The sequence below is a fragment of the Cucurbita pepo genome, chromosome 19 (genome assembly GCF_057944985.1).
Source record: "Cucurbita pepo subsp. pepo isolate OVF chromosome 19, ASM5794498v1, whole genome shotgun sequence".
NCBI lineage: Eukaryota > Viridiplantae > Streptophyta > Magnoliopsida > Cucurbitales > Cucurbitaceae > Cucurbita > Cucurbita pepo.
The window spans coordinates 6,641,716-6,713,804 of record NC_141816.1 but is presented as its reverse complement, the minus strand read 5'-3'; positions in this window follow the sequence as shown (position 1 = coordinate 6,713,804).

Sequence of the window (72,089 nt, the reverse complement as noted above, 5' to 3'; positions counted from 1 at the left end):
AGCGTAAAAAACAGTAAAAGAGTGCTTAAAATCGAAACCCTTATTCGAAAACCCTAATCTGTGACGTTTGAAGTACATGCTAAAAAAACCGAGTCACGGTCAACGGTTTTCAAAACTTTTGTGGGGAATGATCAAGGATAATAATTTAGAAGACAATTTCGAAGAAATGGACTGCATAAAACAGTAATTGGGTGATTAAAATCGAACCCTAATCTGGGACGTTTGAAGTTCGAACTAAAAAAATTGAGTCACGGTCGAGGTTTTTTGAAACTTTCGTTGCGAATGATTAGGCTTGATGATTTAGAATAGAATGTTTTAGAAACGGAGCGTAAAAAACAGTAAAAGAGGGCTTAAAATCGAAACCCTTATTCGAAAACCCTAATCTGTGACGTTTGAAGTACATGCTAAAAAACCGAGTCACGGTCAACGTTTTTCAAAACTTTTGTGGGGAATGATCAGGGATAATAATTTAGAAGACAATTTCGAAGAAATGGACTGCATAAAACAGTAATAGGGTGATTAAAATCTAACCCTAATCTGGGACGTCTGAAGTACGTGCTAAAAAAACTAAGTCACGGTCGAGGTTTTTTGAAACTTTCGTTGCGAATGATTAGTCTTGCTGATTTAGAATAGAAGGTCGAAGAAATGGAGCGTAAAAAAGTAAAAGATTGCTTAAAATCGAAACCCTTATTCGGAAACCCTAATCTGTGACGTTTGAAGTACATGCTTAAAAAACCGATTCACGGTCAACGTTTTTCAAAACTTTTATGGGGAATGATCTTGAAAATGATTTAGAATACAATTTCGAAGAAATGGACTCCACAAAACAGTAAAAGGGTGATTAAAAACGAACCCTAATCTGGGACGTTTGAAGTACGTGCTAAAAAAACTGAGTCACGGTCGAGGTTTTTTGAAACTTTCGTTGCGAATGATTAGGCTTGATGATTTAGAATAGAATGTCGAAGAAACGGAGCGTAAAAAACAGTAAAAGAGTGCTTAAAATCGAAACCCTTATTCGAAAACCCTAATCAGTGACGTTTGAAGTACATGCTAAAAAAACCGAGTCACGGTCAACGTTTTTCAAAACTTTTGTGGGGAATGATCAGGGATAATAATTTAGAAGACAATTTCGAAGAAATGGATTGCATAAAACAGTAATAAGGTGATTAAAATCTAACGCTAATCTGGGACGTTTGAAGTACGTGCTAAAAAAACTGAGTCACGGTCGTGGTTTTTTTAAACTTTCGTTGCGAATGATTAGGCTTGCTGATTTAGAATAGAATGTCGAAGAAACGGAGCGTAAAAAACAGTAAAAGAGTGCTTAAAATCGAAACCCTTATTCGAAAATACTAATCTGTGACGTTTGAAGTACATGCTTAAAAAACCGAGTCACGGTCAACGTTTTTCAAAACTTTTGTAGGGAATGATCAGGGATAATGATTTAGAAGACAATTTCGAAGAAATGGAGTGCATAAAACAGTAATAGGGTGATTAAAATCGAACCCTAATCTGGGACGTTTGAAGTTCGAACTAAAAAAATTGAGTCACGGTCGAGGTTTTTTGAAACTTTCGTTGCGAATGATTAGGCTTGATGATTTAGAATAGAATGTCAAAGAAACGGAGCGTAAAAAATAGAAAAAGAGTGCTTAAAATCGAAACCCTTATTCGAAAACCCTAATCTGTGACGTTTGAAGTACATGCTAAAAAAACCGAGTCACGGTCAACGTTTTTCAAAACTTTTGTGGGGAATGATCAGGGATAATAATTTAGAAGACAATTTCGAAGAAATGGACTGCATAAAACAGTAATAGGGTGATTAAAATCTAACCCTAAACTGGGACGTTTGAAGTACGTGCTAAAAAAACTGAGTCACGGTCGTAGTTTTTTTAAACTTTCGTTGCGAATGATTAGGCTTGCTGATTTAGAATAGAATGTCGAAGAAACGGAGCGTAAAAAACAGTAAAAGAGTGCTTAAAATCGAAACCCTTATTCGAAAATACTAATCTGTGACGTTTGAAGTACATGCTTAAAAAACCGAGTCACGGTCAACGTTTTTCAAAACTTTTGTGGGGAATGATCGAGGATAATAATTTAGAAGACTATTTCGAAGAAATGGACTGCATAAAACAGTAATAGGGTGATTAAAAACTAACCCTAATCTAGGACGTTTGAAGTTCGAACAAAAAAAATTGAGTCACGGTCGAGGTTTTTTGAAACTTTCGTTGCGAATGATTAGGCTTGATGATTTAGAATAGAATGTTGAAGAAACGGAGCATAAAAAATAGTAAAAGAGTGCTTAAAATCGAAACCCTTATTCGGAAACCCTAATCTCTAAAGTTAGAAGTACATGCTAAAAAAACCGAGTCACGGTCAACATTTTTCAAAACTTTTGTGGGGAATGATCTGGGATAATGATTTAGAAGACAATTTCGAAGAAATGGACTGCATAAAACAGTAATAGGGTGATTAAAATCTAACCCTAATCTGGGACGTCTGAAGTACGTGATAAAAAAACTGAGTCACGGTCGAGGTTTTTTGAAACTTTCGTTGCGAATGATTAGGCTTGCTGATTTAGAATAGAAGGTCGAAAAAATGGAGCGTAAAAAAGTAAAAGATTGCTTAAAATCGAAACCCTTATTCGGAAACCCTAATCTGTGACGTTTGAAGTACATGCTTAAAAAACCGATTCACGGTCAACGTTTTTCAAAACTTTTATGGGGAATGATCTTGAAAATGATTTAGAATACAATTTCGAAGAAATGGACTCCACAAAACAGTAAAAGGGTGATTAAAAACGAACCCTAATCTGGGACGTTTGAAGTACGTGCTAAAAAAACTGAGTCACGGTCGAGGTTTTTTGAAACTTTCGTTGCGAATGATTAGGCTTGATGATTTAGAATAGAATGTCGAAGAAACGGAGCGTAAAAAACAGTAAAAGAGTGCTTAAAATCGAAACCCTTATTCGAAAACCCTAATCAGTGACGTTTGAAGTACATGCTAAAAAAACCGAGTCACGGTCAACGTTTTTCAAAACTTTTGTGGGGAATGATCAGGGATAATAATTTAGAAGACAATTTCGAAGAAATGGATTGCATAAAACAGTAATAAGGTGATTAAAATCTAACGCTAATCTGGGACGTTTGAAGTACGTGCTAAAAAAACTGAGTCACGGTCGTGGTTTTTTTAAACTTTCGTTGCGAATGATTAGGCTTGCTGATTTAGAATAGAATGTCGAAGAAACGGAGCGTAAAAAACAGTAAAAGAGTGCTTAAAATCGAAACCCTTATTCGAAAACCCTAATCTGTGACGTTTGAAGTACATGCTAAAAAAACCGAGTCACGGTCAACGGTTTTCAAAACTTTTGTGGGGAATGATCAAGGATAATAATTTAGAAGACAATTTCGAAGAAATGGACTGCATAAAACAGTAATAGAGTGATTAAAATCGAACCCTAATCTGGGACGTTTGAAGTTCGAACTAAAAAAATTGAGTCACGGTCGAGGTTTTTTGAAACTTTCGTTGCGAATGATTAGGCTTGATGATTTAGAATAGAATGTTTTAGAAACGGAGCGTAAAAAACAGTAAAGAGGGCTTAAAATCGAAACCCTTATTCGAAAACCCTAATCTGTGACGTTTGAAGTACATGCTAAAAAACCGAGTCACGGTCAACGTTTTTCAAAACTTTTGTGGGGAATGATCAGGGATAATAATTTAGAAGACAATTTCGAAGAAATGGACTGCATAAAACAGTAATAGGGTGATTAAAATCTAACCCTAATCTGGGACGTCTGAAGTACGTGCTAAAAAAACTGAGTCACGGTCGAGGTTTTTTGAAACTTTCGTTGCGAATGATTAGTCTTGCTGATTTAGAATAGTAGGTCGAAGAAATGGAGCGTAAAAAAGTAAAAGATTGCTTAAAATCGAAACCCTTATTCGGAAACCCTAATCTGTGACGTTTTAAGTACATGCTTAAAAAACCGATTCACGGTCAACGTTTTTCAAAACTTTTATGGGGAATGATCTGGAAAGTGATTTAGAATACAATTTCGAAGAAATGGACTCCACAAAACAGTAAAAGGGTGATTAAAAACGAACCCTAATCTGGGACGTTTGAAGTACGTGCTAAAAAAACTGAGTCACGGTCGAGGTTTTTTGAAACTTTCGTTGCGAAAGATTAGGCTTGATGATTTAGAATAGAATGTCGAAGAAACGGAACGTAAAAAACAGTAAAAGAGTGCTTAAAATCGAAACTCTTATTCGGAAACCCTAATCTCTAAAGTTTGAAGTACATGCAAAAAAAACCGAGTCACGGTCGTAGTTTTTTTAAACTTTTGTGGGGAATGATTAGGCTTGCTGATTTAGAATAGAATGTCGAAGAAACGGAGCGTAAAAAACAGTAAAAGAGTGCTTAAAATCGAAACCCTTATTCGAAAATACTAATCTGTGACGTTTGAAGTACATGCTTAAAAAACCGAGTAACGGTCAACGTTTTTCAAAACTTTTGTGGGGAATGATCGAGGATAATAATTTAGAAGACAATTTCGAAGAAATGGACTGCATAAAACAGTAATAGGGTGATTAAAATCTAACCCTAATCTAGGACGTTTGAAGTTCGAACTAAAAAAATTGAGTCACGGTCGAGGTTTTTTGAAACTTTCGTTGCGAATGATTAGGCTTGATGATTAAGAATAGAATGTTGAAGAAACGGAGCGTAAAAAATAGTAAAAGAGTGCTTAAAATCGAAACCCTTATTCGGAAACCCTAATCTCTAAAGTTTGAAGTACATGCTAAAAAAACCGAGTCACGGTCAACATTTTTCAAAACTTTTGTGGGGAATGATCTGGGATAATGATTTAGAAGACAATTTCGAAGAAATGGACTGCATAAAACAGTAATAGGGTGATTAAAATCGAACCCTAATCTGGGACGTTTGAAGTATTTTTAAACTTTCGTTGCGAATGATTAGGCTTGCTGATTTAGAATAAAATGTCGAAGAAACGGAGCGTAAAAAACAGTAAAAGAGAGCTTAAAATCGAAACCCTTATTCGAAAACCCTAATCTGTGACGTTTGAAGTACATGCTAAAAAAACCGAGTCACGGTCAACGATTTTCAAAACTTTTGTGGGGAATGATTAGGGATAATAATTTAGAAGACAATTTCGAAGAAATGGACTGCATAAAACAGTAATAGGGTGATTAAAATCTAACCCTAATCTGGGACGTTTGAAGTACATGCTAAAAAAACTAGGTCACGGTCGAGGTTTTTTGAAACTTTCGTTGCGAATGATTAGGCTTGCTAATTTAGAATAGAAGGTCGAAAAAATGGACCGTAAAAAAGTAAAAGATTGCTTAAAATCGAAACCCTTATTCGGAAACCCTAATCTGTGACGTTTGAAGTACATGCTTAAAAAACCGATTCACGGTCAACGTTTTTCAAAACTTTTATGGGGAATGATCTTGAAAATGATTTAGAATACAATTTCGAAGAAATGGACTCCACAAAACAGTAAAAGGGTGATTAAAAACGAACCCTAATCTGGGACGTTTGAAGTACGTGCTAAAAAAACTGAGTCACGGTCGAGGTTTTTTGAAACTTTCGTTGCGAAAGATTAGGCTTGATGAATTAGAATAGAATGTCGAAGAAACGGAGCGTAAAAAACAGTAAAAGAGTGCTTAAAATCGAAACTCTTATTCGGAAACCCTAATCTCTAAAGTTTGAAGTACATGCTAAAAAAACCGAGTCACGGTCAACGTTTTTCAAAACTTTTGTAGGGAATGATCAGGGATAATGATTTAGAAGACAATTTCGAAGAAATGGAGTGCATAAAACAGTAATAGGGTGATTAAAATCGAACCCTAATCTGGGACGTTTGAAGTTCGAACTAAAAAAATTGAGTCATGGTCGAGGTTTTTTGAAACTTTCGTTGCGAATGATTAGGCTTGATGATTTAGAATAGAATGTCGAAGAAACGGAGCGTAAAAAACAGTAAAAGAGGGCTTAAAATCGAAACCCTTATTCGAAAACCCTAATCTGTGACGTTTGAAGTACATGCTAAAAGAACCGAGTCACGGTCAACGCTTTTCAAAACTTTTGTGGGGAATGATCAGGGATAATAATTTAGAAGACCATTTCGAAGAAATGGACTGCATAAAACAGTAATAGGGTGATTAAAATCTAACCCTAATCTGGGACGTTTGAAGTACGTGCTAAAAAAATTGAGTCACGGTCGTAGTTTTTTTAAACTTTCGTTGCGAATGATTAGGCTTGCTGATTTAGAATAGAATATCGAAGAAACGGAGCGTAAAAAACAGTAAAAGAGGGCTTAAAATAGAAACCCTTAATCGAAAACCCTAATCTGTGACGTTTAAAGTACATGCTAAAAAAACCGAGTCACGGTCAACGTTTTTCAAAACTTTTGTGGGGAATGATCAGGGATAATAATTTAGAAGACAATTTCGAAGAAATGGACTGCATAAAACAGTAATAGGGTGATTAAAATCTAACCCTAATCTGGGACGTTTTAAGTACGTGCTAAAAAAACTGAGTCACGGTCGTAGTTTTTTTAAACTTTCGTTGCGAATGATTAGGCTTGCTGATTTAGAATAGAAGGTCGAAAAAATGGAGCGTAAAAAAGTAAAAGATTGCTTAAAATCGAAACCCTTATTCGGAAACCCTAATCTGTGACGTTTGAAGTACATGCTTAAAAAACCGATTCACGGTCAACGTTTTTTAAAACTTTTTTGGGGAATGATCTGGAAAATGATTTAGAATACAATTTCGAAGAAATGGACTCCACAAAACAGTAAAAGGGTGATTAAAAACGAACCCTAATCTGGGACGTTTGAAGTACGTGCTAAAAAAACTGAGTCACGGTCGAGGTTTTTTGAAACTTTCGTTGCGAAAGATTAGGCTTGATGATTTAGAATAGAATGTCGAAGAAACGGAGCGTAAAAAACAGTAAAAGAGTGCTTAAAATCAAAACCCTTATTCGGAAACCCTAATCTCTAAAGTTTGAAGTACATGCTAAAAAAACCGAGTCACGGTCAACGTTTTTCAAAACTTTTGTAGGGAATGATCAGGGATAATGATTTAGAAGACAATTTCGAAGAAATGGAGTGCATAAAATAGTAATAGGGTGATTAAAATCGAACCCTAATCTGGGACGTTTGAAGTTCGAACTAAAAAAATTGAGTCACGGTCGAGGTTTTTTGAAACTTTCGTTGCGAATGATTAGGCTTGATGATTTAGAATAGAATGTTGAAGAAACGGAGCGTAAAAAACAGTAAAAGAGGGCTTAAAATCGAAACCCTTATTCGAAAACCCTAATCTGTGACGTTTGAAGTACATGCTAAAAGAACCGAGTCACGGTCAACGTTTTTCAAAACTTTTGTGGGGAATGATCAGGGATAATAATTTAGAAGACCATTTCGAAGAAATGGACTGCATAAAACAGTAATAGGGTGATTAAAATCTAACCCTAATCTGGGACGTTTGAAGTACGTGCTAAAAAAACTGAGTCACGGTCGTGGTTTTTTTAAACTTTCGTTGCGAATGATTAGGCTTGCTGATTTAGAATTGAATGTCGAAGAAACGGAGCGTAAAAAACAGTAAAAGAGCGCTTAAAATCGAAACCCTTATTCGAAAACCCTAATCTGTGACGTTTGAAGTACATGCTAAAAAAACCGAGTCACGGTCAACGTTTTTCAAAACTTTTGTGGGGAATGATCAGGGATAATAATTTAGAAGACAATTTCGAAGAAATGGACTACATAAAACAGTAATAGGGTGATTAAAATCTAACCCTAATCTGGGACGTTTGAAGTACGTGCTAAAAAAACTGAGTCACGGTCGTAGTTTTTTTAAACTTTCGTTGCGAATGATTAGGCTTGCTGATTTATAATAGAAGGTCGAAAAAATGGAGCGTAAAAAAGTAAAAGATTGCTTAAAATCGAAACCCTTATTCGGAAACCCTAATCTGTGACGTTTGAAGTACATGCTTAAAAAACCGATTCACGGTCAACGTTTTTCAAAACTTTTATGGGGAATGATCTGGAAAATGATTTTGAATACAATTTCGAAGAAATGGACTCCACGAAACAGTAAAAGGGTGATTAAAAATGAACCCTTATCTGGGACGTTTGAAGTACGTGCTAAAAAAACTGAGTCACGGTCGAGGTTTTTTGAAACTTTCGTTGCGAAAGATTAGGCTTGATGATTTAGAATAGAATGTCGAAGAAACGGAGCGTAAAAAACAGTAAAAGAGTGCTTAAAATCGAAACCCTTATTCGGAAACCCTAATCTCTAAAGTTTGAAGTACATGCTAAAAAAACCGAGTCACGGTCAACGTTTTTCAAAACTTTTGTAGGGAATGATCAGGGATAATGATTTAGAAGACAATTTCGAAGAAATGGAGTGCATAAAATAGTAATAGGGTGATTAAAATCGAACCCTAATCTGGGACGTTCGAAGTTCGAACTAAAAAAATTGAGTCACGGTCGAGGTTTTTTGAAACTTTCGTTGCGAATGATTAGGCTTGATGATTTAGAATAGAATGTTGAAGAAACGGAGCGTAAAAAACAGTAAAAGAGGGCTTAAAATCGAAACCCTTATTCGAAAACCCTAATCTGTGACGTTTGAAGTACATGCTAAAAGAACCGAGTCACGGTCAACGTTTTTCAAAACTTTTGTGGGGAATGATCAGGGATAATAATTTAGAAGACCATTTCGAAGAAATGGACTGCATAAAACAGTAATAGGGTGATTAAAATCTAACCCTTATCTGGGACGTTTGAAGTACGTGCTAAAAAAACTGAGTCACGGTCGTGGTTTTTTTAAACTTTCGTTGCGAATGATTAGGCTTGCTGATTTAGAATTGAATGTCGAAGAAACGGAGCGTAAAAAACAGTAAAAGAGCGCTTAAAATCGAAACCCTTATTCGAAAACCCTAATCTGTGACGTTTGAAGTACATGCTAAAAAAACCGAGTCACGGTCAACGTTTTTCAAAACTTTTGTGGGGAATGATCAGGGATAATAATTTAGAAGACAATTTCGAAGAAAGGGACTGCATAAAACAGTAATAGGGTGATTAAAATCTAACCCTAATCTGGGACGTTTGAAGTACGTGCTAAAAAAACTGAGTCACGGTCGAGGTTTTTTGAAACTTTTGTTGCGAATGATTAGTCTTGCTGATTTAGAATAGAAGGTCGAAGAAATGGAGCGTAAAAAAGTAAAAGATTGCTTAAAATCGAAACCCTTATTCGGAAACCCTAATCTGTGACGTTTTAAGTACATGCTTAAAAAACCGATTCACGGTCAACGTTTTTCAAAACTTTTATGGGGAATGATCTGGAAAATGATTTAGAATACAATTTCGAAGAAATGGACTCCACAAAACAGTAAAAGGGTGATTAAAAACGAACCCTAATCTGGGACGTTTGAAGTACGTGCTAAAAAAACTGAGTCAAGGTCGAGGTTTTTTGAAACTTTTGTTGCGAAAGATTAGGCTTGATGATTTAGAATAGAATGTCGAAGAAACGGAGCGTAAAAAACAGTAAAAGAGTGCTTAAAATCGAAACCCTTATTCGGAAACCCTAATCTCTAAAGTTTGAAGTACATGCTAAAAAAACCGAGTCACGGTCAACGTTTTTCAAAACTTTTGTAGGGAATGATCAGGGATAATGATTTAGAAGACAATTTCGAAGAAATGGAGTGCATAAAACAGTAATAGGGTGATTAAAATCGAACCCTAATCTGGGACGTTTGAAGTTCGAACTAAAAAAATTGAGTCACGGTCGAGGTTTTTTGAAACTTTCGTTGCGAATGATTAGGCTTGATGATTTAGAATAGAATGTTGAAGAAACGGAGCGTAAAAAACAGTAAAAGAGGGCTTAAAATCGAAACCCTTATTCGAAAACCCAAATCTGTGACGTTTGAAGTACATGCTAAAAGAACCGAGTCACGGTCAACGTTTTTCAAAACTTTTGTGGGGAATGATCAGGGATAATAATTTAGAAGACAATTTCGAAGAAATGGACTGCATAAAACAGTAATAGGGTGATTAAAATCTAACCCTAATCTGGGACGTTTGAAGTACGTGCTAAAAAAACTGAGTCACGGTCGTGGTTTTTTTAAACTTTCGTTGCGAATGATTAGGCTTGCTGATTTAGAATAGAATGTCGAAGAAATGGAGCGTAAAAAACAGTAAAAGAGCGCTTAAAATCGAAACCCTTATTCGAAAACCCTAATCTGTGACGTTTGAAGTGCATGCTAAAAAAACCGAGTCACGGTCAACGTTTTTCAAAACTTTTGTGGGGAATGATCAGGGATAATAATTTAGAAGACAAATTCGAAGAAATGGACTGCATAAAACAGTAATAGGGTGATTAAAATCTAACCCTAATCTGGGACGTTTGAAGTACGTGCTAAAAAAACTGAGTCACGGTCGAGGTTTTTTGAAACTTTCGTTGCGAATGATTAGTCTTGCTGATTTAGAATAGAAGGTCGAAGAAATGGAGCGTAAAAAACAGTAAAAGAGGGCTTAAAATCGAAACCCTTATTCGAAAACCCTAATCTGTGACGTTTGAAGTACATGCTAAAAGAACCGAGTCACGGTCAACGTTTTTCAAAACTTTTGTGGGGAATGATCAGGGATAATAATTTAGAAGACAATTTCGAAGAAATGGACTACATAAAACAGTAATAGGGTGATTAAAATCTAACCCTAATCTGGGACGTTTGAAGTACGTGCTAAAAAAACTGAGTCACGGTCGTGGTTTTTTTAAACTTTCGTTGCGAATGATTAGGCTTGCTGATTTAGAATAGAATGTCGAAGAAACGGAGCGTAAAAAACAGTAAAAGAGTGCTTAAAATCGAAACACTTATTCGAAAACACTAATCTGTGACGTTTGAAGTACATGCTAAAAAAACCGAGTCACGGTCAACGTTTTTCAAAACTTTTGTGGGGAATGATCAGGGATAATAATTTAGAAGACAATTTCGAAGAAATGGACTGCATAAAACAGTAATAGGGTGATTAAAATCTAACCCTAATCTGGGACGTTTGAAGTACGTGCTAAAAAAACTGAGACACGGTCGAGGTTTTTTGAAACTTTCATTGCGAATGATTAGTCTTGCTGATTTAGAATAGAAGGTCGAAGAAATGGAGCGTAAAAAAGTAAAAGATTGCTTAAAATTGAAACCCTTATTCGGAAACCCTAATCTGTGACGTTTGAAGTACATGCTTAAAAAACCGAGTCACGGTCAACGTTTTTCAAAACTTTTATGGGGAATGATCTGGAAAATGATTTAGAATACAATTTCAAAGAAATGGACTGCACAAAACAGTAAAAGGGTCATTAAAAACGAACCCTAATCTGGGACATTTGAAGTACGTGCTAAAAAAACTGAGTCACGGTCGAGGTTTTTTGAAACTTTCGTTGCGAATGATTAGTCTTGCTGATTTACAATAGAAGGTCGAAGAAATGGAGGGTAAAAAAGTAAAAGATTGCTTAAAATTGAAACCCTTATTCGGAAACCCTAATCTGTGACGCTTAAAGTACATGCTTAAAAAACCGAGTCACGGTCAACGTTTTTCAAAACTTTTATGGGGAATCATCTGGAAAATGATTTAGAATACAATTTCGAAGAAATGGACTGCACAAAACAGTAAAAGGGTCATTAAAAACGAACCCTAATCTGGGACGTTTGAAGTACGTGCTAAAAAAACTGAGTCACGGTCGAGGTTTTTTGAAACTTTCGTTGCGAATGATTAGGCTTGATGATTTAGAATAGAATGTTGAAGAAACGGAGCGTAAAAAACAGTAAAAGAGTGCTTAAAATCGAAACCCTTATTCGAAAACCCTAATCTGTGACGTTTGAAGTTCGTGCTAAAAAAACTGAGTCACGGTCGTGGTTTTTTGAAACTTTCGTTGCGAATGATTAGGCTTGCTGATTTAGAATAGAATGTCGAAGAAACGGAGCGTAAAAAACAGTAAAAGAAAATCGAAACCCTTATTCGAAAACCCTAATCTGTGACGTTTGAAGTACATGATAAAAAAACCGAGTCACAGTCAACGTTTTTCAAAACTTTTGTGGGGAATGATCAGGGATAATAATTTAGAAGACAATTTCGAAGAAATGGACTGCATAAAACTAATCTGTGTCATTTAAAGTACATGTTAAAAAATCCGAATCACGGTCAACATGTTTTGAAATTTACGTGTGTAATGATCAGGCAAAATGAATTAGAATAGAATTAATTTCTAAGAAACGGTCTGCATGAACCAATAGAAGAGTGCTAAAAATCGAACCCTAATTCATAAATCCTAATCTGTGACTTTTGAAGTACATGTTAAAAAATCCGAGTCACGGTCAACATTTTTTGAAATTTCCGTGTGTAATGATCAGGCACAATGAATTAGAATAGAATTAATTTCTAAGAAACGGTGTGCATGAAGCAATAGATGAGTGCTGAAAATCGAACCCTAATTCATAAATCCTAATATGTGACATTTGAAGTACATGTTAAAAAATCCGAGTCACGGTCAACATTTTTTGAAAATTCCGTGTGTAATGATCAGGCACAATGAATTAGATTAGAATTAATTTCTAAGAAACGGTGTGCATGAAACAATTCAAGAATGCTGAAAATCGAACCCTAATTCATAAATCCAAATCTGTGACGTTTGAAGTACATGCTAAAAAATCCGAGTCACGGTCAACATTTTTTGAAATTTCCGTTGTAATGATCAGGCACAATGAATCAAAATAGAATTAATTTCTAAGAAACGGTGTGCATGAAACAATTCAAGAATGCTGAAAATCGAACCCTAATTCATAAATTCTAATATGTGACGTTTGAAGTACATGTTAAAAAATCCGAGTCACGGTCAACATTTTTTGAAATTTCCGTGTTTAATGATCAGGCACAATGAATTAGAATAGAATTAATTTCTAAGAAAGGTGTGCATGAAACAAGTCAAGAATGCTGAAAATCGAACCCTAATTCATAAATCCTAATATGTGACGTTTGAAGTACATGCTAAAAAATCCGAGTCACGGTCAACATTTTTTGAAATTTCCGTTGTAATGATCAGGCACAATGAATTAAAATAGAATTAATTTTTAAGAAACGGTGTGAATGAAACAATTCAAGAATGCTGAAAATCAAAACCTAATTCATAAATCCTAATATGTGACTTTTGAAGTACATGTTAAAAAATCCGAGTCACGGTCAACATTTTTTGAAATTTCCGTGTGTAATGATTAGGCACAATGAATTAGAATAGAATTAATTTCTAAGAAACGGTGTGCATGAAACAATTCAAGCATGCTGAAAATCGAACCCTAATTCATAAATCCTAATATGTGACGTTTGAAGTACATGTTAAAAAATCCGAGTCACAGTCAACATTTTTTGAAATTTTCGTGTGTAATGATCAGGCACAATGAATTAGAATAGAATTAATTTCTAAGAAACGGTGTGCATGAAACAATAGAAGAGTGCTGAAAATCGAACCCTAATTCATAAATCCTAATCTGTGACGTTTGAAGTACATGCTAAAAAATCCGAGTGACGGTCAACATTTTTTGAAATTTCCGTGTGTAATGATCAGGAACAATGAATTAGAATAGAATTAATTTCTAAGAAACGGTGTGCATGAAACAATTCAAGCATGCTGAAAATCGAACCCTAATTCATAAATCCTAATATGTGACGTTTGAAGTACATGTTAAAAAATTCGAGTCACGGTCAACATTTTTTTAAATTTTCGTGTGTAATGATCAGGCACAATGAATTAGAATAGAATTAATTTCTAAGAAACGGTGTGCATGAAGCAATAGATGAGTGCTGAAAATCGAACCCTAATTCATAAATCCTAATATGTGACATTTGAAGTACATGTTAAAAAATCCGAGTCACGGTCAACATTTTTTGAAAATTTCGTGTGTAATGATCAGGCACAATGAATTAGAATAGAATTAATTTCTAAGAAACGGTGTGCATGAAACAATTCAAGCATGCTGAAAATCGAACCCTAATTCATAAATCCTAATATGTGACTTTTGAAGTACATGTTAAAAAATCCGAGTCACGGTCAACATTTTTTGAAATTTTCGTGTGTAATGATTAGGCACAATGAATTAGAATAGAATTAATTTCTAAGAAACGGTGTGCATGAAACAATTCAAGAATGCTGAAAATCGAACCCTAATTCATAAATCCCAATCTGTGACATTTGAAGTACATGCTAAAAAATCCGAGTCACGGTCAACATTTTTTGAAATTTCCGTGTGTAATGATCAGGCACAATGAATTAGAATAGAATTAATTTCTAAGAAACGGTGTGCATGAAACAATTCAAGAATGCTGAAAATCGAACCCTAATTCATAAATCCTCATCTGTGACGTTTGAAGTACATGCTAAAAAATTCGAGTCACAGTCAACATTTTTTGAAATTTCCGTGTGTCATGATCAAGCACAATGAATTAGAATAGAATTAATTTCTAAGAAACGGTGTGCATGAAACAATTCAAGAATACTGAAAATCGAACCCTAATTCATAAATCCTAATCTGTGACGTTTGAAGTACATGCTAAAAAATCCGAGTAACGGTCAACATTTTTTGAAATTTCCGTGTGTAATGATCAGGCACAATGAATTAGAATAGAATTAATTTCTAAGAAACGGTGTGCATGAAACAATTCAAGAATGCTGAAAATCGAACCCTAATTCATAAATCCTAATATGTGACGTTTGATGTACATGATATACAATCCGAGTCACGGTCAACATTTTTTGAAATTTCCGTGTGTAATGATCAGGCACAATGAATTAGAATAGAATTAATTTCTAAGAAACGGTGTGCATGAAACAATTCAAGAATGCTGAAAATCGAACCCTAATTCATAAATCCTAATCTGTGACGTTTGAAGTACATGCTAAAAAATCCGAGTCACGATCAACATTTTTTGAAATTTCCGTGTGTAATGATCAGGCACAATAAATTAGAATAGAATTAATTTCAAAGAAACGGTGTGCAAGAAACAATAGAAGAGTGCTTAAAATGGAACCCTAATTCATAAATCCTAATCTATGACTTTTGAAGTACATGCTAAAAAATCCGAGTCACGGTCAACATTTTTCGAAATTTCCGTTGCAATGATCAGGCACAATGAATTAAAATAGAATTAATTTCTAAGAAACGGTGTCCATGAAACAATTCAAGCATGCTGAAAATCGAACCCTAATTCATAAATCCTAATATGTGACGTTTGAAGTACATGTTAAAAAATCCGAGTCACGGTCAAGATATTTCCGTGTGTAATGATTAGGCACAATGAATTAGAATAGAATTAATTTCTAAGAAACGGTGTGCATGAAACAATAGAAGAGTGCTGAAAATGGAACCCTAATTCATAAATCCTAATATGTGACGTTTGAAGTACATGCTAAAAAATCCGAGTCACGGTCAACATTTTTTGAAATTTTCGTGTGTAATGATCAGGCACAATGAATTAGAATAGAATTAATTTCTAAGAAACGGTGTGCATGAAACAATAGAAGAGTGTTGAAAATCGAACCCTAATTCATAAATCCCAATCTGTGACATTTGAAGTACATGCTAAAAAATCCGAGTCACGGTCAACATTTTTTTAAATTTTCGTGTGTCATGATCATGCACAATGAATTAGAATAAAATTAATTTCTAAGAAACGGTGTGCATGAAACAATAGAAGAGTGCTTAAAATGGAACCCTAATTCATAAAAACTAATCTGTGTCATTTAAAGTACATGTTAAAAAATCCGAATCACGGTCAACATTTTTTGAAATTTCCGTGTGTAATGATCAGGCACAATGAATTAGAATAGAATTAATTTCTAAGAAACGGTGTGCATGAACCAATAGAAGAGTGCTGAAAATCGAACCCTAATTCATAAATCCTAATCTGTGACTTTTGAAGTACATGTTAAAAAATCCGAGTCACGGTCAACATTTTTTTAAATTTCCGTGTGTAATGATCAGGCACAATGAATTAGAATAGAATTAATTTCTAAGAAACGGTGTGCATGAAACAATTCAAGAATGCTGAAAATGGAACCCTAATTCATAAATCCTAATCTGTGACGTTTGAAGTACATGCTAAAAAATCCGATTCACGGTCAACATTTTTTGAAATTTCCGTGTGTAATGATCAGGCACAATGAATTAGAATAGAATTAATTTCTAAGAAACGGTGTGCATGAAACAATTCAAGAATGCTGAAAATCGAACCCTAATTCATAAATCCTCATCTGTGACGTTTGAAGTACATGCTAAAAAATTCGAGTCACGGTTAACATTTTTTGAAATTTCCGTGTGTCATGATCAAGCACAATGAATTAGAATAGAATTAATTTCTAAGAAACGGTGTGCATGAAACAGTTCAAGAATACTGAAAATCGAACCCTAATTCATAAATCCTAATCTGTGACGTTTGAAGTACATGCTAAAAAATCCGAGTAACGGTCAACATTTTTTGAAATTTCCGTGTGTAATGATCAGGCACAATGAATTAGAATAGAATTAATTTCTAAGAAACGGTGTGCATGAAACAATTCAAGAATGCTGAATATCGAACCCTAATTCATAAATCCTAATCTATGACTTTTGAAGTACATGCTAAAAAATCCGAGTCACGGTCAACATTTTTTGAAATTTCCGTGTGTAATGCTCAGGCACAATGAATTAAAATAGAATTAATTTCTAAGAAACGGTGTGCATGAAACAATAGAAGAGTGCTGAGAATCGAACCCTAATTCATAAATCCTAATCTGTGACTTTTGAAGTACATGTTAAAAAATCCGAGTCACGGTCAACATTTTTTGAAATTTCCGTGTGTAATGATCAGGCACAATGAATTAGAATAGAATTAATTTCTAAGAAACGGTGTGCATGAAACAATTCAAGAATGCTGAAAATCGAACCCTAATTCATAAATCCTCATCTGTGACGTTTGAAGTACATGCTAAAAAATTCGAGTCACGGTTAACATTTTTTGAAATTTCCGTGTGTCATGATCAAGCACAATGAATTAGAATAGAATTAATTTCTAAGAAACGGTGTGCATGAAACAGTTCAAGAATACTGAAAATCGAACCCTAATTCATAAATCCTAATCTGTGACGTTTGAAGTACATGCTAAAAAATCCGAGTAACGGTCAACATTTTTTGAAATTTCCGTGTGTAATGATCAGGCACAATGAATTAGAATAGAATTAATTTCTAAGAAACGGTGTGCATGAAACAATTCAAGAATGCTGAATATCGAACCCTAATTCATAAATCCTAATCTATGACTTTTGAAGTACATGCTAAAAAATCCGAGTCACGGTCAACATTTTTTGAAATTTCCGTGTGTAATGCTCAGGCACAATGAATTAAAATAGAATTAATTTCTAAGAAACGGTGTGCATGAAACAATAGAAGAGTGCTGAGAATCGAACCCTAATTAATAAATCCTAATATGTGCTATTTGAAGTACATGTTAAAAATCCGAGACACGGTCAACATTTTTTGAAAATTCCGTGTGTAATGATCAGGCACAAAGAATTAGAATACAATTAATTTCTAAGAAACGGTGTGCATGAAACAATAGAAGAATGCTGAAAATGGAACCCTAATTCATAAATCCTAATCTGTGACGTTTGAAGTACATGCTAAAAAATCCGAGTGACGGTCAACATTTTTTGAAATTTCCGTGTATTATGATCAGGCACAATGAATTAGAATAGAATTAATTTCTAAGAAACGGTGTGCATGAAACAATTCAAGAATGCTGAAAATCGAACCCTAATTCATAAATCCTCATCTGTGACGTTTGAAGTACATGCTAAAAAATTCGAGTCACGGTCAACATTTTTTTAAATTTCCGTGTGTCATGATCAAGCACAATGAATTAGAATAGAATTAATTTCTAAGAAACGGTGTGCATGAAACAATTCAAGAATACTGAAAATCGAACCCTAATTCATAAATCCTAATCTGTGACGTTTGAAGTACATGCTAAAAAATCCGAGTAACGGTCAACATTTTTTGAAATTTCCGTGTGTAATGATCAGGCACAATGAATTAGAATAGAATTAATTTCTAAGAAACGGTGTGCATGAAACAATTCAAGAATGCTGAAAATCGAACCCTAATTCATAAATCCTAATCTATGACTTTTGAAGTACATGCTAAAAAATCCGAGTCACGGTCAACATTTTTTGAAATTTCCGTGTGTAATGCTCAGGCACAATGAATTAAAATAGAATTAATTTCTAAGAAACGGTGTGCATGAAACAATAGAAGAGTGCTGAGAATCGAACCCTAATTAATAAATCCTAATATGTGCTATTTGAAGTACATGTTAAAAATCCGAGACACGGTCAACATTTTTTGAAAATTCCGTGTGTAATGATCAGGCACAAAGAATTAGAATACAATTAATTTCTAAGAAACGGTGTGCATGAAACAATAGAAGAATGCTGAAAATGGAACCCTAATTCATAAATCCTAATCTGTGACGTTTGAAGTACATGCTAAAAAATCCGAGTGACGGTCAACATTTTTTGAAATTTCCGTGTATTATGATCAGGCACAATGAATTAGAATAGAATTAATTTCTAAGAAACGGTGTGCATGAAACAATTCAAGCATGCTGAAAATCGAACCCTAATTCATAAATCCTAATATGTGACGTTTGAAGTACATGTTAAAAAATCCGAGTGACGGTCAACATTTTTTGAAATTTTCGTGTGTAATGATCAGGCACAATGAATTGTAATAGAATTAATTTCTAAGAAACGGTGTGCATGAACCAATAGAAGAGTGCTGAAAATCGAACCCTAATTCATAAATCCTAATCTGACTTTTGAAGTACATGTTAAAAAATCCGAATCACGGTCAACATTTTTTGAAATTTCCGTGTGTAATGATCAGGTACAATGAATTAGAATAGAATTAATTTCTAAGAAACGGTGTGCATGAACCAATAGTAGAGTGCTGAAAATCGAACCCTAATTCATAAATCCTAATATGTGACGTTTGAAGTACATGTTAAAAAATCCGAGTCACGGTCAACATTTTTTGAAGTTTCCGTGTGTAATGATCAGGCACAATGAATTAGAATAGAATTAATTTCTAAGAAACGGTGTGCATGAAACAATTCAAGAATGCTGAAAATCGAACCCTAGTTCATAAATCCTAATATGTGACGTTTGATGTACATGTTAAAAAATCCGAGTCACGGTCAACATTTTTTGAAATTTCCGTGTGTAATGATCAGGCACAATGAATTAGAATAGAATTAATTTCTAAGAAACGGTGTGCATGAAACAATTCAAGCATGCTGAAAATCGAACCCTAATTCATAAATCCTAATATGTGACGTTTGAAGTACATGTTAAAAAATCCGATCACGGTCAACATTTTTTGAAATTTCTGTGTGTAATGATCAGACACAATGAATTAGAATAGAATTAATTTCTAAGAAACGGTGTGCATGATACAATAGAAGAGTGCTGAAAATCGAACCCTAATTCATAAATCCCAATCTGTGGCATTTGAAGTACATGTTAAAAAATCCGAGTCACGGTCAACATTTTATTAAATTTTCGTGTGTCATGATCATGCACAATGAATTAGAATAAAATTAATTTCTAATAAACGGTGTGCATGAAACAATAGAAGAGTGCTTAAAATGGAACCCTAATTCATAAAAACTAATCTGTGTCATTTAAAGTACATGTTAAAAAATCCAAATCACGGTCAACATTTTTTGAAATTTCCGTGTGTAATGATCAGGCACAATGAATTAGAATATAATTAATTTCTAAGAAACGGTGTGCATGAACCAATAGAAGAGTGCTGAAAATCGAACCCTAATTCATAAATCCTAATATGTGACATTTGAAGTACATGCTAAAAGATCCGAGTCACGGACAACATTTTTTCAAATTTCCGTGTGTAATGATCAGGCATGATGAATTAGAATAGAATTAATTTCTAAGAAACGGTGTGCATGATACAATAGAAGAGTGCTTAAAATCGAACCCTAATTCATAAATCCCAATCTGTGGCATTTGAAGTACATGTTAAAAAATCCGAGTCACGTTCAACATTTTATTAAATTTTCCTGTGTCATGATCATGCACAATGAATTAGAATAAAATTAATTTCTAAGAAACGGTGTGCATGAAACAATAGAAGAGTGCTTAAAATGGAACCCTAATTCATAAAAACTAATCTGTGTCATTTAAAGTACATGTTAAAAAATCCGAATCACGGTCAACATTTTTTGAAACTTCCGTGCGTAATGATCAGGCACAATGAATTAGAATAGAATTAATTTCGAAGAAACGGTGTGCATGAACCAATAGAAGAGTGCTGAAAATCGAACCCTAATTCATAAATCCTAATCTGTGACGTTTGAAGTTCATGCTAAAAAATTCTAGTCACGGTCAACATTTTTTGAAATTTTCGTGTGTAATGATCAGGCACAATGAATTAGAATTGAATTAATTTCTAAGAAACGGTGTGCATGAAACAATAGAAGAGTGCTGAAAATCGAACCCTCATTCATAAATCCCAATCTGTGACGTTTGAAGTACATGCTAAAAAATCCGAGTCACGGTCAACATTTTTCTAATTTTTCGTGTGTAATGATCAGGCACAATGAATTAGAATAGAATTAATTTCTAAGAAACGGTGTACATGAAACAATAGAAGAGTGCTGAAAATCTAACCCTAATTCATAAATCCTAATCTGTGACGTTTGAAGTACATGCTAAAAAATCTGAGTCACGGTCAACATTTTTTTAAATTTTCTTGTGGAATGATCAGGCACAATGAATTAGAATAGAATTAATTTCTAAGAAACGGTGTGCAGGAAAAAATAGAAGAGTGCTGAAAATGGAACCCTAATTCATAAATCCTAATCTGTGACATTTGAAGTACATGCTAAAAAATCCGAGTCACGGTCAACATCTTTTGAAATTTTCGTGTGTAATGATCAGGCACAATGAATTAGAATTGAATTAAATTCTAAGAAACGGTGTGCGCAAAACAATAGAAGAGTGGTGAAAATCGAACCCTAATTAATAAATCCAAATATGTAACGTTTGAAGTACATGCTAAAAAATTCGAGTCACGGTCAACATTTTTTTAAATTTTCGTGTGTAATTATCAGGCACAATGAATTAGAATAGAATTAATTTTAATAAACGGTGTGCAGGAAACAATAGAAGAGTGCTGAAAATCGAACCCTAATTCATAAATCCTAATCTGTGACGTTTGAAGTACATGCTAAAAAATCCGAGTCACGGTCAACATTTTTTTAAATTTTCGTGTGTAATGATGAGGCACAATGAATTAGAATATAATTAATTTCTAAGAAACGGTGTGCATGAAACAATAGAAGAGTGCTCAAAATGGAACCCTAATTCATAAATCCTAATCTGTGATGTTTGAAATACATGCTAAAAAATACGAGTCACGGTCAACATTTTTGAAATTTCTGTGTGTAATGATCTGGCACAATGAATTAGAATAGAATTAATTTCTAAGAAATGGTGTGCATGAACCAATAGAAGAGTGCTGAAAATCGAACCCTAATTCATAAATCCTAATCTGTGACTTTTGAAGTACATGTTAAAAAATCCGAGTAACGGTCAACATTTTTTGAAATTTCCGTGTGTAATGATCAGGCACAATGAATTAGAATAAAATTAATTTTAATAAACGGTGTGCAGGAAACAATAGAAGAGTGCTGAAAATCGAACCCTAATTCATAAATCCTAATCTGTGACGTTTGAAGTACATGCTAAAAAATCCGAGTCACGGTCAACATTTTTTTAAATTTTCGTGTGTAATGATGAGGCACAATGAATTAGAATATAATTAATTTCTAAGAAACGGTGTGCATGAAACAATAGAAGAGTGCTCAAAATGGAACCCTAATTCATAAATCCTAATCTGTGATGTTTGAAATACATGCTAAAAAATCCGAGTCACGGTCAAAATTTTTGAAATTTCCGTGTGTAATGATATGGCACAATGAATTAGAATAGAATTAATTTCTAAGAAATTGTGTGCATGAAACAATAGAAGAGTGCTGAAAATCGAACCCTAATTAATAAATCCAAATATGTAACGTTTGAAGTACATGCTAAAAAATTCGAGTCATGGTCAACATTTTTTTAAATTTTCGTGTGTAATGATTAGGCACAATGAATTAGAATAGAATTAATTTTAATAAACGGTGTGCAGGAAACAATAGAAGAGTGCTGAAAATCGAACCCTAATTCATAAATCCTAATCTGTGACGTTTGAAGTACATGCTAAAAAATCCGAGTCACGGTCAACATTTTTTGAAATTTTCGTGTGTAATGATCAGGCACAATGAATTATAATTGAATTAATTTCTAAGAAACGGTGTGCATGAAACAATAGAAGAGTGCTGAAAATCGAACCCTAATTCATAAATCCTAATCTGTGACGTTTGAAGTACATGCTAAAAAATCCGAGTCACGGTCAACATTTTTCTAATTTTTCGTGTGTAATGATCAGGCACAATGAATTAGAATATAATTAATTTCTAAGAAACGGTGTGCATGAAACAATTCAAGCATGCTGAAAATCGAACACTAATTCATAAATCCTAATATGTGACTTTTGAAGTACATGTTAAAAAATCCGAGTCACGGTCAACATTTTTTGAAATTTTCGTGTGTAATGATCAGGCACAATGAATTAGAATAGAATTAATTTCTAAGAAACGGTGTGCATGAAACAATAGAAGAGTGCTGAAAATCGAACCCAAATTCATAAGTCCTAATCTGTGACGTTTGAAGCACATGCTAAAAAATCCGAGTCACGGTCAACATTTTTTGAAATTTTCTTGTGTAATGGTCAGGCACAATGAATTAGAATAGAATTAATTTTAAGAAACGATGTGCAGGAAACAATATAAGAGTGCTGAAAATCAAACCCTAATTTATAAATCCTAATCTGTGACGTTTGAAGTACATGCTAAAAAATCCGAGTCACGGTCAACATTTTTTGAAATTTCCGTGTGTAATGATCAGGCACAATGAATTAGAATAGAATTAATTTCTAAGAAACGGTGTGCATGAAACAATAGAAGAGTGCTCAAAATCGAACCGTAATTCATAAATCCTAATCTGTGATTTTTGAAATACATGCTAAAAAATCGGAGTCACGGTCAACATTTTTGAAATTTCCGTGTGCAATGATCAGGCACAATGAGTTAGAATAGAATTAATTTTTAACAAACGGCGTGCATGAAACAATAGAAGAGTGCTGAAAATGGAACCATAATTTATAAATCCTTATCTGTGACGTCTGAAGTACATGCTAAAAGATCAGAGTCACGGTCAACATTTTTTGAATTTTCCGTGTGTATTGATCTGGAACAATGAATTAGAATAGAATTAATTTCTAAGAAACGGTGTGCAGGAAACAATACAAGAGTGCTGAAAATCGAACCCTAATTCATAAATCCAAATCTTTGATGTTTGAAGTACATGCTAAAACATCCGAGACACGGTCAACATTTTTTGAAATTTTCGTGTGTAATGATCAGGCACAATGAATTAGAATTAAATTAATTTCTAAGAAACGGTGTGCACGAAACAATAGAAGAGTGCTGAAAATCGAACCCTAATTCATAAATCCTAATCTGTGACGTTTGAAGTACATGCTAAAAAATCCGAGTCACGGTCAACATTTTTCTAATTTTTCGTGTGTAATGATCAGGCACAATGAATTAGAATAGAATTAATTTCTAAGAAACGGTGTGCATGAAACAATACAAGAGTGCTGAAAATCGAACCCTAATTCATAAATCCTAATCTTTGACGTTTGAAGTACATGCTAAAACATCCTAGTCACGGACAACATTTTTTGAAATTTCCGTGTGTAATGATCAGGCATAATAAATTAGAATAGAATTAATTGCTAAGAAACGGTGTGCAGGAAACAATACAAGAGTGCTGAAAATCGAACCCTAATTCATAAATTCTAATCTTTGACGTTTGAAGTACATGCTAAAACATCCGAGTCACGGTCAACATTTTTTGAAATTTCCTTGTGTAATGATCAGGCACAATGAATTAGAATATAATTAATTTCTAAGAAACGGTGTGCATGAAACAATAGAAGAGCGCTGAAAATCGAACCCTAATTCATAAATCCCAATCTGTGACGTTTGAAGTACATGCTAAAAAATCCTAGTCATAGTCAACATTTTTTGAATTTCCGTGTGTCATGATCAAGCACAATGAATTAGAATAAAATTAATTTCTAAGAAACGGTGTGCATGAAACAATAGAAGAGTGCTTAATATGGAACCCTAATTCATAAAACCTAATCTGTGTCATTTAAAGTACATGTTAAAAAATCCGAGTCACGGTCAACATTTTTTGAAATTTCCGTGTGTAATGATCACGCACAATGAATTAGAATAGAATTAATTTCTAAGAAACGGTGTGCATGAACCAATAGAAGAGTGCTGAAAATCGAACACTTATTCATAAATCCTAATCTGTGACTTTTGATGTACATGTTAAAAAATCCGAGTCACGGTCAACATTTTTTGAAATTTTCGTGTGTAATGATAAGGCACAATGAATTAGAATAGAATTAATTTCTAAGAAACGGTGTGCATGAAACAATTCAAGAATGCTGAAAATCGAACCCTAATTCATAAATCCGAATATGTGACGTTTGAAGTACATGTTAAAAAATCCGAGTCACGGTCAACATTTTTTGAAATTTTCGTGTGTAATGATCAGGCACAATGAATTACAATAGAATTAATTTCTAAGAAACGGTGTGCATGAAACAATAGAAGAGTGCTCAAAATCGAACCATAATTCATACATCCTAATCTGTGACTTTTGAAGTACATGTTAAAAAATCCGAGTCACGGTCAACATTTTTTGAAATTTTCGTGTGTAATGATAAGGCACAATGAATTAGAATAGAATTAATTTTAAGAAACGATGTGCAGGAAACAATATAAGAGTGCGGAAAATCGAACCCTAATTTATAAATCCTAATCTGTGACGTTTGAAGTACATGCTAAAAAATCCGAGTCACGGTCAACATTTTTGAAATTTCCGTGTGCAATGATCAGGCACAATGAGTTAGAATAGAATTAATTTTTAACAAACGGCGTGCATGAAACAATAGAAGAGTGCTGAAAATGGAACCATAATTTATAAATCCTTATCTGTGACGTCTGAAGTACATGCTAAAAGATCAGAGTCACGGTCAACATTTTTTGAATTTTCCGTGTGTATTGATCTGGAACAATGAATTAGAATAGAATTAATTTCTAAGAAACGGTGTGCAGGAAACAATACAAGAGTGCAGAAAATCGAACCCTAATTCATAAATCCTAATCTTTGACGTTTGAAGTACATGCTAAAACATCCGAGTCACGGACAACATTTTTTGAAATTTCCGTGTGTAATGATCAGGCATAATAAATTAGAATAGAATTAATTGCTAAGAAACGGTGTGCAGGAAAGAATACAAGAGTGCTGAAAATCGAACCCTAATTCATAAATTCTAATCTTTGACGTTTGAAGTACATGCTAAAACATCCGAGTCACGGTCAACATTTTTTGAAATTTCCTTGTGTAATGATCAGGCACAATGAATTAGAATATAATTAATTTCTAAGAAACGGTGTGCATGAAACAATAGAAGAGCGCTGAAAATCGAACCCTAATTCATAAATCCCAATCTGTGACGTTTGAAGTACATGCTAAAAAATCCTAGTCATAGTCAACATTTTTTGAATTTCCGTGTGTCATGATCAAGCACAATGAATTAGAATAAAATTAATTTCTAAGAAACGGTGTGCATGAAACAATAGAAGAGTGCTTAATATGGAACCCTAATTCATAAAACCTAATCTGTGTCATTTAAAGTACATGTTAAAAAATCCGAGTCACGGTCAACATTTTTTGAAATTTCCGTGTGTAATGATCAGGCACAATGAATTAGAATAGAATTAATTTCTAAGAAACGGTGTGCATGAAACAATAGAAGAGTGCTGAAAATCGAACACTTATTCATAAATCCTAATATGTGACATTTGAAGTACATGTTAAAAAATCCGAGTCACGGTCAACATTTTTTGAAATTTTCGTGTGTAATGATAAGGCACAATGAATTAGAATAGAATTAATTTCTAAGAAACGGTGTGCATGAAACAATTCAAGAATGCTGAAAATCGAACCCTAATTCATAAATCCGAATATGTGACGTTTGAAGTACATGTTAAAAAATCCGAGTCACGGTCAACATTTTTTGAAATTTCCGTGTGTAATGATCAGGCACAATGAATTAGAATAGAATTAATTCCTAAGAAACGGTGTGCATGAAACAATAGAAGAGTGCTCAAAATCGAACCATAATTCATACATCCTAATCTGTGACTTTTGAAGTACATGTTAAAAAATCCGAGTCACGGTCAACATTTTTTGAAATTTTCGTGTGTAATGATAAGGCACAATGAATTAGAATAGAATTAATTTTAAGAAACGATGTGCAGGAAACAATATAAGAGTGCGGAAAATCGAACCCTAATTTATAAATCCTAATCTGTGACGTTTGAAGTACATGCTAAAAAATCCGAGTCACGGTCAACATTTTTTGAAATTTTCGTGGGTAATGATCAGGCACAATGAATTAGAATAGAATTAATTTCTAAGATACGGTGTGCATGAAACAATAGAAGAGTGCTCAAAATCGAACCATAATTCATAAATCCTAATCTGTGATGTTTGAAATACATGCTAAAAAATCCGAGTCACGGTCAACATTTTTGAAATTTCCGTGTGCAATGATCAGGCACAATGAGTTAGAATAGAATTAATTTCTAACAAACGGCGTGCATGAAACAATAGAAGAGTGTTGAAAATGGAACCATAATTCATAAATCCTTATCTGTGACGTCTGAAGTACATGCTAAAAGATCAGAGTCACGGTCAACATTTTTTGAATTTTCCGTGTGTATTGATCAGGCACAATGAATTAGAATAGAATTAATTTCTAAGAAACGGCGTGCAGGAAACAATACAAGAGTGCTGAAAATCGAACCCTAATTCATAAATCCAAATCTTTGACGTTTGAAGTACATGCTAAAACATCGGAGACACGGTCAACATTTTTTGAATTTTCCGTGTGTATTGATCAGGCACAATGAATTAGAATAGAATTAATTTCTAAGAAACGGTGTGCACGAAACAATAGAAGAGTGCTGAAAATCGAACCCTAATTCATAAATCCTAATCTGTGACGTTTGAAGTACATGCTAAAAAATCCGAGTGACGGTCAACATTTTTCTAATTTTTCGTGTGTAATGATCAGGCACAATGAATTAGAATAGAATTAATTTCTAAGAAACGGTGTGCATGAAACAATACAAGAGTGCTGAAAATCGAACCCTAATTCATAAATCCTAATCTTTGACGTTTGAAGTACATGCTAAAACATCCTAGTCACGGACAACATTTTTTGAAATTTCCGTGTGTAATGATCAGGCATAATAAATTAGAATAGAATTAATTTCTAAGAAACGGTGTGCAGGAAACAATACAAGAATGCTGAAAATCGAACCCTAATTCATAAATCCTAATCTTTGACGTTTGAAGTACATGCTAAAACATCCTAGTCACGGACAACATTTTTTGAAATTTCCGTGTGTAATGATCAGGCATAATAAATTAGAATAGAATTAATTTCTAAGAAACGGTGTGCAGGAAACAATACAAGAGTGCTGAAAATCGAACCCTAATTCATAAATCCTAATCTTTGACGTTTGAAGTACATGCTAAAACATCCGAGTCACGGTCAACATTTTTTGAAATTTCCTTGTGTAATGATCAGGAAAAATGAATTAGAATATAATTAATTTCTAAGAAACGGTGTGCATGAAACAATAGAAGAGCACTTAAAATCGAACCCTAATTCATAAATCCCAATCTGTGACGTTTGAAGTACATGCTAAAAAATCCTAGTCACAGTCAACATTTTTTGAATTTCCGTGTGTCATGATCAAGCACAATGAATTAGAATAAAATTAATTTCTAAGAAACGGTGTGCATGAAACAATAGAAGAGTGCTTAATATGGAACCCTAATTCATAAAACCTAATCTGTGTCATTTAAAGTACATGTTAAAAAATCCGAGTCACGGTCAACATTTTTTGAAATTTCCGTGTGTAATGATCACGCACAATGAATTAGAATAGAATTAATTTCTAAGAAACGGTGTGCATGAACCAATAGAAGAGTGCTGAAAATCGAACACTAATTCATAAATCCTAATCTGTGACTTTTGAAGTACATGTTAAAAAATCCGAGTCACGGTCAACATTTTTTGAAATTTTCGTGTGTAATGATCAAGCGCAATGAATTAGAATAGAATTAATTTCTAAGAAACGGTGTGCATGAAACAATAGAAGAGTGCTGAAAATCGAACCCTAATTCATAAATCCTAATCTGTCACTTTTGAAGTACATGTTAAAAAATTCGAGTCACGGTCAACATTCTTTGAAATTTCCGTGTGTAATGATCAGGCACAATGAATTAGAATAGAATTAATTTCTAAGAAACGGTGTGCATGAACCAATAGAAGACTGCTGAAAATCGAACCCTAATTCATAAATCTGAATCTGTGACTTTTGAAGTACATGTTAAAAAATCCGAGTCACGGTCAACATTTTTTGAAATTTCCGTGTGTAATGATCAGGCACAATGAATTAGAATAGAATTAATTTCTAAGAAACGGTGTGCATGAAACAATTCAAGCATGCTGAAAATCGAACCCTAATTCATAAATCCTAATATGTGACGTTTGAAGTACATGCTAAAAAATCCTAGTCACAGTCAACATTTTTTAATTTCCGTGTGTCATGATGAGGCACAATGAATTAGAATAAAATTAATTTCTAAGAAACGGTGTGCATGAAACAATAGAAGAGTGCTTAATATGGAACGCTAATTCATAAAACCTAATCTGTGTCATTTAAAGTACATGTTAAAATATCCGAGTGACGGTCTACATTTTTTGAAATTTCCGTGTGTAATGATCAGGCACAATGAATTAGAATAGAATTAATTTCTAAGATACGGTGTGCATGAAACAATAGAAGAGTGCTGAAAATCGAACCCTAATTCATAAATCCCAATATGTGACGTTTGAAGTACATGCTAAAAAATCCTAGTCACAGTCAACATTTTTTAATTTCCGTGTGTCATGATGAGGCACAATGAATTAGAATAAAATTAATTTCTAAGAAACGGTGTGCATGAAACAATAGAAGAGTGCTTAATATGGAACGCTAATTCATAAAACCTAATCTGTGTCATTTAAAGTACATGTTAAAATATCCGAGTGACGGTCTACATTTTTTGAAATTTCCGTGTGTAATAATCACGCACAATGAATTAGAATAGAATTAATTTCTAAGAAACGGTGTGCATGAACAAATAGAAGAGTGCTGAAAATCGAACCCTAATTCATAAATCCTAATCTGTGACTTTTGAAGTACATGTTAAAAAATCCGAGTCACGGTCAACATTTTTTGAAATTTCCGTGTGTAATGATCAGGCACAATGAATTAGAATAGAATTAATTTCTAAGAAACAGTGTGCATGAAACAATTCAAGCATGCTGAAAATCGAACCCTAATTCATAAATCCTAATATGTGACGTTTGAAGTACATGTTAAAAATCCGAGTCACGGTCAACATTTTTTGAAATTTCCGTGTGTAATGATCAAGCGCAATGAATTAGAATAGAATTAATTTCTAAGAAACGGTGTGCATGAAACAATAGAAGAGTGCTGAAAATCGAACCCTAATTCATAAATCCTAATCTGTCACTTTTGAAGTACATGTTAAAAAATTCGAGTCACGGTCAACATTCTTTGAAATTTCCGTGTGTAATGATCAGGCACAATGAATTAGAATAGAATTAATTTCTAAGAAACGGTGTGCATGAACCAATAGAAGACTGCTGAAAATCGAACCCTAATTCATAAATCTGAATCTGTGACTTTTGAAGTACATGTTAAAAAATCCGAGTCACGGTCAACATTTTTTGAAATTTCCGTGTGTAATGATCAGGCACAATGAATTAGAATAGAATTAATTTCTAAGAAACGGTGTGCATGAAACAATTCAAGCATGCTGAAAATCGAACCCTAATTCATAAATCCTAATATGTGACGTTTGAAGTACATGTTAAAAATTCGAGTCACGGTCAACATTTTCTGAAATTTCCGTGTGTAATGATCAAGCGCAATGAATTAGAATAGAATTAATTTCTAAGAAACGGTGTGCATGAAACAATAGAAGAGTGCTGAAAATCGAACCCTAATTCATAAATCTCAATCTGTGACGTTTGATGTACATGCTAAAAAATCCGAGTCACGGTCAACATTTTTTTAAATTTTCGTGTGTCATGATCATGCACAATGAATTAGAATAAAATTATTTTCTAAGAAACGGTGTGCATGAAACAATAGAAGAGTGCTTAAAATGGAACCCTAATTCATAAAAACTAATCTGTGTCATTTAAAGTACATGTTAAAAAATCCGAATCACGGTCAACATTTTTTGAAATTTTCGTGTGTAATGATCAGGCACAATAAATTAGAATAAAATTAATTTCTAAGAAACGGTGTGCATGAACCAATAGAAGAGTGCTGAAAATCGAACCCTAATTCATATATCCCAATCTGTGACGTTTGAAGTACATGCTAAAAGATCCGAGTCACGGTCAACATTTTTTGAATTTTCCGTGTGTATTGATCAGGCACAATGAATTAGAATAGAATTAATTTCTAAGAAACGGTGTGCAGGAAACAATACAAGAGTGCTGAAAATCGAACCCTAATTCATAAATCCTAATCTTTGACGTTTGATGTCCATGCTAAAACATCCGAGACACGGACAACATTTTTTGAAATTTCCGTGTGTAATGATCAGGCATAATGAATTAGAATAGAATTAATTTCTAAGAAACGGTGTGCAGGAAACAATACAAGAGTGCTGAAAATCGAACCCTAATTCATAAATCCTAATCTTTGACGTTTGAAGTACATGCTAAAACATCCGAGTCACGGACAACATTTTTTAAAATTTCCGGTTGTAATGATCAGGCATAATGAATAAGAAAAGAATTAATTTCTAAGAAACGGTGTGCAGGAAACAATACAAGAGTGCAGAAAATCGAACCCTAATTCATAAATCCTAATCTTTGACGTTTGAAGTACATGCTAAAACATCCGATTCACGGACAACATTTTTTGAAATTTCCGTGTGTAATGATCAGGCATAATATATTAGAATTGAATTAATTTCTAAGAAACGGTGTGCAGGAAACAATACAAGAGTGCAGAAAATCGAACCCTAATTCATAAATCCTAATCTTTGACGTTTGAAGTACATGCTAAAACATCCGAGTCACGGACAACATTTTTTGAAATTTCCGTGTGTAATGATCAGGCATAATAAATTAGAATAGAATTAATTGCTAAGAAACGGTGTGCAGGAAAGAATACAAGAGTGCTGAAAATCGAACCCTAATTCATAAATTCTAATCTTTGACGTTTGAAGTACATGCTAAAACATCCGAGTCACGGTCAACATTTTTTGAAATTTCCTTGTGTAATGATCAGGCACAATGAATTAGAATATAATTAATTTCTAAGAAACGGTGTGCATGAAACAATAGAAGAGCGCTGAAAATCGAACCCTAATTCATAAATCCCAATCTGTGACGTTTGAAGTACATGCTAAAAAATCCTAGTCATAGTCAACATTTTTTGAATTTCCGTGTGTCATGATCAAGCACAATGAATTAGAATAAAATTAATTTCTAAGAAACGGTGTGCATGAAACAATAGAAGAGTGCTTAATATGGAACCCTAATTCATAAAACCTAATCTGTGTCATTTAAAGTACATGTTAAAAAATCCGAGTCACGGTCAACATTTTTTGAAATTTCCGTGTGTAATGATCAGGCACAATGAATTAGAATAGAATTAATTTCTAAGAAACGGTGTGCATGAAACAATAGAAGAGTGCTGAAAATCGAACACTTATTCATAAATCCTAATATGTGACATTTGAAGTACATGTTAAAAAATCCGAGTCACGGTCAACATTTTTTGAAATTTTCGTGTGTAATGATAAGGCACAATGAATTAGAATAGAATTAATTTCTAAGAAACGGTGTGCATGAAACAATTCAAGAATGCTGAAAATCGAACCCTAATTCATAAATCCGAATATGTGACGTTTGAAGTACATGTTAAAAAATCCGAGTCACGGTCAACATTTTTTGAAATTTCCGTGTGTAATGATCAGGCACAATGAATTAGAATAGAATTAATTCCTAAGAAACGGTGTGCATGAAACAATAGAAGAGTGCTCAAAATCGAACCATAATTCATACATCCTAATCTGTGACTTTTGAAGTACATGTTAAAAAATCCGAGTCACGGTCAACATTTTTTGAAATTTTCGTGTGTAATGATAAGGCACAATGAATTAGAATAGAATTAATTTTAAGAAACGATGTGCAGGAAACAATATAAGAGTGCGGAAAATCGAACCCTAATTTATAAATCCTAATCTGTGACGTTTGAAGTACATGCTAAAAAATCCGAGTCACGGTCAACATTTTTTGAAATTTTCGTGGGTAATGATCAGGCACAATGAATTAGAATAGAATTAATTTCTAAGATACGGTGTGCATGAAACAATAGAAGAGTGCTCAAAATCGAACCATAATTCATAAATCCTAATCTGTGATGTTTGAAATACATGCTAAAAAATCCGAGTCACGGTCAACATTTTTGAAATTTCCGTGTGCAATGATCAGGCACAATGAGTTAGAATAGAATTAATTTCTAACAAACGGCGTGCATGAAACAATAGAAGAGTGTTGAAAATGGAACCATAATTCATAAATCCTTATCTGTGACGTCTGAAGTACATGCTAAAAGATCAGAGTCACGGTCAACATTTTTTGAATTTTCCGTGTGTATTGATCAGGCACAATGAATTAGAATAGAATTAATTTCTAAGAAACGGCGTGCAGGAAACAATACAAGAGTGCTGAAAATCGAACCCTAATTCATAAATCCAAATCTTTGACGTTTGAAGTACATGCTAAAACATCGGAGACACGGTCAACATTTTTTGAAATTTTCGTGTGTAATGATCAGGCACAATGAATTAGAATTAAATTAATTTCTAAGAAACGGTGTGCACGAAACAATAGAAGAGTGCTGAAAATCGAACCCTAATTCATAAATCCTAATCTGTGACGTTTGAAGTACATACTAAAAAATCCGAGTGACGGTCAACATTTTTCTAATTTTTCGTGTGTAATGATCAGGCACAATGAATTAGAATAGAATTAATTTCTAAGAAACGGTGTGCATGAAACAATACAAGAGTGCTGAAAATCGAACCCTAATTCATAAATCCTAATCTTTGACGTTTGAAGTACATGCTAAAACATCCTAGTCACGGACAACATTTTTTGAAATTTCCGTGTGTAATGATCAGGCATAATAAATTAGAATAGAATTAATTTCTAAGAAACGGTGTGCAGGAAACAATACAAGAATGCTGAAAATCGAACCCTAATTCATAAATCCTAATCTTTGACGTTTGAAGTACATGCTAAAACATCCTAGTCACGGACAACATTTTTTGAAATTTCCGTGTGTAATGATCAGGCATAATAAATTAGAATAGAATTAATTTCTAAGAAACGGTGTGCAGGAAACAATACAAGAGTGCTGAAAATCGAACCCTAATTCATAAATCCTAATCTTTGACGTTTGAAGTACATGCTAAAACATCCGAGTCACGGTCAACATTTTTTGAAATTTCCTTGTGTAATGATCAGGAAAAATGAATTAGAATATAATTAATTTCTAAGAAACGGTGTGCATGAAACAATAGAAGAGCACTTAAAATCGAACCCTAATTCATAAATCCCAATCTGTGACGTTTGAAGTACATGCTAAAAAATCCTAGTCACAGTCAACATTTTTTGAATTTCCGTGTGTCATGATCAAGCACAATGAATTAGAATAAAATTAATTTCTAAGAAACGGTGTGCATGAAACAATAGAAGAGTGCTTAATATGGAACCCTAATTCATAAAACCTAATCTGTGTCATTTAAAGTACATGTTAAAAAATCCGAGTCACGGTCAACATTTTTTGAAATTTCCGTCTGTAATGATCAGGCACAATGAATTAGAATAGAATTAATTTCTATGAAACGGTGTGCATGAAACAATTCAAGAATGCTGAAAATCGAACCCTAATTCATAAATTCTAATATGTGACATTTGAAGTACATGCTAAAAAATCCGAGAAACGGTCAACATTTTTTGAAATTTTCGTGTGTAATGATCAGGCACAATGAATTAGAATAGAATTAATTTCTAAGAATCAGTATTTATGGAACAATAGAAGAGGGCTGAAAATCGAACCCTAATTCATAAATCCTAATCTATGACGTTTGAAGTACATGTCAACATTTTTTTAAATTTTCGTGTGTAATGATCAGGCACAATCAATTAGAATAGAATTATTTTCTAAGAAACGGTGTGCATGAAACAATAGCAGAGTGCTGAAAATCGAACCCTAATTCATAAATCCTAATCTGTGACTTTTGAAGTACATGTTAAAAAATCCGAGTCACGGTCAACATTTTTTGAAATTTCCGTGTGTAATGATCAGGCACAATGAATTAGAATAGAATTATTTTCTAAGAAACGGTGTGCATGAAACAATAGCAGAGTGCTGAAAATCGAACCCTAATTCATAAATCCTAATCTGTGACTTTTGAAGTACATGTTAAAAAATCCGAGTCACGGTCAACATTTTTTGAAATTTCCGTGTGTAATGATCAGGCACAATGAATTAGAATAGAATTAATTTCTAAGATACGGTGTGCATGAAACAATAGAAGAGTGCTGAAAATCGAACCCTAATTCATAAATCCTAATCTGTCACTTTTGAAGTACATGTTAAAAAATTCGAGTCACGGTCAACATTCTTTGAAATTTCCGTGTGTAATGATCAGGCACAATGAATTAGAATAGAATTAATTTCTAAGAAACGGTGTGCATGAACCAATAGAAGACTGCTGAAAATCGAACCCTAATTCATAAATCTGAATCTGTGACTTTTGAAGTACATGTTAAAAAATCCGAGTCACGGTCAACATTTTTTGAAATTTCCGTGTGTAATGATCAGGCACAATGAATTAGAATAGAATTAATTTCTAAGAAACGGTGTGCATGAAACAATTCAAGCATGCTGAAAATCGAACCCTAATTCATAAATCCTAATATGTGACGTTTGAAGTACATGTTAAAAATTCGAGTCACGGTCAACATTTTCTGAAATTTCCGTGTGTAATGATCAAGCGCAATGAATTAGAATAGAATTAATTTCTAAGAAACGGTGTGCATGAAACAATAGAAGAGTGCTGAAAATCGAACCCTAATTCATAAATCTCAATCTGTGACGTTTGATGTACATGCTAAAAAATCCGAGTCACGGTCAACATTTTTTTAAATTTTCGTGTGTCATGATCATGCACAATGAATTAGAATAAAATTATTTTCTAAGAAACGGTGTGCATGAAACAATAGAAGAGTGCTTAAAATGGAACCCTAATTCATAAAAACTAATCTGTGTCATTTAAAGTACATGTTAAAAAATCCGAATCACGGTCAACATTTTTTGAAATTTTCGTGTGTAATGATCAGGCACAATAAATTAGAATAAAATTAATTTCTAAGAAACGGTGTGCATGAACCAATAGAAGAGTGCTGAAAATCGAACCCTAATTCATATATCCCAATCTGTGACGTTTGAAGTACATGCTAAAAGATCCGAGTCACGGTCAACATTTTTTGAATTTTCCGTGTGTATTGATCAGGCACAATGAATTAGAATAGAATTAATTTCTAAGAAACGGTGTGCAGGAAACAATACAAGAGTGCTGAAAATCGAACCCTAATTCATAAATCCTAATCTTTGACGTTTGATGTCCATGCTAAAACATCCGAGACACGGACAACATTTTTTGAAATTTCCGTGTGTAATGATCAGGCATAATGAATTAGAATAGAATTAATTTCTAAGAAACGGTGTGCAGGAAACAATACAAGAGTGCTGAAAATCGAACCCTAATTCATAAATCCTAATCTTTGACGTTTGAAGTACATGCTAAAACATCCGAGTCACGGACAACATTTTTTAAAATTTCCGGTTGTAATGATCAGGCATAATGAATTAGAAAAGAATTAATTTCTAAGAAACGGTGTGCAGGAAACAATACAAGAGTGCAGAAAATCGAACCCTAATTCATAAATCCTAATCTTTGACGTTTGAAGTACATGCTAAAACATCCGATTCACGGACAACATTTTTTGAAATTTCCGTGTGTAATGATCAGGCATAATATATTAGAATAGAATTAATTTCTAAGAAACGGTGTGCAGGAAACAATACAAGAGTGCAGAAAATCGAACCCTAATTCATAAATCCTAATCTTTGACGTTTGAAGTACATGCTAAAACATCCGAGTCACGGACAACATTTTTTGAAATTTCCGTGTGTAATGATCAGGCATAATAAATTAGAATAGAATTAATTGCTAAGAAACGGTGTGCAGGAAAGAATACAAGAGTGCTGAAAATCGAACCCTAATTCATAAATTCTAATCTTTGACGTTTGAAGTACATGCTAAAACATCCGAGTCACGGTCAACATTTTTTGAAATTTCCTTGTGTAATGATCAGGCACAATGAATTAGAATATAATTAATTTCTAAGAAACGGTGTGCATGAAACAATAGAAGAGCGCTGAAAATCGAACCCTAATTCATAAATCCCAATCTGTGACGTTTGAAGTACATGCTAAAAAATCCTAGTCATAGTCAACATTTTTTGAATTTCCGTGTGTCATGATCAAGCACAATGAATTAGAATAAAATTAATTTCTAAGAAACGGTGTGCATGAAACAATAGAAGAGTGCTTAATATGGAACCCTAATTCATAAAACCTAATCTGTGTCATTTAAAGTACATGTTAAAAAATCCGAGTCACGGTCAACATTTTTTGAAATTTCCGTGTGTAATGATCAGGCACAATGAATTAGAATAGAATTAATTTCTAAGAAACGGTGTGCATGAAACAATAGAAGAGTGCTGAAAATCGAACACTTATTCATAAATCCTAATATGTGACATTTGAAGTACATGTTAAAAAATCCGAGTCACGGTCAACATTTTTTGAAATTTTCGTGTGTAATGATAAGGCACAATGAATTAGAATAGAATTAATTTCTAAGAAACGGTGTGCATGAAACAATTCAAGAATGCTGAAAATCGAACCCTAATTCATAAATCCGAATATGTGACGTTTGAAGTACATGTTAAAAAATCCGAGTCACGGTCAACATTTTTTGAAATTTCCGTGTGTAATGATCAGGCACAATGAATTAGAATAGAATTAATTCCTAAGAAACGGTGTGCATGAAACAATAGAAGAGTGCTCAAAATCGAACCATAATTCATACATCCTAATCTGTGACTTTTGAAGTACATGTTAAAAAATCCGAGTCACGGTCAACATTTTTTGAAATTTTCGTGTGTAATGATAAGGCACAATGAATTAGAATAGAATTAATTTTAAGAAACGATGTGCAGGAAACAATATAAGAGTGCGGAAAATCGAACCCTAATTTATAAATCCTAATCTGTGACGTTTGAAGTACATGCTAAAAAATCCGAGTCACGGTCAACATTTTTTGAAATTTTCGTGGGTAATGATCAGGCACAATGAATTAGAATAGAATTAATTTCTAAGATACGGTGTGCATGAAACAATAGAAGAGTGCTCAAAATCGAACCATAATTCATAAATCCTAATCTGTGATGTTTGAAATACATGCTAAAAAATCCGAGTCACGGTCAACATTTTTGAAATTTCCGTGTGCAATGATCAGGCACAATGAGTTAGAATAGAATTAATTTCTAACAAACGGCGTGCATGAAACAATAGAAGAGTGTTGAAAATGGAACCATAATTCATAAATCCTTATCTGTGACGTCTGAAGTACATGCTAAAAGATCAGAGTCACGGTCAACATTTTTTGAATTTTCCGTGTGTATTGATCAGGCACAATGAATTAGAATAGAATTAATTTCTAAGAAACGGCGTGCAGGAAACAATACAAGAGTGCTGAAAATCGAACCCTAATTCATAAATCCAAATCTTTGACGTTTGAAGTACATGCTAAAACATCGGAGACACGGTCAACATTTTTTTAAATTTTCGTGTGTCATGATCATGCACAATGAATTAGAATAAAATTATTTTCTAAGAAACGGTGTGCATGAAACAATAGAAGAGTGCTTAAAATGGAACCCTAATTCATAAAAACTAATCTGTGTCATTTAAAGTACATGTTAAAAAATCCGAATCACGGTCAACATTTTTTGAAATTTTCGTGTGTAATGATCAGGCACAATAAATTAGAATAAAATTAATTTCTAAGAAACGGTGTGCATGAACCAATAGAAGAGTGCTGAAAATCGAACCCTAATTCATATATCCCAATCTGTGACGTTTGAAGTACATGCTAAAAGATCCGAGTCACGGTCAACATTTTTTGAATTTTCCGTGTGTATTGATCAGGCACAATGAATTAGAATAGAATTAATTTCTAAGAAACGGTGTGCAGGAAACAATACAAGAGTGCTGAAAATCGAACCCTAATTCATAAATCCTAATCTTTGACGTTTGATGTACATGCTAAAACATCCGAGACACGGACAACATTTTTTGAAATTTCCGTGTGTAATGATCAGGCATAATGAATTAGAATAGAATTAATTTCTAAGAAACGGTGTGCAGGAAACAATACAAGAGTGCTGAAAATCGAACCCTAATTCATAAATCCTAATCTTTGACGTTTGAAGTACATGCTAAAACATCCGAGTCACGGACAACATTTTTTAAAATTTCCGGTTGTAATGATAAGGCATAATGAATTAGAAAAGAATTAATTTCTAAGAAACGGTGTGCAGGAAACAATACAAGAGTGCAGAAAATCGAACCCTAATTCATAAATCCTAATCTTTGACGTTTGAAGTACATGCTAAAACATCCGAGTCACGGACAACATTTTTTGAAATTTCCGTGTGTAATGATCAGGCATAATGAATTAGAATAGAATTAATTTCTAAGAAACGGTGTGCAGGAAACAATACAAGAGTGCTGAAAATCGAACCCTAATTCATCAATCCTAATCTTTGACGTTTGAAGTACATGCTAAAAAATCCGAGTCACGGTCCACATTTTTTGAAATTTCCGTGTGTAAGGATCAGGCACAATGAATTAGAATAAAATCAATTTCTAAGAAACGGTGTGCATGAAACAATAGAAGAGTGCTGAAAATCGAACCCTAATTCATAAATCCTAATATGTGACATTTGAAGTACATGTTAAAAAATCCGAGTCACGATCAACATTTTTTTAAATTTTCGTGTGTAATGATAAGGCACAATGAATTAGAATAGAATTAATTTCTAAGAAACGGTGTGCATGAAACAATTCAAGAATGCTGAAAATCGAACCCTAATTCATAAATCCTAATATGTGACGTTTGAAGTACATGTTAAAAAATCCGAGTCACGGTCAACATTTTTTGAAATTTCCGTGTGTAATGATGAGGCACAATGAATTAGAATAGAATTAATTTCTAAGAAACGGTGTGCATGAAACAATTCAAGAATGCTGAAAATCGAACCCTAATTCATAAATCATAATATGTGACATTTGAAGTACATGCTAAAAGATCAGAGTCACGGTCAACATTTTTTGAAATTTCCGTGTGTAATGATCAGGCATAATGAATTAGAATAGAATTAATTTCTAAGAAACGGTGTGCAGGAAACAATTCAAGAATGCTTAAAATCGAACCCTAATTCATAAATCCTAATATGTGACATTTGAAGTACATGTTAAAAAATCCGAGTCACGGTCAACATTTTTTGAATTTCCGTGTGTCATGATCAGGCATAATAAATTAGAATAGAATTAATTTCTAAGAAACGGTGTGCAGGAAACAATACAAGAGTGCTGAAAATCGAACCCTAATTCATAAATCCTAATCTTTGACGTTTGAAGTACATGCTAAAACATCCGAGTCACGGACAACATTTTTTAAAATTTCCGGTTGTAATGATAAGGCATAATGAATTAGAAAAGAATTAATTTCTAAGAAACGGTGTGCAGGAAACAATACAAGAGTGCAGAAAATCGAACCCTAATTCATAAATCCTAATCTTTGACGTTTGAAGTACATGCTAAAACATCCGAGTCACGGACAACATTTTTTGAAATTTCCGTGTGTAATGATCAGGCATAATGAATTAGAATAGAATTAATTTCTAAGAAACGGTGTGCAGGAAACAATACAAGAGTGCTGAAAATCGAACCCTAATTCATCAATCCTAATCTTTGACGTTTGAAGTACATGCTAAAAAATCCGAGTCACGGTCCACATTTTTTGAAATTTCCGTGTGTAAGGATCAGGCACAATGAATTAGAATAAAATCAATTTCTAAGAAACGGTGTGCATGAAACAATAGAAGAGTGCTGAAAATCGAACCCTAATTCATAAATCCTAATATGTGACATTTGAAGTACATGTTAAAAAATCCGAGTCACGATCAACATTTTTTTAAATTTTCGTGTGTAATGATAAGGCACAATGAATTAGAATAGAATTAATTTCTAAGAAACGGTGTGCATGAAACAATTCAAGAATGCTGAAAATCGAACCCTAATTCATAAATCCTAATATGTGACGTTTGAAGTACATGTTAAAAAATCCGAGTCACGGTCAACATTTTTTGAAATTTCCGTGTGTAATGATGAGGCACAATGAATTAGAATAGAATTAATTTCTAAGAAACGGTGTGCATGAAACAATTCAAGAATGCTGAAAATCGAACCCTAATTCATAAATCATAATATGTGACATTTGAAGTACATGCTAAAAGATCAGAGTCACGGTCAACATTTTTTGAAATTTCCGTGTGTAATGATCAGGCACAATGAATTAGAATAGAATTAATTTCTAAGAAACGGTGTGCATGAAGCAATAGATGAGTGCTGAAAATCGAACCCTAATTCATAAATCCTAATATGTGACATTTGAAGTACATGTTAAAAAATCCGAGTCATGGTCAACATTTTTTGAATTTCCGTGTGTCATGATCAGGCACAATGAATTAGAATAAAATTAATTTCTAAGAAACGGTGTGCATGAAACAATAGAAGAGTGCTGAAAATCGAACCCTAATTCATAAATCCTTATATGTGACATTTGAAGTACATGCAAAAAGATCCGTGTCACGGACAACATTTTTTCAAATTTCCGTGTGTAATGATCAGGCATAATGAATTAGAATAGAATTAATTTCTAAGAAACGGTGTGCAGGAAACAATACAAGAGTGCTGAAAATCGAACCCTAATTCATAAATCCTAATCTTTGACGTTTGAAGTACATGCTAAAACATCCGAGTCACGGACAACATTTTTTGAAATTTCCGTGTGTAATGATCGGGCATAATGAATTAGAATAGAATTAATTTCTAAGAAACGGTGTGCAGGAAACAATTCAAGAATGCTGAAAATCGAACCCTAATTCATAAATCCTAATATGTGACATTTGAAGTACATGTTAAAAAATCCGAGTCACGGTCAACATTTTTTGAATTTCAGTGTGTCATGATCAGGCATAATGAATTAGAATAGAATTAATTTCTAAGAAACGGTGTGCAGGAAAAAATTCAAGAATGCTGAAAATCGAACCCTAATTCATGAATCCTAATATGTGACATTTGAAGTACATGCTAAAAGATCCGAGTCACGGACAACATTTTTTCAAATTTCCGTGTGTAATGATCAAGCATAATGAATTAGAATAGAATTGATTTCTAAGAAACGGTGTGCAGGAAACAATATAAGAGTGCTGAAAATCGAACCCTAATTCATAAATCCTAATCTTTGACGTTTGAAGTACATGCTTAATCATCCGAGTCACGGACAACATTTTTTGAAATTTCCGTGTGTAATGATCAGGCATAATGAATTAGAATAGAATTAATTTCTAAGAAACGGTGTGCAGGAAACAATTCAAGAATGCTGAAAATCGAACCCTAATTCATAAATCCTAATATGTGACATTTGCAGTACATGTTAAAAAATCCGAGTCACGGTCAACATTTTTTGAATTTCCGTGTGTCATGATCAGGCACAATGAATTAGAATAAAATTAATTTCTAAGAAACGGTGTGCATGAAACAATAGAAGAGTGCTGAAAATCGAACCCTAATTCATAAATCCCAATTTGTGACGTTTGAAGTACATGCTAAAAAATCCGAGTCACGGTCAACATGTTTTTTAAATTTTCGTGTGTCATGATCATGCACAATGAATTAGAATAAAATTAATTTCTGAGAAACGGTGTGCATGAAACAATAGAAGAGTGCTTAAAATGGAACCCTAATTTATAAAAACTAATCTGTGTCATTTAAAGTACATGTTAAAAAATCCGAATCACGGTCAACATTTTTTGAAATTTCCGTGTGTAATGATCAGGCACAATGAATTAGAATAGAATTAATTTCTAAGAAACGGTGTGCATGAACCAATAGTAGAGTGCTTAAAATCGAACCCTAATTCATAAATCGTAATCTGTGACTTTTGAAGTACATGTTAAAAAATCCGAGTCACGGTCAACATTTTTTGAAATTTCCGTGTGTAATGATGAGGCACAATGAATTAGAATAGAATTAATTTCTAAGAAACGGTGTGCATGAAACAATTCAAGAATGCTTAAAATCGAACCCTAATTCATAAATCCTAATATGTGACGTTTGAAGTACATGTTAAAAAATTCGAAGTCACGGTCAACATTTTTTGAAATTTCCATGTGTAATGATCAGGCACAATGAATTAGAATAGAATTAATTTCTAAGAAACGGTGTGCAGGAAACAATACAAGAGTGCTGAAAATCGAACCCTAATTCATAAATCCTAATCTTTGACGTTTGAAGTACATGCTAAAAAATCCGAGTCACGGTCCACATTTTTTGAAATTTCCGTGTGTAAGGATCAGGCACAATGAATTAGAATGAATTCAAGTTCTAAGAAACGGTGTGCATGAAACAATAGAAGAGTGCTGAAAATCGAACCCTAATTCATAAATCCTAATATGTGACATTTGAAGTACATGCTAAAAGATCCGAGTCACGGACAACATTTTTTCAAATTTCCGTGTGTAATGATTAGGCATAATGAATTAGAATAGAATTAATTTCTAAGAAACGGTGTGCATGAAACAATTCAAGAATGCTGAAAATCGAACCCTAATTCATAAATCCTAATATGTGACATTTGAAGTACATGCTAAAAAATCCGAGTCACGGTCAACATTTTTTGAAATTTCCGTTGTAATGATCAGGCACAAAGAATTAGAATAGAATTAATTTCTAAGAAACGGTGTGCATGAAACAATTCAAGAATGCTGAAAATCGAACCCTAATTCATAAATCCTAATATGTGACATTTGAAGTACATGTTAAAAAATCCGAGTCACGGTCAACATTTTTTGAAATTTTCGTGTGTAATGATAAGGCACAATGAATTAGAATAGAATTAATTTCTAAGAAACGGTGTGCATGAAACAATTCAAGAATGCTGAAAATCGAACCCTAATTCTTAAATCCTAATATGTGACGTTTGAAGTACATGTTAAAAAATCCGAGTCACGGTCAACATTTTTTGAAATTTCCGTGTGTAATGATGAGGCACAATGAATTAGAATAGAATTAATTTCTAAGAAACGGTGTGCATGAAACAATTCAAGAATGCTGAAAATCGAACCCTAATTCATAAATCCTAATATGTGACATTTGAAGTACATGCTAAAAGATCCGAGTCACGGTCAACATTTTTTGAAATTTCCGTGTGTAATGATGAGGCACAATGAATTAGAATAGAATTAATTTCTAAGAAACGGTGTGCAGGAAACAATACAAGAGTGCTGAAAATCGAACCCTAATTCATAAATCCTAATCTTTGACGTTTGAAGTACATGCTAAAAAATCCGAGTCACGGTCCACATTTTTTGAAATTTCCGTGTGTAAGGATCAGGCACAATGAATTAGAATGAATTCAAGTTCTAAGAAACGGTGTGCATGAAACAATAGAAGAGTGCTGAAAATCGAACCCTAATTCATAAATCCTAATATGTGACATTTGAAGTACATGCTAAAAGATCCGAGTCACGGACAACATTTTTTCAAATTTCCGTGTGTAATGATTAGGCATAATGAATTAGAATAGAATTAATTTCTAAGAAACGGTGTGCATGAAACAATTCAAGAATGCTGAAAATCGAACCCTAATTTATAAATGCTAATATGTGACATTTGAAGTACATGCTAAAAAATCCGAGTCACGGTCAACATTTTTTGAAATTTCCGTTGTAATGATCAGGCACAAAGAATTAGAATAGAATTAATTTCTAAGAAACGGTGTGCATGAAACAATTCAAGAATGCTGAAAATCGAACCCTAATTCATAAATCCTAATATGTGACATTTGAAGTACATGTTAAAAAATCCGAGTCACGGTCAACATTTTTTGAAATTTTCGTGTGTAATGATAAGGCACAATGAATTAGAATAGAATTCATTTCTAAGAAACGGTGTGCATGAAACAATTCAAGAAAGCTGAAAATCGAACCCTAATTCTTAAATCCTAATATGTGACGTTTGAAGTACATGTTAAAAAATCCGAGTCACGGTCAACATTTTTTGAAATTTCCGTGTGTAATGATGAGGCACAATGAATTAGAATAGAATTAATTTCTAAGAAACGGTGTGCATGAAACAATTCAAGAATGCTGAAAATCGAACCCTAATTCATAAATCCTAATATGTGACATTTGAAGTACATGCTAAAAGATCCGAGTCACGGTCAACATTTTTTGAAATTTCCGTGTGTAATGATCAGGCACAAAGAATTAAAATAGAATTAATTTCTAAGAAACGGTGTGCATGAAACAATTCAAGAATGCTGAAAATCGAACCCTAATTCATAAATCCTAATATGTGACGTCTGAAGTACATGTTAAAAAATCCGAGTCACGGTCAACATTTTTTGAAATTTCCGTGTGTAATGATCAGGCACAATGAATTAGAATAGAATTAATTTCTAAGAAACGGTGTGGATGAAGCAATAGATGAGTGCTGAAAATCGAACCCTAATTCATAAATCCTAATATGTGACATTTGAAGTACATGTTAAAAAATCCGAGTTACGGTCAACATTTTTTGAATTTCCGTGTGTCATGATCAGGCACAATGAATTAGAATAAAATTAATTTCTAAGAAACGGTGTGCATGAAACAATAGAAGAGTGCTGAAAATCGAACCCTAATTCATAAATCCTTATATGTGACATTTGAAGTACATGCTAAAAGATCCGTGTCAAGGACAACATTTTTTCAAATTTCCGTGTGTAATGATCAGGCATAATGAATTAGAATAGAATTAATTTCTAAGAAACGGTGTTCAGGAAACAATACAAGAGTGCTGAAAATCAAACCCTAATTCATAAATCCTAATCTTTGACGATTGAAGTACATGCTAAAACATCCGAGTCACGGACAACATTTTTTGAAATTTCCGTGTGTAATGATCAGGCATAATGAATTAGAATAGAATTAATTTCTAAGAAACGGTGTGCAGGAAACAATTCAAGAATGCTTAAAATCGAACCCTAATTCATAAATCCTAATATGTGACATTTGAAGTACATGTTAAAAAATCCGAGTCACGGTCAACATTTTTTGAATTTCCGTGTGTCATGATCAGGCATAATAAATTAGAATAGAATTAATTTCTAAGAAACGGTGTGCAGGAAACAATACAAGAGTGCTGAAAATCGAACCCTAATTCATAAATCCTAATCTTTGACGTTTGAAGTACATGCTAAAACATCCGAGTCACGGACAACATTTTTTGAAATTTCCGTGTGTAATGATCAGGCATAATGAATTAGAATAGAATTAATTTCTAAGAAACGGTGTGCAGGAAACAATTCAAGAATGCTGAAAATCGAACCCTAATTCATAAATCCTAATATGTGACATTTGAAGTACATGTTAAAAAATCCGAGTCACGGTCAACATTTTTTGAATTTCCGTGTGTCATGATCAGGCATAATAAATTAGAATAGAATTAATTTCTAAGAAACGGTGTGCAGGAAACAATACAAGAGTGCTGAAAATCAAACCCTAATTCATAAATCCTAATCTTTGACGTTTGAAGTACATGCTAAAACATCCGAGTCACGGACAACATTTTTTGAAATTTCCGTGTGTAATGATCAGGCATAATGAATTAGAATAGAATTAATTTCTAAGAAACGGTGTGCAGGAAACAATTCAAAAATGCTGAAAATCGAACCCTAATTCATAAATCCTAATATGTGACATTTGAAGTACATGTTAAAAAATCCGAGTCACGGTCAACATTTTTTGAATTTCAGTGTGTCATGATCAGGCATAATGAATTAGAATAGAATTAATTTCTAAGAAACGGTGTGCAGGAAACAATACAAGAGTGCTGAAAATCGAACCCTAATTCATAAATCCTAATCTTTGACGTTTGAAGTACATGCTAAAAAATCCGAGTCACGGTCCACATTTTTTGAAATTTCCGTGTGTAAGGATCAGGCACAATGAATTAGAATGAATTCAATTTCTAAGAAACGGTGTGCATGAAACAATAGAAGAGTGCTGAAAATCGAACCCTAATTCATAAATCCTAATCTGTGACGTTTGAAGTACATGCTAAAAAATCCGAGTCACGGTCAACATTTTTTGAAATTTCCGTTGTAATGATTAGGCACCATGAATTAGAATAGAATTAATTTCTAAGAAACGGTGTGCATGAAACAATTCAAGAATGCTGAAAATCGAACCCTAATTCATAAATCCTAATATGTGACTTTTGAAGTACATGTTAAAAAATCCGAAGTCACGGTCAACATTTTTTGAAATTTCCATGTGTAATGATCAGGCACAATGAATTAGAATAGAATTAATTTCTAAGAAACGGTGTGCAGGAAACAATACAAGAGTGCTGAAAATCGAACCCTAAGTCATAAATCCTAATCTTTGACGTTTGAAGTACATGCTAAAAAATCCGAGTCACGGTCCACATTTTTTGAAATTTCCGTGTGTAAGGATCAGGCACAATGAATTAGAATGAATTAGATTTCTAAGAAACGGTGTGCATGAAACAATAGAAGAGTGCTGAAAATCGAACCCTAATTCATAAATCCTAATATAAGACATTTGAAGTACATGCTAAAAGATCCGAGTCATGGACAACATTTTTTCAAATTTCCGTGTGTAATGATCAGGCATAATGAATTAGAATAGAATTAATTTCTAAGAAACGGTGTGCATGAAACAGTTCAAGAATGCTGAAAATCGAACCCTAATTCATAAATCCTAATATGTGACGTTTGAAGTACATGCTAAAAAATCCGAGTCACGGTCAACATTTTTTGAAATTTCCGTTGGAATGATCAGGCACAATGAATTAGAATATAATTAATTTCTAAGAAACGGTGTGCATGAAACAATAGAAGAGTGCTGAAAATTGAACCCTAATTCATAAATCCTAATCTGTGACGTTTGAAGTACATGCTAAAAAATCCGAGTCACGGTCACCATTTTTTGAAATTTTCGTTTTAATGATCAGGCATAATGAATTAAAATAGAATTAATTTCTAAGAAACGGTGTGCATGAAACAATTCAAGAATGCTGAAAATCGAACCCTAATTCATAAATCCTAATATGTGACGTTTGAAGTACATGTTAAAAAATCCGAGTCACGGTAAACATTTTTTGAAATTTCCGTGTGTAATGATGAGGCACAATGAATTAGAATAGAATTAATTTCTAAGAAACGGTGTGCATCAAACTATTCAAGAATGCTGAAAATCGAACCCTAATTCATAAATCCTAATATGTGACGTTTGAAGTACATGCTAAAAAATCCGAGTCACGGTCAACATTTTTTAAAATTTCCGTTGTAATGATCAGGCACAAAGAATTAAAATAGAATTAATTTCTAAGAAACGGTGTGCATGAAACAATTCAAGAATGCTGAAAATCGAACCCTAATTCATAAATCCTAATATGTGACGTCTGAAGTACATGTTAAAAAATTCGAGTCACAGTCAACATTTTTTGAAAATTCCGTGTGTAATGATGAGGCACAATGAATTAGAATAGAATTAATTTCTAAGAAACGGTGTGCATCAAACAATTCAAGAATGCTGAAAATCGAACCCTAATTCATAAATCCTAATATGTGACGTTTGAAGTACATGCTAAAAAATCCGAGTCACGGTCAACATTTTTTTTAAATTTCCGTTGTAATGATCAGGCACAAAGAATTACAATAGAATTAATTTCTAAGAAACGGTGTGCATGAAACAATTCAAGAATGCTGAAAATCGAACCCTAATTCATAAATCCTAATATGTGATATTTGAAGTACATGTTAAAAAATCCGAGTCACGATCAACATTTTTTGAAAATTCCGTGTGTAATGATCAGACACAATGAATTAGAATAGAATTAATTTCTAAGAAACGGTGTGCATGAAACAATTCAAGAATGCTGAAAATCGAACCCTAATTCATAAATCCTAATATGTGACATTTGAAGTACATGCTAAAAAATCCGAGTCACGGTCAACATTTTTTGAAATTTCCGTTGTAATGATCAGGCACAAAGAATTAGAATAGAATTAATTTCTAAGAAACGGTGTGCATGAAACAATTCAAGAATGCTGAAAATCGAACCCTAATTCATAAATCCTAATATGTGACATTTGAAGTACATGTTAAAAAATCCGAGTCACGGTCAACATTTTTTGAAATTTTCGTGTGTAATGATAAGGCACAATGAATTAGAATAGAATTAATTTCTAAGAAACGGTGTGCATGAAACAATTCAAGAATGCTGAAAATCGAACCCTAATTCTTAAATCCTAATATGTGACGTTTGAAGTACATGTTAAAAAATCCGAGTCACGGTCAACATTTTTTGAAATTTCCGTGTGTAATGATGAGGCACAATGAATTAGAATAGAATTAATTTCTAAGAAACGGTGTGCATGAAACAATTCAAGAATGCTGAAAATCGAACCCTAATTCATAAATCCTAATATGTGACATTTGAAGTACATGCTAAAAGATCCGAGTCACGGTCAACATTTTTTGAAATTTCCGTGTGTAATGATGAGGCACAATGAATTAGAATAGAATTAATTTCTAAGAAACGGTGTGCAGGAAACAATACAAGAGTGCTGAAAATCGAACCCTAATTCATAAATCCTAATCTTTGACGTTTGAAGTACATGCTAAAAAATCCGAGTCACGGTCCACATTTTTTGAAATTTCCGTGTGTAAGGATCAGGCACAATGAATTAGAATGAATTCAAGTTCTAAGAAACGGTGTGCATGAAACAATAGAAGAGTGCTGAAAATCGAACCCTAATTCATAAATCCTAATATGTGACATTTGAAGTACATGCTAAAAGATCCGAGTCACGGACAACATTTTTTCAAATTTCCGTGTGTAATGATTAGGCATAATGAATTAGAATAGAATTAATTTCTAAGAAACGGTGTGCATGAAACAATTCAAGAATGCTGAAAATCGAACCCTAATTTATAAATGCTAATATGTGACATTTGAAGTACATGCTAAAAAATCCGAGTCACGGTCAACATTTTTTGAAATTTCCGTTGTAATGATCAGGCACAAAGAATTAGAATAGAATTAATTTCTAAGAAACGGTGTGCATGAAACAATTCAAGAATGCTGAAAATCGAACCCTAATTCATAAATCCTAATATGTGACATTTGAAGTACATGTTAAAAAATCCGAGTCACGGTCAACATTTTTTGAAATTTTCGTGTGTAATGATAAGGCACAATGAATTAGAATAGAATTAATTTCTAAGAAACGGTGTGCATGAAACAATTCAAGAAAGCTGAAAATCGAACCCTAATTCTTAAATCCTAATATGTGACGTTTGAAGTACATGTTAAAAAATCCGAGTCACGGTCAACATTTTTTGAAATTTCCGTGTGTAATGATGAGGCACAATGAATTAGAATAGAATTAATTTCTAAGAAACGGTGTGCATGAAACAATTCAAGAATGCTGAAAATCGAACCCTAATTCATAAATCCTAATATGTGACATTTGAAGTACATGCTAAAAGATCCGAGTCACGGTCAACATTTTTTGAAATTTCCGTGTGTAATGATCAGGCACAAAGAATTAAAATAGAATTAATTTCTAAGAAACGGTGTGCATGAAACAATTCAAGAATGCTGAAAATCGAACCCTAATTCATAAATCCTAATATGTGACGTCTGAAGTACATGTTAAAAAATCCGAGTCACGGTCAACATTTTTTGAAATTTCCGTGTGTAATGATCAGGCACAATGAATTAGAATAGAATTAATTTCTAAGAAACGGTGTGGATGAAGCAATAGATGAGTGCTGAAAATCGAACCCTAATTCATAAATCCTAATATGTGACATTTGAAGTACATGTTAAAAAATCCGAGTTACGGTCAACATTTTTTGAATTTCCGTGTGTCATGATCAGGCACAATGAATTAGAATAAAATTAATTTCTAAGAAACGGTGTGCATGAAACAATAGAAGAGTGCTGAAAATCGAACCCTAATTCATAAATCCTTATATGTGACATTTGAAGTACATGCTAAAAGATCCGTGTCAAGGACAACATTTTTTCAAATTTCCGTGTGTAATGATCAGGCATAATGAATTAGAATAGAATTAATTTCTAAGAAACGGTGTTCAGGAAACAATACAAGAGTGCTGAAAATCAAACCCTAATTCATAAATCCTAATCTTTGACGATTGAAGTACATGCTAAAACATCCGAGTCACGGACAACATTTTTTGAAATTTCCGTGTGTAATGATCAGGCATAATGAATTAGAATAGAATTAATTTCTAAGAAACGGTGTGCAGGAAACAATTCAAGAATGCTTAAAATCGAACCCTAATTCATAAATCGTAATATGTGACATTTGAAGTACATGTTAAAAAATCCGAGTCACGGTCAACATTTTTTGAATTTCCGTGTGTCATGATCAGGCATAATAAATTAGAATAGAATTAATTTCTAAGAAACGGTGTGCAGGAAACAATACAAGAGTGCTGAAAATCGAACCCTAATTCATAAATCCTAATCTTTGACGTTTGAAGTACATGCTAAAACATCCGAGTCACGGACAACATTTTTTGAAATTTCCGTGTGTAATGATCAGGCATAATGAATTAGAATAGAATTAATTTCTAAGAAACGGTGTGCAGGAAACAATTCAAGAATGCTGAAAATCGAACCCTAATTCATAAATCCTAATATGTGACATTTGAAGTACATGTTAAAAAATCCGAGTCACGGTCAACATTTTTTGAATTTCCGTGTGTCATGATCAGGCATAATAAATTAGAATAGAATTAATTTCTAAGAAACGGTGTGCAGGAAACAATACAAGAGTGCTGAAAATCAAACCCTAATTCATAAATCCTAATCTTTGACGTTTGAAGTACATGCTAAAACATCCGAGTCACGGACAACATTTTTTGAAATTTCCGTGTGTAATGATCAGGCATAATGAATTAGAATAGAATTAATTTCTAAGAAACGGTGTGCAGGAAACAATTCAAAAATGCTGAAAATCGAACCCTAATTCATAAATCCTAATATGTGACATTTGAAGTACATGTTAAAAAATCCGAGTCACGGTCAACATTTTTTGAATTTCAGTGTGTCATGATCAGGCATAATGAATTAGAATAGAATTAATTTCTAAGAAACGGTGTGCAGGAAACAATACAAGAGTGCTGAAAATCGAACCCTAATTCATAAATCCTAATCTTTGACGTTTGAAGTACATGCTAAAAAATCCGAGTCACGGTCCACATTTTTTGAAATTTCCGTGTGTAAGGATCAGGCACAATGAATTAGAATGAATTCAATTTCTAAGAAACGGTGTGCATGAAACAATAGAAGAGTGCTGAAAATCGAACCCTAATTCATAAATCCTAATCTGTGACGTTTGAAGTACATGCTAAAAAATCCGAGTCACGGTCAACATTTTTTGAAATTTCCGTTGTAATGATTAGGCACCATGAATTAGAATAGAATTAATTTCTAAGAAACGGTGTGCATGAAACAATTCAAGAATGCTGAAAATCGAACCCTAATTCATAAATCCTAATATGTGACTTTTGAAGTACATGTTAAAAAATCCGAAGTCACGGTCAACATTTTTTGAAATTTCCATGTGTAATGATCAGGCACAATGAATTAGAATAGAATTAATTTCTAAGAAACGGTGTGCAGGAAACAATACAAGAGTGCTGAAAATCGAACCCTAATTCATAAATCCTAATCTTTGACGTTTGAAGTACATGCTAAAAAATCCGAGTCACGGTCCACATTTTTTGAAATTTCCGTGTGTAAGGATCAGGCACAATGAATTAGAATGAATTAGATTTCTAAGAAACGGTGTGCATGAAACAATAGAAGAGTGCTGAAAATCGAACCCTAATTCATAAATCCTAATATAAGACATTTGAAGTACATGCTAAAAGATCCGAGTCATGGACAACATTTTTTCAAATTTCCGTGTGTAATGATCAGGCATAATGAATTAGAATAGAATTAATTTCTAAGAAACGGTGTGCATGAAACAATTCAAGAATGCTGAAAATCGAACCCTAATTCATAAATCCTAATATGTGACGTTTGAAGTACATGCTAAAAAATCCGAGTCACGGTCAACATTTTTTGAAATTTCCGTTGGAATGATCAGGCACAATGAATTAGAATATAATTAATTTCTAAGAAACGGTGTGCATGAAACAATAGAAGAGTGCTGAAAATTGAACCCTAATTCATAAATCCTAATCTGTGACGTTTGAAGTACATGCTAAAAAATCCGAGTCACGGTCACCATTTTTTGAAATTTTCGTTTTAATGATCAGGCATAATGAATTAAAATAGAATTAATTTCTAAGAAACGGTGTGCATGAAACAATTCAAGAATGCTGAAAATCGAACCCTAATTCATAAATCCTAATATGTGACGTTTGAAGTACATGTTAAAAAATCCGACTCACGGTAAACATTTTTTGAAATTTCCGTGTGTAATGATGAGGCACAATGAATTAGAATAGAATTAATTTCTAAGAAACGGTGTGCATCAAACTATTCAAGAATGCTGAAAATCGAACCCTAATTCATAAATCCTAATATGTGACGTTTGAAGTACATGCTAAAAAATCCGAGTCACGGTCAACATTTTTTAAAATTTCCGTTGTAATGATCAGGCACAAAGAATTAAAATAGAATTAATTTCTAAGAAACGGTGTGCATGAAACAATTCAAGAATGCTGAAAATCGAACCCTAATTCATAAATCCTAATATGTGACGTCTGAAGTACATGTTAAAAAATTCGAGTCACAGTCAACATTTTTTGAAAATTCCGTGTGTAATGATGAGGCACAATGAATTAGAATAGAATTAATTTCTAAGAAACGGTGTGCATCAAACAATTCAAGAATGCTGAAAATCGAACCCTAATTCATAAATCCTAATATGTGACGTTTGAAGTACATGCTAAAAAATCCGAGTCACGGTCAACATTTTTTTTAAATTTCCGTTGTAATGATCAGGCACAAAGAATTACAATAGAATTAATTTCTAAGAAACGGTGTGCATGAAACAATTCAAGAATGCTGAAAATCGAACCCTAATTCATAAATCCTAATATGTGATATTTGAAGTACATGTTAAAAAATCCGAGTCACGATCAACATTTTTTGAAAATTCCGTGTGTAATGATCAGACACAATGAATTAGAATAGAATTAATTTCTAAGAAACGGTGTGCATGAAACAATTCAAGAATGCTGAAAATCGAACCCTAATTCATAAATCCTAATATGTGACATTTGAAGTACATGCTAAAAAATCCGAGTCACGGTCAACATTTTTTGAAATTTCCGTTGTAATGATCAGGCACAAAGAATTAGAATAGAATTAATTTCTAAGAAACGGTGTGCATGAAACAATTCAAGAATGCTGAAAATCGAACCCTAATTCATAAATCCTAATATGTGACATTTGAAGTACATGTTAAAAAATCCGAGTCACGGTCAACATTTTTTGAAATTTTCGTGTGTAATGATAAGGCACAATGAATTAGAATAGAATTAATTTCTAAGAAACGGTGTGCATGAAACAATTCAAGAATGCTGAAAATCGAACCCTAATTCTTAAATCCTAATATGTGACGTTTGAAGTACATGTTAAAAAATCCGAGTCACGGTCAACATTTTTTGAAATTTCCGTGTGTAATGATGAGGCACAATGAATTAGAATAGAATTAATTTCTAAGAAACGGTGTGCATGAAACAATTCAAGAATGCTGAAAATCGAACCCTAATTCATAAATCCTAATATGTGACATTTGAAGTACATGCTAAAAGATCCGAGTCACGGTCAACATTTTTTGAAATTTCCGTGTGTAATGATGAGGCACAATGAATTAGAATAGAATTAATTTCTAAGAAACGGTGTGCAGGAAACAATACAAGAGTGCTGAAAATCGAACCCTAATTCATAAATCCTAATCTTTGACGTTTGAAGTACATGCTAAAAAATCCGAGTCACGGTCCACATTTTTTGAAATTTCCGTGTGTAAGGATCAGGCACAATGAATTAGAATGAATTCAAGTTCTAAGAAACGGTGTGCATGAAACAATAGAAGAGTGCTGAAAATCGAACCCTAATTCATAAATCCTAATATGTGACATTTGAAGTACATGCTAAAAGATCCGAGTCACGGACAACATTTTTTCAAATTTCCGTGTGTAATGATTAGGCATAATGAATTAGAATAGAATTAATTTCTAAGAAACGGTGTGCATGAAACAATTCAAGAATGCTGAAAATCGAACCCTAATTTATAAATGCTAATATGTGACATTTGAAGTACATGCTAAAAAATCCGAGTCACGGTCAACATTTTTTGAAATTTCCGTTGTAATGATCAGGCACAAAGAATTAGAATAGAATTAATTTCTAAGAAACGGTGTGCATGAAACAATTCAAGAATGCTGAAAATCGAACCCTAATTCATAAATCCTAATATGTGACATTTGAAGTACATGTTAAAAAATCCGAGTCACGGTCAACATTTTTTGAAATTTTCGTGTGTAATGATAAGGCACAATGAATTAGAATAGAATTAATTTCTAAGAAACGGTGTGCATGAAACAATTCAAGAAAGCTGAAAATCGAACCCTAATTCTTAAATCCTAATATGTGACGTTTGAAGTACATGTTAAAAAATCCGAGTCACGGTCAACATTTTTTGAAATTTCCGTGTGTAATGATGAGGCACAATGAATTAGAATAGAATTAATTTCTAAGAAACGGTGTGCATGAAACAATTCAAGAATGCTGAAAATCGAACCCTAATTCATAAATCCTAATATGTGACATTTGAAGTACATGCTAAAAGATCCGAGTCACGGTCAACATTTTTTGAAATTTCCGTGTGTAATGATCAGGCACAAAGAATTAAAATAGAATTAATTTCTAAGAAACGGTGTGCATGAAACAATTCAAGAATGCTGAAAATCGAACCCTAATTCATAAATCCTAATATGTGACGTCTGAAGTACATGTTAAAAAATCCGAGTCACGGTCAACATTTTTTGAAATTTCCGTGTGTAATGATCAGGCACAATGAATTAGAATAGAATTAATTTCTAAGAAACGGTGTGGATGAAGCAATAGATGAGTGCTGAAAATCGAACCCTAATTCATAAATCCTAATATGTGACATTTGAAGTACATGTTAAAAAATCCGAGTTACGGTCAACATTTTTTGAATTTCCGTGTGTCATGATCAGGCACAATGAATTAGAATAAAATTAATTTCTAAGAAACGGTGTGCATGAAACAATAGAAGAGTGCTGAAAATCGAACCCTAATTCATAAATCCTTATATGTGACATTTGAAGTACATGCTAAAAGATCCGTGTCAAGGACAACATTTTTTCAAATTTCCGTGTGTAATGATCAGGCATAATGAATTAGAATAGAATTAATTTCTAAGAAACGGTGTTAAGGAAACAATACAAGAGTGCTGAAAATCAAACCCTAATTCATAAATCCTAATCTTTGACGATTGAAGTACATGCTAAAACATCCGAGTCACGGACAACATTTTTTGAAATTTCCGTGTGTAATGATCAGGCATAATGAATTAGAATAGAATTAATTTCTAAGAAACGGTGTGCAGGAAACAATTCAAGAATGCTTAAAATCGAACCCTAATTCATAAATCCTAATATGTGACATTTGAAGTACATGTTAAAAAATCCGAGTCACGGTCAACATTTTTTGAATTTCCGTGTGTCATGATCAGGCATAATAAATTAGAATAGAATTAATTTCTAAGAAACGGTGTGCAGGAAACAATACAAGAGTGCTGAAAATCGAACCCTAATTCATAAATCCTAATCTTTGACGTTTGAAGTACATGCTAAAACATCCGAGTCACGGACAACATTTTTTGAAATTTCCGTGTGTAATGATCAGGCATAATGAATTAGAATAGAATTAATTTCTAAGAAACGGTGTGCAGGAAACAATTCAAGAATGCTGAAAATCGAACCCTAATTCATAAATCCTAATATGTGACATTTGAAGTACATGTTAAAAAATCCGAGTCACGGTCAACATTTTTTGAATTTCCGTGTGTCATGATCAGGCATAATAAATTAGAATAGAATTAATTTCTAAGAAACGGTGTGCAGGAAACAATACAAGAGTGCTGAAAATCAAACCCTAATTCATAAATCCTAATCTTTGACGTTTGAAGTACATGCTAAAACATCCGAGTCACGGACAACATTTTTTGAAATTTCCGTGTGTAATGATCAGGCATAATGAATTAGAATAGAATTAATTTCTAAGAAACGGTGTGCAGGAAACAATTCAAAAATGCTGAAAATCGAACCCTAATTCATAAATCCTAATATGTGACATTTGAAGTACATGTTAAAAAATCCGAGTCACGGTCAACATTTTTTGAATTTCAGTGTGTCATGATCAGGCATAATGAATTAGAATAGAATTAATTTCTAAGAAACGGTGTGCAGGAAACAATACAAGAGTGCTGAAAATCGAACCCTAATTCATAAATCCTAATCTTTGACGTTTGAAGTACATGCTAAAAAATCCGAGTCACGGTCCACATTTTTTGAAATTTCCGTGTGTAAGGATCAGGCACAATGAATTAGAATGAATTCAATTTCTAAGAAACGGTGTGCATGAAACAATAGAAGAGTGCTGAAAATCGAACCCTAATTCATAAATCCTAATCTGTGACGTTTGAAGTACATGCTAAAAAATCCGAGTCACGGTCAACATTTTTTGAAATTTCCGTTGTAATGATTAGGCACCATGAATTAGAATAGAATTAATTTCTAAGAAACGGTGTGCATGAAACAATTCAAGAATGCTGAAAATCGAACCCTAATTCATAAATCCTAATATGTGACTTTTGAAGTACATGTTAAAAAATCCGAAGTCACGGTCAACATTTTTTGAAATTTCCATGTGTAATGATCAGGCACAATGAATTAGAATAGAATTAATTTCTAAGAAACGGTGTGCAGGAAACAATACAAGAGTGCTGAAAATCGAACCCTAATTCATAAATCCTAATCTTTGACGTTTGAAGGACATGCTAAAAAATCCGAGTCACGGTCCACATTTTTTGAAATTTCCGTGTGTAAGGATCAGGCACAATGAATTAGAATGAATTAGATTTCTAAGAAACGGTGTGCATGAAACAATAGAAGAGTGCTGAAAATCGAACCCTAATTCATAAATCCTAATATAAGACATTTGAAGTACATGCTAAAAGATCCGAGTCATGGACAACATTTTTTCAAATTTCCGTGTGTAATGATCAGGCATAATGAATTAGAATAGAATTAATTTCTAAGAAACGGTGTGCATGAAACAATTCAAGAATGCTGAAAATCGAACCCTAATTCATAAATCCTAATATGTGACGTTTGAAGTACATGCTAAAAAATCCGAGTCACGGTCAACATTTTTTGAAATTTCCGTTGGAATGATCAGGCACAATGAATTAGAATATAATTAATTTCTAAGAAACGGTGTGCATGAAACAATAGAAGAGTGCTGAAAATTGAACCCTAATTCATAAATCCTAATCTGTGACGTTTGAAGTACATGCTAAAAAATCCGAGTCACGGTCACCATTTTTTGAAATTTTCGTTTTAATGATCAGGCATAATGAATTAAAATAGAATTAATTTCTAAGAAACGGTGTGCATGAAACAATTCAAGAATGCTGAAAATCGAACCCTAATTCATAAATCCTAATATGTGACGTTTGAAGTACATGTTAAAAAATCCGAGTCACGGTAAACATTTTTTGAAATTTCCGTGTGTAATGATGAGGCACAATGAATTAGAATAGAATTAATTTCTAAGAAACGGTGTGCATCAAACTATTCAAGAATGCTGAAAATCGAACCCTAATTCATAAATCCTAATATGTGACGTTTGAAGTACATGCTAAAAAATCCGAGTCACGGTCAACATTTTTTTAAATTTCCGTTGTAATGATCAGGCACAAAGAATTAAAATAGAATTAATTTCTAAGAAACGGTGTGCATGAAACAATTCAAGAATGCTGAAAATCGAACCCTAATTCATAAATCCTAATATGTGACGTCTGAAGTACATGTTAAAAAATTCGAGTCACGGTCAACATTTTTTGAAAATTCCGTGTGTAATGATGAGGCACAATGAATTAGAATAGAATTAATTTCTAAGAAACGGTGTGCATCAAACAATTCAAGAATGCTGAAAATCGAACCCTAATTCATAAATCCTAATATGTGACGTTTGAAGTACATGCTAAAAAATCCGAGTCACGGTCAACATTTTTTTTAAATTTCCGTTGTAATGATCAGGCACAAAGAATTAAAATAGAATTAATTTCTAAGAAACGGTGTGCATGAAACAATTCAAGAATGCTGAAAATCGAACCCTAATTCATAAATCCTAATATGTGATATTTGAAGTACATGTTAAAAAATCCGAGTCACGATCAACATTTTTTGAAAATTCCGTGTGTAATGATCAGACACAATGAATTAGAATAGAATTAATTTCTAAGAAACGGTGTGCATGAAACAATTCAAGAATGCTGAAAATCGAACCCTAATTCATAAATCCTAATCTGTGACGTTTGAAGTACATGCTAAAAAATCCGAGTCACGGTCAACATTTTTTGAAATTTCCGTTGTAATGATCAGGCACAATGAATTAGAATATAATTAATTTCTAAGAAACGGTGTGCATGAAACAATAGAAGAGTGCTGAAAATCGAACCCTTATTCATAAATCCTAATCTGTGACGTTTGAAGTACATGCTAAAAAATCCGAGTCACGGTCAACATTTTTTGAAATTTCCGTTGTGATGATCAGGCACAATGAATTAAAATAGAATTAATTTCTAAGAAACGGTGTGCATGAAACAATTCAAGAATGCTGAAAATCGAACCCTAATTCATAAATCCTAATATGTGACGTTTGAAGTACATGTTAAAAAATCCGAGTCACGGTCAACATTTTTTGAAAATTCCGTGTGTAATGATCTGGCACAAAGAATTAGAATAGAATTAATTTCTAAGAAACGGTGTGCATGAAACAATTCAAGAATGCTGAGAATCGAACCCTAATTCATAAATCCTTATATGTGACGTTTGATGTACATGTTAAAAAATCCGAGTCACGGTCAACATTTTTTTAAATTTCCATGTGTAATGATCAGGCACAATGAATTAGAATAGAATTAATTTCTAAGAAACGGTGTGCATGAAACAATAGATGAGTGCTTAAAATGGAACCCGAATTCATAAATCCTAATATGTGACATTTGAAGTACATGTTAAAAAATCCGAGTCACGGTCAATATTTTTTGAAATTTCTGTGTGTAATGATCAGGCACAATGAATTAGAATAGAATTAATTTCTAAGAAACGGTGTGCATGAAACAATTCAAGCATGCTGAAAATCGAACCCTAATTCATAAATCCTAATCTGTGACGTTTGAAGTACATGTTAAAAAATCCGAGTCACGGTCAACATTTTTTGACATTTCCGTGTGTAATGATCAGGCACAATGAATTAGAATATAATTAATTTCTAAGAAACGGTGTGCATGAAACAATAGACGAGTGCTTAAAATGGAACCCTAATTTATAAAAACTAATCTGTGCCATTTAAAGTACATGTTAAAAAATCCTAATCATTTTCAACATTTTTTGAAATTTCCGTGTGTAATGATCAGGCACAATGAATTAGAATAGAATTAATTTCTAAGAAACGGTGTGCATGAAGCAATAGATGAGTGCTGAAAATCGAACCCTAATTCATAAATCCTAATATGTGACATTTGAAGTACATGTTAAAAAATCCGAGTAATGGTCAACATTTTTTGAAAATTCCGTGTGCAATGATCAGACACAATGAATTAGAATAGAAGTAATTTCTAAGAAACGGTGTGCATGAAACAATTCAAGAATGCTGAAAATCGAACCCTAATTCATAAATCCTAATCTGTGACGTTTGAAGTACATGCTAAAAAATCCGAGTCACGGTCAACTTTTTTTGAAATTTCCGTGTGTAATGATCAGGCACAATGAATTAGCATTGAATTAATTTCTAAGAAACGGATTGCACGAAACAATAGAAGAGTGCTGAAAATCGAACCCTAATTCATAAATCCTAATCTGTAACGTTTGAAGTACATTCTAAAAAATCCGAGTCACGGTCAACATTTTTTGAAATTTCCGTTGTAATGATCAGGCACAATGAATTAGAATAGAATTAGTTTCTAAGAAACGGTGTACATGAAACAATTCAAGCATGCTGAAAATCGAACCCTAATTCATAAATCCTAATATGTGACGTTTGAAGTACATGTTAAAAAATCCGAGTAACGGTCAACATTTTTTGAAATTTCCGTGTGTAATGATCAGGCACAATGAATTAGAATAGAATTAATTTCTAAGAAACGGTGTGCATGAAACAATAGAAGAGTGCTGAAAATCGAACCCTAATTCATAAATCCTAATATATGACGTTTGAAGTACATGCTAAAAAATCTGAGTCACGGTCAACATTTTTTTAAATTTTCGTGTGTCATGATCATGCACAATGAATTAGAATAAAATTAATTTCTAAGAAACGGTGTGCATGAAACAATAGAAGAGTGCTTAAAATTGAACCTTAATTCATAAAAACTAATATGTGTCATTTGAAGTACATGTTAAAAAATCCGAATCACGGTCAACATTTTTTTAAATTTCCGTGTGTAATGATCAGGCAAAATGAATTAGAATAGAATTAATTTCTAAGAAACGGTGTGCATGAACAAATATAAGAGTGCTGAAAATCGAACCCTAATTCATAAATCCTAATCTGTGACTTTTGAAGTATATGTTAAAAAATCCGAGTCACGGTCAACATTTTTTGAAATTTCCGTGTGTAATGATCAGGCACAATGAATTAGAATAGAATTAATTTCTAAGAAACGGTGTGCATGAAACAATTCAAGAATGCTGAAAATCGAACCCTAATTCATAAATCCTAATATGTGACGTTAGATGTACATATTAAAAAATCCAAGTCATGGTCAACATTTTTTGAAATTTCCGTGTGTAATTATCAGGCACAATGAATTAGAATAGAATTAATTTCTAAGAAACGGTATGCATGAAACAATAGATGAGTGCTTAAAATGGAACCCTAATTCATAAATCCTAATATGTGAAATTTGATGTACATGTTAAAAAATCCGAGTCACGGTCAACATTTTTTGAAATTTCCGTGTGTGATGATCAGGCACAATGAATTAGAATAGAATTAATTTCTAAGAAACGGTGTGCATGAAACAATAGATGAGTGCTTAAAATGGAACCCTAATTCATAAATCCGAATCTGTAACGTTTGAAGTACATACTAAAAAATCAGAGTCACGGTCAACATTTTTTGAAATTTTCGTGTGTAATGATCAGGCACAATCAATTAGAATAGAATTAATTTCTAAGAAACTGTGTGCATGAACCAATAGAAGAGTGCTGAAAATCGAACCCTAATTCATAAATCCTAATCTGTGACTTTTGAAGTACATGTTAAAAAATCCGAGTCACGGTCAACATTTTTTGAAATTTCCGTGTGTAATGATCAGGCACAATGAATTAGAATAGAATTAATTTCTAAGAAACGGTGTGCATGAAACAATAGAAGAGTGCTGAAACTCGAACCCTAATTCATAAATCCCAATCTATGACGTTTGAAGTACATGTTAAAAAATCCGAGTCACGGTCAACATTTTTTGAAATTTCCGTGTGTAATGATCAGGCACAATGAATTAGAATAGAATTAAGTTCTAAGAAACGGTGTGCATGAAACAATAGAAGAGTGCTGAAAATCGAACCCTAATTCATAAATCCTAATCTGTGACTTTTGAAGTACATGTTAAAAAATCCGAGTCACGGTCAACATTTTTTGAAATTTCCGTGTGTAATGATCAGGCACAATGAATTAGAATAGAATTAATTTCTAAGAAACGGTGTGCATGAAACAATAGAAGAGTGCTGAAACTCGAACCCTAATTCATAAATCCCAATCTGTGACGTTTGAAGTACATGCTAAAAAATCCAAGTCACGGTTAACATTTTTTGAAACTTCCGTGTGGAATGATCAGGCACAATGAATTAGAATAGAATTAATTTCTAAGAAACGGTGTGCATGAAACAATAGAAGAGTGCTGAAAATCGAACCCTAATTCATAAATCCCAATCTGTGACGTTTGAAGTACATGCTAAAAAATCCGAGTCACGGTCAACATTTTTTGAAATTTCCGTGTCTAATGATCAGGCACAATGAATTAGAATAGAATTAATTTCTAAGAAACGGTGTGCATGAAACAATAGAAGAGTGCTGAAAATCGAACCCTAATTCATAAATCCTAATATGTGACTTTTAAAGTACATGCTAAAAAATCCGAGTCACGGTCCACATTTTTTGAAATTTCCATGTGTAATGATGAGGCACAATTAGAATAAAATCAATTTCTAAGAAACTGTGTGCATGAAACAATAGAAGAGTACTGAAAATCGAACCCTAATTCATAAATCCCAATATTTGACTTTAGAAGTACATGGTAAAAAATCCGAATCACGGTCAACATTTTTTTAAATTTCCGTGTGTAATGATCAGGCACAATGAATTAGAAGAAAATTAATTTCTAAGAAACGGTATGCAAGAGACAATAGAAGAGTGCTTAAAATGGAACCCTAATAAATAAATCCTAATATGTGACGTTTGAAGTACATGCTAAAAAATCCGTGTCACGGTCCACATTTTTTGAAATTTTCGTGTGTAATGATCAGGCACAATGAATTATAATAAAATCAATTTCTAAGAAACGGTGTGCATGAAACAATAGAAGAGTGCTGAAAATCGAACCCTAATTCATAAATCCAAATCTGTGACGTTTGAAGTACATGCTAAAAAATCCGAGTCACGGTCAACATTTTTTTAAATTTCCGTGTGTAATGATCAGGCACAATGAATTAGAATAAAATTAATTTCTAAGAAACGGTGAGCAAGAAACAATAGAAGAGTGCTTAAAATGGAATCCTAATTCATAAATCCTAATCTGTAACGTTTGAAGTACATGCTAAAAAATTCGAGTCACTGTCAACATTTTTTGAAATTTCCGTGTGTAATGATCAGGCACAATGAATTAGAATAGAATTAATTTCTAAGAAACGGTGTGCAGGAAGCAATAGAAGAGTGCTGAAAATCGAACCCTAATTCTTAAATCCTAATCTGTGACGTTTGGAGAACGTGCTAAAAAATCCGAGTCATGGTCAACATTTTTTGAAACTTCCGTGTGGAATGATCAGGCACAATGAATTAGAATAGAATTAATTTCTAAGAAACGGTGTGCATGAAACAATAGAAGAGTGCTGAAAATTGAACCCTAATTCATAAATCCCAATCTGTGACGTTTGAAGTACATGCTAAAAAATCCGAGTCACGGTCAACATTTTTTGAAATTTCCGTGTCTAATGATCAGGCACAATGAATTAGAATAGAATTAATTTCTAAGAAACGGTGTGCATGAAACAATAGAAGAGTGCTGAAAATCGAACCCTAATTCATAAATCCTAATATGTGACTTTTAAAGTACATGCTAAAAAATCCGAGTCACGGTCCACATTTTTTGAAATTTCCATGTGTAATGATGAGGCACAATTAGAATAAAATCAATTTCTAAGAAACGGTGTGCATGAAACAATAGAAGAGTACTGAAAATCGAACCCTAATTCATAAATCCCAATATTTGACGTTAGAAGTACATGGTAAAAAATCCGAATCACGGTCAACATTTTTTTAAATTTCCGTGTGTAATGATCAGGCACAATGAATTAGAAGAAAATTAATTTCTAAGAAACGGTATGCAAGAGACAATAGAAGAGTGCTTAAAATGGAACCCTAATAAATAAATCCTAATATGTGACGTTTGAAGTACATGCTAAAAAATCCGTGTCACGGTCCACATTTTTTGAAATTTTCGTGTGTAATGATCAGGCACAATGAATTATAATAAAATCAATTTCTAAGAAACGGTGTGCATGAAACAATAGAAGAGTGCTGAAAATCGAACCCTAATTCATAAATCCAAATCTGTGACGTTTGAAGTACATGCTAAAAAATCCGAGTCACGGTCAACATTTTTTTAAATTTCCGTGTGTAATGATCAGGCACAATGAATTAGAATAAAATTAATTTCTAAGAAACGGTGAGCAAGAAACAATAGAAGAGTGCTTAAAATGGAATCCTAATTCATAAATCCTAATCTGTAACGTTTGAAGTACATGCTAAAAAATTCGAGTCACGGTCAACATTTTTTGAAACTTCCGTGTGTAATGATCAGGCACAATGAATTAGAATAGAATTAATTTCTAAGAAACGGTGTGCAGGAAGCAATAGAAGAGTGCTGAAAATCGAACCCTAATTCTTAAATCCTAATCTGTGACGTTTGGAGAACGTGCTAAAAAATCCGAGTCACGGTCAACATTTTTTAAATTTCCGTGTGTAATGATCAGGCACAATGAATTAGAATAAAATAAATTTCTAAGAAACGGTTTGCATGAAACAATAGAAGAGTGCTGAAAATCGAACCCTAATTCATAAATCCCAATCTGTGACGTTTGAAGTACATGTTAAAAAATCCGAGTCACGGTCAACATTTTTTTAAATTTCCGAGTGTAATGATTAGGCACAATGAATTAGAAGAAAATTAATTTCTAAGAAACAGTGTGCAAGAAACAATAGAAGAGTGCTTTAAATGGAACCCTAATTCCTAATTCCGAATCTGTAACGTTTGAAGTACATGCTAAAAAATCCGAGTCACGGTCAACATTTTTTGAAATTGCCGTGTGTAATGATAAGGCACAAAGAATTAGAAAAGAATTAATTTCTAAGAAACTGTGTGCATGAACCAATAGAAGAGTGCTGAAAATCAAACCCTAATTCATAAATCCTAATCTGTGACTTTTGAAGTACATGCTAAAAAATCCGAGTCATGGTCAACATTTTTTAAAATTTCCGTGTGTAATGATCAGGCACAATGAATTAGAATATAATTAATTTCTAAGAAACTGTGTGCATGAACCAATAGAAGAGTGCTGAAAATCGAACCCTAATTCATAAATCCTAATCTGTCATGTTTGAAGAACGTGCTAAAAAATCCGAGTCACGGTCAACATTTTTTAAAATTTTCGTGCGTAATGATCAGGCACAATGAATTAGAATAGAATTAATTTCTAAAAAACGGTGTGCATGAAACAATACAAGAATGCTGAAAATCGAACCACAATTCATAAATCCTAATATGTGACGTTTGAAATACTTGTTAAAAAATTCGAGTCACGGTCAACATTTTTTGAAATTTTCGTGTGTAATGGTCAGGCACAATCAATTAGAATAGAATTAATTTCTAAGAAACTATGTGCATGAACCAATAGAAGAGTGCTGAAAATCGAACCCTAATTCATAAATCCTAATCTGTGACGTTTGAAGTACATGCTAACAAATTCGAGTCATGGTCAACATTTTTTTAAATTTCCGTGTGTAATGATCAGGCACAATGAATTAGAAGAAAATTAATTTCTAAGAAACGGTGTGCAAGAAACAATAGAAGAGTGCTTAAAATTGAACCCTAATTCATAATTCCGAATCTGTAACGTTTGAAGTACATGCTAAAAAATCCGAGTCACGGTCAACATTTTTTGAAATTGCCATGTGTAATGATAAGGCACAAAGAATTAGAATAGAATTAATTTCTAAGAAACTGTGTGCATGAACAAATAGAAGAGTGCTGAAAATCGAACCCTAATTCATAAATCCTAATCTGTGACGTTTTAAGTACATGCTAAAAAATCCGAGTCACGGTCAACATTTTTTGAAATTTCCGTGTGTAATGATCAGGCACAATGAATTAGAATAGAATTAATTACCAAGAAACGGTGTGCAGGAAATAATAGAAGAGTGCTGAAAATCGAACCCTAATTCATAAATCCTAATCTGTGACGTTTGAAGTACATGCTAACAAATCCGAGTCATGGTCAACATTTTTTTAAATTTCCGTGTGTAATGATAAGGCACAATGAATTAGAAGAAAATTAATTTCTAAGAAACGGTGTGCAAGAAACAATAGAAGAGTGCTTAAAATTGAACCCTAATTCATAATTCCGAATCTATAACGTTTGAAGTACATGCTAAAAAATCCGAGTCACGGTCAACATTTTTTGAAATTGCCGTGTATAATGATCAGGCACAATGAATTAGAATATAATTAATTTCTAAGAAACGGTGTGCATGAAACAATAGAAGAGTGCTGAAAATCGAACCCTAATTCATAAATCCTAATCTGTGACTTTTGAAGTACATGCTAAAAAATCTGAGTCACGGTCCACATTTTTTTAAATTTCCGTGTGTAATGATCAGACACAATGAATTAGAAGAAAATTAATTTGTAAGAAACGGTGTGCAAGAAACAATAGAAGAGTGCTTAAAATGGAACCCTAATTCATAAATCCGAATCTGTAACGTTTGAAGTACATGCTAAAAAATCCGAGTCACGGTCAACATTTTTTGAAATTTCCGTGTGTAATGATCAGGCAAAATGAATTAGAATAGAATTAATTTCTAAGAAACGGTGTGCATGAACCAATAGAATAGTGCTGAAAATCGAACCCTAATTCATAAATCCGAATCTGTGACTTTTGAAGTACATGCTAAAAAATCCAAGTCACGGTCCACATTTTTTGAAATTTGCGTGTGTAATGATCAGGCACAATGAATTAGAATAAAATCAATTTCTAAGAAACGGTGTGCATGAAACAATAGAAGAGTGCTGAAAATCGAACCCTAATTCATAAATCCCAATATGTGACGTTTGAAGTACATGCTAAAAAATCCGAGTCACGGTCAACATTTTTTTAAATTTCCGTGTGTAATGATTAGGCACAATGAATTAGAAGAAAATTAATTTCTAAGAAACGGTGTGCAAGAAACAATATAAGAGTGCTTAAAATGGAACCCTAATTCATAAATTCGAATCTGTAACGTTTGAAGTACATGCTAAAAAATCCGAGTCACGGTCAACATTTTTTGAAATTTCCATGTGTAATGATTAGGCACAATGAATTAGAATATAATTAATTTCTAAGAAACGGTGTGCAGGAACCAATAGAAGAGTGCTGAAAATCGAACCCTAATTCATAAATCCGAATCTGTGACTTTTGAAGTACATGCAAAAAAATCCGAGTCACGGTCCACATTTTTTGAAATTTGCATGTGTAATGATCAGGCACAATGAATTAGAATAAAATAAATTTCTAAGAAACGGTGTTCATGAAACAATAGAAGAGTGCTGAAAATCGAACCCTAATTAATAAATCCCAATCTGTGACGTTTAAGTACATGGTAAAAAATCCGAGTCACGGTCAACATTTTTTTAAATTTCCGTGTGTAATGATCAGGCACAATGAATTAGAAGAAAATTAATTTCTAAGAAACGGTGTGCAAGAAACAATATAAGAGTGCTTAAAATTGAACCCTAATTCATAAATTCGAATCTGTAACGTTTGAAGTACATGCTAAAAAATCCGAGTCACGGTCAACATTTTTTGAAATTTCCGTGTGTAATGATCAGGCACAAAGAATTAGAATAGAATTAATTTCTAAGAAACGGTGTGCAGGAAACAATAGAAGAGTGCTTAAAATCAAACCTTAATTCATAAATCCTAATCTGTGACGTTTGGAGAACGTGCTAAAAAATCCGAGTCACGGTCAACATTTTTTAAATTTCCGTGTGTAATGATCAGGCACAATGAATTAGAATAAAATCAATTTCTAAGAAACGGTGTGCATGAAACAATAGAAGAGTGCTGAAAATCGAACCCTAATTAATAAATCCCAATCTGTGACGTTTGAAGTACAAGTTAAAAAATCCGAGTCACGGTCAACATTTTTTTAAATTTCCGAGTGTAATGATCAGGCACAATGAATTAGAAGAAAATTAATTTCTAAGAAACGGTGTGCAAGAAACAATAGAAGAGTGCTTTAAATGGAACCCTAATTCATAATAACGAATATGTAACGTTTGAAGTACATGCTAAAAAATCCGAGTCACGGTCAAAATTTTTTGAAATTGCCGTGTGTAATGATAAGGCACAAAGAATTAGATGAGAATTAATTTCTAAGAAACTGTGTGCATGAACAAATAGAAGAGTGCTGAAAATCGAACCCTAATTCATAAATCCTAATCTGTGACGTTTGAAGTACATGCTAAAAAATCCGAGTCACGGTCAACATTTTTTTAAATTTCCGTGTGTAATGATTAGGCACAATGAATTAGAAGAAAATTAATTTCTAAGAAACGGTGTGCAAGAAACAATACAAGAGTGCTTAAAATGGAACCCTAATTCATAAATTCGAATCTGTAATGTTTGAAGTACATGCTAAAAAATCCGAGTCACGGTCAACATTTTTTGAAATTTCCGTGTGTAATGATCAGGCAAAATGAATTAGAATAGAATTAATTTCTAAGAAACGGTGTGCATGAAACAATATAAGAGTGCTTAAAATGGAACCCTAATTCATAAATTCGAATCTGTAATGTTTGAAGTACATGCTAAAAAATCCGAGTCACGGTCAACATTTTTTGAAATTTCCGTGTGTAATGATCAGGCAAAATGAATTAGAATAGAATTAATTTCTAAGAAACGGTGTGCATGAAACAATAGAAGAGTGCTGAAAATCGAACCCTAATTCATAAATCCGAATCTGTAACGTTTGAAGTACATGCTAAAAAATCCGAGTCACGGTCAACAATTTTTGAAATTTCCGTGTGTAATGATCAGGCACAATAAATTAGAATAAAATCAATTTCTAAGAAACGGTGTGCATGAAACAATAGAAGAGTGCTGAAAATCGAATCCTAATTAATAAATCCCAATCTGTCACGTTTGAAGTACATGCTAAAAAATCCGAGTCACGGTCAACATTTTTTTAAATTTCCGTGTGTAATGATCAGGCACAATGAATTAGAAGAAAATTAATTTCTAAGAAACGGTGTGCAAGAAACAATATAAGAGTGCTTAAAATGGAACCCTAATTCATAAATTCGAATCTGTAACGTTTGAAGTACATGCTAAAAAATCCGAGTCACGGTCAACATTTTTTGAAATTTCCATGTGTAATGATTAGGCACAATGAATTAGAATATAATTAATTTCTAAGAAACGGTGTGCAGGAACCAATAGAAGAGTGCTGAAAATCGAACCCTAATTCATAAATCCGAATCTGTGACTTTTGAAGTACATGCAAAAAAATCCGAGTCACGGTCCACATTTTTTGAAATTTGCATGTGTAATGATCAGGCACAATGAATTAGAATAAAATAAATTTCTAAGAAACGGTGTTCATGAAACAATAGAAGAGTGCTGAAAATCGAACCCTAATTAATAAATCCCAATCTGTGACGTTTAAGTACATGGTAAAAAATCCGAGTCACGGTCAACATTTTTTTAAATTTCCGTGTGTAATGATCAGGCACAATGAATTAGAAGAAAATTAATTTCTAAGAAACGGTGTGCAAGAAACAATATAAGAGTGCTTAAAATTGAACCCTAATTCATAAATTCGAATCTGTAACGTTTGAAGTACATGCTAAAAAATCCGAGTCACGGTCAACATTTTTTGAAATTTCCGTGTGTAATGATCAGGCACAAAGAATTAGAATAGAATTAATTTCTAAGAAACGGTGTGCAGGAAACAATAGAAGAGTGCTTAAAATCAAACCTTAATTCATAAATCCTAATCTGTGACGTTTGGAGAACGTGCTAAAAAATCCGAGTCACGGTCAACATTTTTTAAATTTCCGTGTGTAATGATCAGGCACAATGAATTAGAATAAAATCAATTTCTAAGAAACGGTGTGCATGAAACAATAGAAGAGTGCTGAAAATCGAACCCTAATTAATAAATCCCAATCTGTGACGTTTGAAGTACAAGTTAAAAAATCCGAGTCACGGTCAACATTTTTTTAAATTTCCGAGTGTAATGATCAGGCACAATGAATTAGAAGAAAATTAATTTCTAAGAAACGGTGTGCAAGAAACAATAGAAGAGTGCTTTAAATGGAACCCTAATTCATAATAACGAATATGTAACGTTTGAAGTACATGCTAAAAAATCCGAGTCACGGTCAAAATTTTTTGAAATTGCCGTGTGTAATGATAAGGCACAAAGAATTAGATGAGAATTAATTTCTAAGAAACTGTGTGCATGAACAAATAGAAGAGTGCTGAAAATCGAACCCTAATTCATAAATCCTAATCTGTGACGTTTGAAGTACATGCTAAAAAATCCGAGTCACGGTCAACATTTTTTTAAATTTCCGTGTGTAATGATTAGGCACAATGAATTAGAAGAAAATTAATTTCTAAGAAACGGTGTGCAAGAAACAATACAAGAGTGCTTAAAATGGAACCCTAATTCATAAATTCGAATCTGTAATGTTTGAAGTACATGCTAAAAAATCCGAGTCACGGTCAACATTTTTTGAAATTTCCGTGTGTAATGATCAGGCAAAATGAATTAGAATAGAATTAATTTCTAAGAAACGGTGTGCATGAAACAATATAAGAGTGCTTAAAATGGAACCCTAATTCATAAATTCGAATCTGTAATGTTTGAAGTACATGCTAAAAAATCCGAGTCACGGTCAACATTTTTTGAAATTTCCGTGTGTAATGATCAGGCAAAATGAATTAGAATAGAATTAATTTCTAAGAAACGGTGTGCATGAAACAATAGAAGAGTGCTGAAAATCGAACCCTAATTCATAAATCCGAATCTGTAACGTTTGAAGTACATGCTAAAAAATCCGAGTCACGGTCAACAATTTTTGAAATTTCCGTGTGTAATGATCAGGCACAATAAATTAGAATAAAATCAATTTCTAAGAAACGGTGTGCATGAAACAATAGAAGAGTGCTGAAAATCGAATCCTAATTAATAAATCCCAATCTGTCACGTTT